The sequence below is a fragment of the Equus asinus genome, chromosome 1 (genome assembly GCF_041296235.1).
Source record: "Equus asinus isolate D_3611 breed Donkey chromosome 1, EquAss-T2T_v2, whole genome shotgun sequence".
In the NCBI taxonomy this organism is placed as follows: domain Eukaryota; kingdom Metazoa; phylum Chordata; class Mammalia; order Perissodactyla; family Equidae; genus Equus; species Equus asinus.
In genome coordinates, this window is record NC_091790.1 from 192385607 (window position 1) to 192437297 (window position 51691).

The 51691-nt window shown below is 38.6% G+C and overlaps 1 protein-coding gene across 1 annotated transcript; it reads left to right on the forward strand.

The window, feature by feature from the left end:
- The first annotated feature begins 1632 nt into the window (after positions 1 to 1632).
- Positions 1633 to 49635, forward strand: IFT56 (intraflagellar transport 56). Its single transcript, XM_014859267.3, has 18 exons — positions 1633 to 1790; positions 2281 to 2418; positions 5523 to 5615; positions 7217 to 7331; positions 8854 to 8903; positions 11222 to 11367; positions 12311 to 12482; positions 25465 to 25539; positions 28840 to 28942; positions 30462 to 30517; positions 31593 to 31646; positions 34766 to 34829; positions 36463 to 36551; positions 36762 to 36845; positions 37792 to 37861; positions 38889 to 38995; positions 45783 to 45916; positions 47299 to 49635. Exons 1-18 carry the CDS (start codon positions 1788 to 1790, stop codon positions 47408 to 47410), a joined length of 1665 nt encoding a protein of 554 aa, XP_014714753.1. The 5' UTR covers positions 1633 to 1787; the 3' UTR covers positions 47411 to 49635.
- The last annotated feature ends 2056 nt before the right edge of the window (positions 49636 to 51691 follow it).

Sequence of the window (51691 nt, forward strand, 5' to 3'; positions counted from 1 at the left end):
GTATGTCAGAGAGTGACAGTTCACGAGAGAGTGGGTGACAACAGCTTGCACTTATGGGCTAGGTGTCCACACACACACACACTGCTCCTCATGGTGCAGATGGAGCCTGGGCTGAGAAGAGAAGGGCATGGGCTGAGGGTTGGGGCTAGCTCTCTCCACACTGCCATCTCTAGCAACAGCATTCTGAGAAGCGTGAGAATTCTAAATTAGAGCCTGACCTTCGTTATGACTGTATATTTGTCAGAATACGAGGATAAAACATTTTATTTAACAGTTTGCTCTGATTTAAAAATTTTCAGTGTTTAGATATGGTATGTAGATCTCTGTTTGTATGATTTCACTTACAGGAAATGTCCAGAATAGGCAAATGCATAGAAACAGAAGATAGATTAGTGGTTGCCAGAGGCTGGGGGCAGGGGGGGAATGATGAACAACTGTTGATGGATGTGGAGTTTCTTTTGGGGATGATGAAAGTGTTCTGGAGTTGGATAGTGGTGATGGATACACAACACTGTGAATATACTGAAAGTCACTGAATTGTACACGTTACACTTGATCTTAGCCAAAAGGCCAAGAAGCGATGAATTGTATATCTTAAAAGGGTGAGTTTTATGGTATTTGAATAATATCACAACAAAGAGATTCCAAAATTATATAGACTATTCTGTAAAAATGAGCTAAAAATAATTTTGTTTTAAATTCAACCAAAAGTAGGAATATTTGTGATATTTGGAACCAAAAGAATTGTTAAGTATTGTGCTGGTGAATTTGTGCATCTTGGAAGTCTACACAGATGCCTATCTCCATGTCTCTGTATATCTCTATATATCTATATCTATCTATATATCAATGTTTGCGTGTATACAAAGGTGTATGTGTCAGTGAATTGAGATACGTAGTCATTCATTTACTCTTCAAGTGGTGGTGGGGGCTGGGGGAGGGAGGCAGGGGCTGAAGCGCCACGAGGCTGCGAAAGAATCTAGGAAGTCATACCTTCGTTCTATGAGCTTACGGTACACTTGAGTCTCTATAAAGCTAGTTATTCGGGGTGGTGTGTAATGTAATTCAACTGTGCCACAACTGCCTATACACTTGGAAGAATTACTTCACTTCTCCAGATGTTAGTTCTGTTAATTCTCAGGATTGGCCTCGAAGTCCTTCGACGTCCCTTCCAGCTCTCTAACATTCCATGATTCGGTGACTAGATCACCTTTGCAGCCGTGTTAACTGGGTTCGCAAGTAAGATAAATTAAGTCCTCCAAACAACACATATTTACGACAGTTCCATATTGTGTGTGTCAACGGAAATAAACGCATTTTGGTGAACTCCCGCTTCCATAGGCGAGCTTCCTCGGTTCAGCAGAAATTTCTTCCTAAGCTTCCCGCAGCCACCGGAGGCCGACATCACGCGCCAGTCAGCGCCGGGGGTTGCTATGGAGCCCAACGCGGTCCAAATCGGAAGTGGTCCTTGAAAATGACTTTCCCACGGAACATGTATTCGAAAAGCAAGGCCATTCGAATTCGCTTTTTCCTGAAGTAAACACATAAACAGAGAAACAAACTCTCACTCCTAGCAAAGGAACGACGCTCTCTTCCTAGGAGAGGAGGAAGCGGAACGGAACCACGAAGCGGAGGGCACCGGTTCTTCTGAGAGCGCTAATCTGGGACGGACCAGCCCGCCCGCGGGGTTGCCGTGGAGACAGAGCGAGCTGTGTGGATGCGGAGACGCTCTGAGGCCCGGCCTTTGGGGTCTGTCTGCGGAGAGGGCTCACAGGACCGACGAAAAGATGGTTAGTGGCGCTGAACAGTGAGGGAGAACTCTGAGTAGGTCCTGGGACTGGAGATTGGCGGTTCCCAGCGCACTTCTGGGCTAAGTGTAAGAGTGTCAGCAGAGGATGATCTCGTCCTCCCCGTGTTCCCACGGGGAACAGGGGTACCACTAAAGACTTTGATGCTTTCTTTCCTCCTGCTTCTGCATTTCCCTACACCTGAGCTACGCGTGGGCTGGAAAGCGGACCAAGGGAAGGCTGAGATGACAGAAGCTGCGCGAAGGCGTCTCTTACCTCGCTCTAGTTGGAGAAGATACAGAAGCTGGGAGTAGCTGCTTGGTTCAGCTCAAGTCCAGGGCCTTGACCCCTTTAGTAAAATACGTGTTACAGAAGGAGTTTGAATAGGCTTCCCTGGGATTCGTTTTTAAGGATTTGACTTGTAAATGCTGGAGCTGTCACACTCAGTTTAAAACTGACCGTAGGAGTTGGATCTTTGTTGTTTCTTTCACAGATGCTTTCAAGGGCCAAACCTGCTGTAGGCGGGGACCTACCGCAAGCGGACAAAAGAAAGAAGAAAGGTAGGAAGATTCCAAAGCTAGAGGAGCTGCTTTCGCAACGAGATTTCACTGGAGCTATTACTCTATTGGAGGTAATGTCCAAAGAAGGTTGCTTCTTGGGAGGTGAATACCAGAACGCAGACGAATGCTTGGGTGAATGCTGGGTGCTGTGCTGTTGGAACAGGTGCGCACATTCTGGGGCTTCCTTTCGATCTAGTCAGGCACGGATTCCAGTTCCAAGTTAACTGTAAACCTGATTAAAGATGAACTAAAAAGAGATTTATTTCTTGAGGGACGCTTTTTCTTTTTTGTCTGAGAAAGTCTTTATTTTTCCTCACTTTTGAAGGATAATTTCACTAGATACAGAATTCTAGTTGATGGGTTTTTTTCTTTTAACACTTTAAATGCTTCACTTCTTTTTCTTCTTGTTTGCATGGTTTCTGAAGAAAAGTTTGATTTAATTCTTACCCTTGTTTTCCTATAGGTGAGATGTTTTTTCCCCCCGCTTCTTTCAAGATTTTCTCTTTGTCTTTGGTTTTCCGCAGTTTGAAAATCATATACCTAGGTATAGTTTTTTTTTGGTTTTTTTTTTTTTTTTTTTGGTATTTATCCTGCTTGGTGCCCCTCTGATCTTCCTGGATCTGTGGTTTGATGTATCTTATTAATTTTAGAAAATTCTCAGCTACTATTACTTCAAATATTTCTTCTGTCCCTTTCTCTCTCTCTTCTCCTTCTGCTATTTCCATTACATGTATGTTATATCTTTTGTTATTGTCCACAGTTCTTGGATATTCTATTCTGTCTTCTTTTTCCTCTTTGCATTTCAGTTTGGGAAGTTTCTATTGACATATCTTCAAGCTCACTGATTCTTTCCTTGGTTGAGTCCAGTCTACAGATGAGCCCATCAAAGGCATTCTTCATTTCTGTTACAGAGTTTTTTCATTTCTAGCATTTCCTTTTGACTTCTTCTTTTGAGGGACACTTTTAATTATGTCTGGTCCCACCGATGGTGAATCCAACTGAAAAATAGAGAGGCACATTTAATACAGTGTCGGTTCACACACTGTTCTTCCCAACCCCTGACCAATTTATGATTTATTTCTATTATATATTATAACATTTTTACCAAATTTAAATAATTCAACCATGCTTCATGCTCATTGTCTAAAATCTTATAGCTTTAGAACATATTTCAAATCTGTGGCAGCAGGTCTCACCTTTCAATATGCCTCAGAATCACCTAGGGTACTTATTAAGATATGTATTCCTGAACCCTTGCCTTAGGGATTCTTTTTTTTTTTTTAAGATTTTATTTTTCCTTTTTCTCCCCAAAGCTCCCCGGTATACAGTTGTATATTTTTAGTTGTGGGTTCTTCTAGTTGTGGCATGTGGGATGATGCCTCAGCGTGACTTGATGAGTGGTGCCATGTCTGCGCCCGGATCCTAGCCAGTGAAACCCTGGGCTGCCGAAGTGGAGTGCACCAAGTTAACCACTCGGCCACGGGGCCGGCCCCGCCTTAGGGATTCTGATTCTCTACAGAATCCGTCTTTGGTGGTGTTCAGGAACCTGCTTTTTTGGCAACTAGCCTAAGTGCTTCTAAAGTAGATGGTCCAAGGACGCTGCACTTTGAGACACTGCTTTGTGGGACGCACAGGTTATGGGAGAATGAAGGAGTGCACCGAAGATCAAAGAGATGAAGAGTTTTGACAGCACAACCTGGTTGTGTTGTGCCGCAGTCATTTCTCCAAAGCACTGCTGCAGCCATGCCACTCATCTCTATCAACGATAATTATTTTAGTTAGCTTATGTATCTTTCTCAGTCTTCCATGTATAGTCCTCTGTTTCCTCCTAGTGCTCTGGTTTTGAGCACCTTGTGTGACTTTCTGATGTCAGCTTTCTCATCTTGGAAGTGAGGAAGTTGGCTTGGAAGGACCTTCTAGCTCTGTCAATCAGTGGACTGAGTGGTAGGGATTTGTCTAATTTTTTTCAGTCTCTCTTTTTCTTCTCTATTTTCTTTAAGGCAAAGACCACACATTTCTTGTGTAATCCCACACTGCCTTTAATTGTCAGGGAGGCTCTGCTCTGTGCTTACATTCTTAGGGTCAAAGGGCCATGCAGTCTGGGAATGAGAACTGCCGTGGTTTGGGGTGAAGAAGTCTCCTTAGTTCTCCTGTGGCTCCAGGGAATTCCTGGGGCAAATTCAGGGAGACCTCAAAGAAGAATTTCTTCACACTTAAGGTACTGGACTCAAATTCACAGCATTGGTGAGAGGAGGCTTTCTAATGTTATGGAGTTAGCTACAAGCGTAAGGTCTTAGCCCAGACAGGAAAGTATCCACGATGTCTTCATCTTGTAATGGTCAAGGAACCCGAAGTTCTGTAGCAATGCTCTGTAAATATGTGTTGGCTCACTATTTAATTTTGCACCCATGTTTTTGATTTATCACCCTGTAGAGTGAAAAAATCTCACCTTACATGGTGGTTCAGACTCCTCCTTCAAGGTCTCGGTCCTTTCCTCCTAAACAGGACTTTTCTTCTGTTAGCTAAGGAATTCATAAAAATTTTTTCACAATGAACATAAATGAGGCCAGTCTTCTGAACACCCGTAGTTCTTATGAGCCCTGGTAAGCCTGTTCCGGGGTAGTAGAATGCTGTAGTGGCTTGTCCTCAGTGAAAGGTCATGACCTATGAATAAATGTACGTGTGTGCTAATGGGACAGGTTTGAAGTGTGGGGTTGAATGCAGCAGAGCATGGAGTGGGAGAACATGGGCTTTGGAGTCAGTGGGCTCTGGTGGTCCCTGCCACCACACTTACTGGCTGTGTGGCCTTGAGTTCATTGCTTAATCTCACTAACCTTCAGTTATTTGGCATTAAATATTTCACATAGTTCTTACGTTCCTTACATATCCCCCAGAATTGTTATGAGAATATCTCTTAAATACTTTCTGGAGTAAGGTGTCAGTAAATACAGAAAAGCAAATGTGAAATATTTGAAAATATAAGTTTCTATGACAATCAGAAGGTGATTGTGCTAAGTTCTGTAGGTATAGGTTTAATTAAATTGGGTATTGTCTTGTTTCAATTACTTGTGATTTCCTGTTGTTCATCAGTAACTTAACATAGCAGTTTTTAAACAGAGGGTTTACTATTCAAAGTTTTTCATCATTTCTTTTTTCATGAAATTTTAACCTGAAGTTCAAACGTCATGTTGGGGAACAGGAAGAGGATACTAATTTGTGGATTGGATACTGTGCCTTTCACCTGGGTGACTACAAGAGAGCTTTAGAGGTTAGTAAAAAAAAAAAAATTATAACGGAAGGGTTTTGAAAATGTCATTAAGCTTTGTATTATAATAATATACACTCATGATAAAATTCAAACAATATGGAAGGGAACAAAGTAAAAATAAAAAAAGCCATCCTGTCTGCCTTCCCCAATCCTATTTTTTTGTTAATGGAGGCAACCATTGGCTCATTTTTGATGTATGGCTTCAGAAATCTTTTATCTATGTTCAAGTGTATGTATATATGTCCTGTTTACTTTTTACTTTTAGATATATACTAATGAGATTGTTCAACATATTAACATTTGTATTTCTTAAAGAAATCTTCAGAAGAAGAAAAATAAGCCCTTTTGATAAAGAATGTTCATGATTCTTTTCTTAAAAGAAGTTAATTTTTATTTGGATTTGTTAATTTTAGACATAGGACAGAGTATATTATCTTTATATTTTTGCAAGTATTGTTTTGAAAGTTGTCGTCGTTGGTCGTTGTAAACCCTATCTAACGATGAACAGTCTTTAGGATTATGGACCTAGATAAAATTATAGATGCCTTATGTCAAGCAGTTTTTAATTTAGAGATGAAATTGTTTAAACATTTCCAAGATAGTCTTACTCCCAAAATGTAATCTAAGGATATTTAAAGAACCCGCATAGCTGAAATGAAAGTATCCAAGATCAGGTCACGGGGAGGTGAGATGAAGAACAAAGCAACGAAATCGGTGAAGGAAAAGGGAAATGTGAAAAGGAAAGAACAGAGGCTGGTAGTATTTGTGAAAGATGTAGGAGAAAAGACAATAACCCAAATGTAGTCAGAAAAAGAAACAAAGCCATCGGGGAAAGACTGATAAATAGTAAAAGTATATGGAAAATGTAGTTGACAGAGTGAATCTCAAAAACTGTTCTTGGAAGGAAAAAAATATCTTTTTAAAATGTAAAGCCACATAAACAAAGCCAGAAAACAATTAGAATGAAGTGAAATTTGTAGTGTATTAAGGTCATCAGATTTTAAGTTAACTGAACCTATGTGTTTTTTATAAGGTATCTTTTGTATGTCTCCTTTTTTTTTTTGAGGAAGATTAGCCCTGAGCTAACAGTCACTGCCAATCCTCCTCTTTTTGCTGAAGAAGATTGGCCCTGAGCTAACATCTGTGCCCATCTTCCTCTACTTTGTACCTGGGACACCTGTCACAGCGTGGCTTGATAAGCGATGCGAGGGTCCCCACCCAGATCTCAACTGGTGAACCACAGGCCACTGAAGCGGAGTGTGCAAACTTAACTGCTGTGCCACTGGCCTGGCCCCTTTTGTATGTCTTTTTAAGTTAGCAAAAATAAAATATGTTAGTCACTTTTCATTTCTGCAGTTTGTTAGCCTATATCAATGTTAAAAGGGGAAAGAACAAGCATAAGATTATGTGACCAACAGCCCTGTGTAGTTAGGATTGAGCTTCAGCTCAGTATTTAACCTTACAGGTAGAGGATAGTTGAGGAGCAGGTAGGATTCCTTAAATGTGCACAATCTCAGTAAGAAATCCTATTCCGTTGTAGAAGAATGGCCCATGGATGGCTTTACTGCTGAAATGAGATGGCTATTTAATATGTATTTCAGGAATATGAAAATGCAACAAAAGAGGAAAACTGCAATCCTGAAGTCTGGGTGAACCTAGCCTGTACCTACTTCTTTCTCGGAATGTATAAACAAGCTGAAGCAGCTGGATTTAAAGGTAAAATGGGCCTTTTAATATCTGGTATTCATCACTAATATAGTAAGAGTCATTTTTGAGATTTTAAAACTTAATTCCTTTTTCTATTGAGGAAAAACCAAGTGACATTAGAAAGTTTAAAAATAGCTTTACTCTTCAAAGAATATTGGATCTGAGCAACTGTACATGTAAAGAGAGTTAATCTCTGTGCTGCTTGCCCTCCCCACCCCGTCTCCCCAGAAGCTACAGCCAGAAAGCAGAAGGATGAAAGAAGAAAAAGGGAGAGGTGTCTTTCTTAGGCCCCACGTGGTAGGATGTTCATGCTGTTGGTAGGAGTTGGGTATAGTTGTTCAAACTCTTAGGGATGTGGATTTTATAGCTGCTTTTCCTGCTTTGGAGCGAGGAGCCAAGCAATTTCAGCTTGAACAATCCAGACTTCTTCCCTTTTGCTTTGTCATGGCAGTCATCTTAGGAAACTGGACTCAAATTTGCAAATAAGAGTATAGCAAAAGGGAAACATGGGAGGAAAGATGAAGAAAAATTAGACTGTGAATCAACTTAAATTCAAAGAAATGCAGAGAAAGTGAGCAAGAGAATATTTGTTAGGAGATTTGTTAGGGAAGAATGTATTCCAGGTTACAATAGGTTAGAATTCTTAGAGAATTAACTGATATATACATATTTAGAAAAAATTCCAACTCAAATTCCTGGAAAATGTGGAACTTGAAGCCTTTCTTGATTCATACCCAAATTGTTTCCTATGTATTAATGTAGTTTTCCCTAAGTTAGTTATTAGGGCCTTTAAGTTACTTACTTTAGCTCACGTTTCTAGATTTTGTGTGTGCCAAGAACAGTGTTAGACACATAGACAGTGATCATGGTAGCTGTCTCTCTTTCCGTATATATTTTTTCTTTTTTGTACACTGAAGTATGACTTTTTACTGTAAAGGGATATAGGATGGGTGTCCCGAATTAGGAAGATTCTCCAAGAGTGCAAAGGGAATTTGGAACTTAACCTTTTTGCGTGGCTATCTGTTTCAGTGTGGCAGATGATCATGCTAGAAGACCTATGGAATAGAGGCTGGGCTAGTGTGTAAGAAAATATGGCAGTGTGTGGGAAAGGAGATTTCAGAAGGAATTGACAGAGAATACTGCAAAGAACAGCAGAATGAGAGTGGATTTCCAGATGTATTGAGTTGACCATAACCATTTATTTCCAGTGTTTGGTTCAGTATGTGAACAGCACAGCGATGGGCTGCTGCTAGAACTGTGTGTGTGGAGCGCTGTGCTGTGGGTCACCATAATGGAACCAGACAGAGAAGTGGTGGAGAAGAGCAGAGCCTTAGAACGTTTTTCTTCTGATTCTTGATGCTACTGCAGATGGAAATTAGACTAAAATTATATACGTTATAGCAGAGACATATGAGGGTCAGATGGGTAAGGATTTGGGAAGATTTATCTGAGCCTCATGTCATTCCTACAAGGGACTAAGTGCCATAGACAATTGGGTTCTTTAATAAGCAGCTTGGATTTTTTTTTTCAGCTCCAAAAAGCCGACTTCAAAACCGCCTCCTCTTCCACTTGGCTCACAAGGTATTTATGTTCTCATTTCACACTTTGTGCTTGTAAAATATTTTTCTCTTTCTTCCTTCTTTTTACCAACAATGGTGAAAGGTAATTAACTAGAAATTCTTGTTAATGATATTTCCAGAACCAGTAGAATATAACTGTTAACTTTATAGGGTTTTTCTCCTCCATCGAAGTTTTTTACCCTATTAATTTATTCAGAGATATTAAATTTTAGTTTTTCTTAAGCAGTAGTCATTTAAGAAGATTAGTTTGTTTCAACTATCCTATTGTCTCTTAGAAAACAGAATCAAAAACACCTTGCCCTGATGCCTGGAAATAAGTCAACACTTTTCAGAATTGCCTTATAGTGATAATTTTGATCATCATCATAAAATGATTTTTTAAAATAATTTTTTGTGTTATAAAAGTTACACATTAATTCTATTAAACAAAATAGAAATAAGAAAAAAGGAAATAACATATACCATATTTAAAGATAACTACATTTCAACCTTTTGGTATATTATATCTCCTTTTAGGATAATAATTTTTTATATGCATATTTTTATTTTTGTTTATTTTATTTTGCAGAATAGGACTCACGCTGAATATATGTTTTTGTATTCTGCTTTTTTTTTTTAAATTGGCACCTGAGCTAACAACTGTTGCCAATCTTTTTTTTTTTTCTGCTTTATCTCCCCAAATCCGCCCCCCCCCCCCCCAACCCGGTACATAGTTGCATATCTTAGTTGCAGGTCCTTCTAGTTGTGGCATGTGGGATGCTGCCTCAACGTGGCCTTGATGAGTGGTGCCATGTCTGCACCCAGGATCCGAACCGGCAAAACCGTGGTCCGCCACAGCAGAGCACAAGAACTTAACCACTCAGCCATGGGGCTGGCTCCTGGTTTTTTTTTTTACTTACCTTTATACTATGAGCATATCCTTGAGTCACTAAATAGTCTTCAAAATCATTTTTATTTTTTTTTTGGCTGAGGAAGATTCACCCTGAGCTAATATCTGCGCCACTCTTCCTCTATTTTATATATAGATTGCTGCCACAGCATGGCTGATGAGTAGTGTAGGTCTGTGCCTGGGATCTGAACCCATGAACCCAGGCCACCACAGCAGAGCATGCCGAGCCCAAGCACTTGGCCATGGGGCCGGCCCCTAAAACCATAATTTTTTAAAATGGTTTTTATAACATTCCATTGTATGCATGTACCGTAATTTGTGTAACATTTCCTATTTATTTGACTTTTAGATTGTTTTTAATTTTAATTATAAAAATACATTTCTGAATATCCTAGAAATGGACTTACTGAATTATTGGGTATGAACAACTATGAAGTTTTTAATTGGTATTGCTAAGTTATTTTACAGAAAGTTTATCTAATTGTCCACAGGCAGTATATGAAAATAATTATTTTTGGTGCATTTAAAAATTTCACACTGAAAATTTAAAAAATCTTAAAAAAAAAAAAAGGGGGCTGGTGCTGTGGCCGAGTGGTTAAGTTCGTACGCTCCGCTTCGGTGGCCCAGGGTTTCGCCAGTTTGAATCCTGGGCGTGGACATGGCACTGCTCATCAAGCCATGCTGAAGCAGCATCCCACATGCCACAACTAGAAGGACCCACAACTAAAAATATACAACTATGTACCAGGGGGCTTTGGGGAAGAAAAAGGAAAAAAAATGTAAAAATCTTAAAAAAAAATTTCACACTGTATTTATCTGTCTCTCTGTTTAGTTGTTTCAGTTTTTGCTTTACATGTTTTTCAGACTCTATCAAGGGCATGGAAATTTAGAATTATGTCCACCTGGTGGATTGAAACATTTATCATTGTGAAATGTCTTTCCTTAACTCTAAAAATCCCTCTTCACAGAAAGTCTGCTTTGTCATAGTTGAAGAGCTGCCTCAGCTCTCTTTTGGTCAGTGTTTGCCTGTTATATCTCTTTACATCCTTTTATTTTCTGCCTTTCTGTGTCCTTCCATTTTAAATATCTCTCTTATAAACAGCATATAAAAAAGATAAAGAGACATAGAAAAAAAGGAAAGGGAGAAAATATAAAGAAATAGAAAAGAAAAAGAAAGTAAGAGGAGGGGGGGCCATCAAGTAATGAATATTAGCTGTAACTTATAGACTTTCCATTGTCAAGGCTTTGCTGAGGCTTTCGTTCTTTCTCTGAAGGAGAGACAAAGGAGAAGACGACAAGGAATGGAGGGGAAGACCATAGAGATGAGATGGCTGAGGGAGGAGTTAAAATCTCCACACCATAGGTGTTGATTTCTCTAACTGTACTCTAACGTGAATCTCTACATGCCTTTCTGTCTCTCACAATTTTAGTTTAATGATGAGAAGAAATTGATGAACTTTCATCAAAATCTTCAGGATATCACAGAAGATCAGCTCAGTTTGGCCTCAATCCACTATATGCGATCTCACTACCAAGAAGCTATTGATATTTATAAGCGAATACTGCTAGATAACAGGTCTGTGTTCTTTTGTGCTTACCTGAAATCTCATTTTGTTCATTTCTTCTTAACTAGTTTAGCTGAGGACCTAGTGTACTTTCAGTCTAGTATCACTATGTGTTCAACTTTGTTTAGCCAATAATCTGGTGAGATTAAGATCTCCTTCTTGTCTACATCAGAGTTTCTCCATCTTTATTTTATCATCACCCTTCCAAGGAGCTTTTTTAGACTTTTTCCCCCCAATCACCCTCTTTTGAAACTTTAATAGCACAGATATATTGTATATCCATTTATGTACTGTATGTATATCTGTGCTTTATACATAAAATGAGTACAATTTTCCACCTGCCCATAAGAACCAATTTTTGCCCCTTTGGAGTTGATATTGCCCTGTTGAAAATGTGTGGTCCAGGTGTATCAGTTTTAGTGTTGTAGTAACATTGTAGGTAATTTGCTGACAAAATTAGAAACAAACCTTTCTAAAGAATTAACATTCCAACTATCACTACTTTGCCTCTCTCCTACACCCCAAAATATCTCATCCACCTCCCCTGATCCCTCTTTTGCTTTACCATCGCTGTCTCCCACCCATTCCCATTCTCAGTCATTAAGTCTACTTGCCTTGTCTGTCTGTCCTCTATATGGTGTGTGCTTATTTGCATTTATGCTCAATTACAGCATATGTTAGTTTCATTTTTTTTAACACGAATAGGTAGGAGTTGAACTTTTCCATTTCTCCCCTAGTTGTCGTCTTTTACTCTACTTATATCAAAACACCCAAATATTACAATACAAAAAGAAAAATATTGTACTGATTATATCTTGCCTTCTTTCTTCAGAAGGCGAATTCTTGTCCTCTTTCCCTTGCTGTCCATGGAGCCATTAAAAAAGTCTTTGTAGTTTGAGAACATTTCTATGAAGTAGACCTAAGCTGTTAACCCTTAATTCTTTCATCTAATAGGGAATACCTTGCCCTCAATGTGTATGTGGCCCTGTGTTACTACAAGTTGGATTACTACGATGTGTCTCAAGAAGTCCTGGCTGTTTACCTTCAGCAAATTCCTGACAGTACCATCGCGCTCAATCTTAAGGCCTGTAATCATTTTCGCCTTTACAACGGCAAAGCAGCTGAGGTAGTGCTGGAAGTTTGTTGTTAATTTATTTAATTCTGGTTTGAATTACCCTATACTTTCTGGATTATTCATGAAACTCTATTATGTGTAACTCTTGATTAATATCGCTTTGTTGTTGCCAGTATGATTCTATAAGAATCTAATTGTATAAATATTATCAGATATTCTAAAAAGAAGGTTGACTTCTGAATTCTCTGTATGTGTCTAATATATTGTAGATGACCTTTACCTAGATGCTTTACATTAATTTAAATATGTTAAAACCAAATGCTTCTGCTTCTTCCTCTAAAATATGTTTGTGGCTCTGTGGTTTAGTGTCACCAACATGTAAATCACATCAGAAACCTAAGATATCCATCACTTTCTTCACCTTCATCTCCTGCCTAAGTATTCACCAGTTCTTGTCAATTCTCTGTCCTAGATATCTGTTTTATCTATCCCCTCTTTTCCTTTGCCGCTCTTGTAGTCCAGGCGCTCCTCATCAATTGTGTCAGTTCTGTAAATAATTTCCCTGCCTCTACTCTGGTCCTCTCCAGTCCAGCCATTGAGTTTGTCCCATACACCATACTCTCCTACTACCATAGCTTTGACTACAGCATTCTCATTTTCTGGAATGTCTTTCTTTGCTTGGTACACTTCAATGTCTCCCTTAAGGTTGCTCCAAGAGGCAATAGTGGTAGACATTTTATGAATACTTAGGAGTTTGCTAACTTATAGGCACTATGTAGAACACTTTATATCCATTATTTAGTTTCCATGATAATCCTGTAGATAAATTCCATTATAGCTGTCGTTTTGTAGGAAACTGAGAGTGCACGGCAGGCCATACATTATAACTGCTTTTTATTTAACATTGACACTGTGTGTGTGTGTGTGTGTGTGTATTTATGTGTGTGTATGTATAAATATATATTTTATTACTAATTATATATTATTTATTATTATATATCATATTATATATTATAATATAATATAAAATAGTATATAATAATATATATTTTTTATATAAAATATATGCTTTAAAATATATATTTATATAGAGTTCGATGGCGCGACTTGTTTGTAGTTGACGTGGGGCCTTCGGGAAGGGAAGCGAAGGCGAGAGGGAAGTCAGACCAGGAGGAGAGGGGGCGGAAGGACTGAGGAAAGCGTGAGGTGCAGGGCAGAACTTTCCGTGTCCCTAGGCTGATCTGCACCTTCATTTTCCTCTCCTGCCATGTGGAGAGCGTAGTACTCCTCGCCGCCCCGCCTGACGAGGACCCGGAAGGATTCCCGGTGGTAACAGTGAATCTGAGCCCCTGCTAGTGTCCAGTGAAGACAGGTCAGTGGAAGAGGACTCTTTACAAAAAGAAGACTGACATTGGAGAAGATCCAAGATGGCGCCGTGAGTAGTCCTCTTTGTCTCTCCCCCTTCGAGTCTACAATTATTTGGACACTTATCGCTTGACAAAGGATATCCAGACAGCATCTCAGGACGTCTGAGATACCCACGCGACTATACATCGGAAGGCGGATGGACTTTCCTCTGGGAGGATGTGGAAATAGGTGAAAACTCTCCGACCCCGACCGAGCAGCCTAGTACCCGCAAGCGGCTTTCTTCCAACGGACGCCCCCAGAGGATCTACACACATCTAGGGCAGGAGCGAGCACACAACAGAGGAGCGACGGTGGAAACAGGTGACCAGAACCCTACCTAAACCCCCCGCAATTACTCCTAAACGCAGAGGGAAACTTTGGAGTTGCACACCTGAGCCCGCGGGGAGAGTGTCTCCCCACCATTGGCGGGGAGACCCCGCCTGGTGTTCGCGGCACCCAGAGGGTCCCAGAGAGAGTCGCTGAGGGTACGGAGGTCTCCCAGCTGCCGTTGCCCGCCCCGTGGGAGTAGGGGTTGCCGGAGATCTCGGAGAGGACTGGGGCTGGGGGAAGTTTCAAAGGCCGGCTCTGCGACCCGGAGGGGAAGCTCCGGAGTTCCACCCGGGCGGCAGACAAAACTCTCTGTCTGCCATTAGCAGAGGGGCCACGCCCAGCACTCAACTCCGGGAAAGCCCTGGAGAGAATCCCAGAGGGCGGGGCGACCCCCAGCTGCCGTTGCCCACCCCGTGGGACTAGGGATAGCCGGAGATCTCGGAGAGGACTGGGGCTGGGGGGAGTTCCAGAGACCCAGCTTCGTAGCCTAGGGGGAAACTCTACAGGCTCACAGCAGCCTTAGGGAAAGCCTCTGCACAGCACCAGTAGAAGGCACCAAGCTGGCAGCCACAAGGCTGGAAGACCCCAGGGCAAAAGCAGCATAGCTAGGTGAATTAACCACAGACTGTAGAAGATGCCAATAGCTCTCCTGCGACCCATAGAGGACAAGTGAGATTTTGTGGGTGCCGACAGCAACGGAGCAACAAATATAAGTGATCCCACCCCTGGCTGCTGGAAAAGCCCATAACACCGTTGCAGACCCCAAGGAGGGAGCACATCTAGGTGGGCTGCAACAGTAGGCACCAGCAGCCTGAAGCCCCCCTGTGACGGCCCCCACGGCAGAGGAGGGAATCCAAAGGACCACTGTGGCTATGAGGAGGGGCCCAGGCCCAGTTAGCAACTGCGGACAGGGTTCCTGGTTGGTGCAGTATAAACAGCTGCTCCCCCACCGCAGCAGCTGAAACAAGTGAAAGGAGCAACTAAACTCTATCTCCATGCGGAGGCACAAATCAACAACATCAAGCAATATGAAAAAATACATTAAATCTCCAGAACAGAAAGAAAGTAACAAATACACAGAAAACAATCCCAAAGAAAATGAGATATATAACCTAAATGATGATGACTTCAAAACAGCCATCATTAAAATACTCAATGAGTTAAGAGAAAATTCTGACTGACAACTCAACGACTTCAGGAGCTATGTCACAAAAGAGTTTGATACGATAAAGAAGAACCAAACAGAAATATTGGAAATGAAGAACACAATAGAGGAGATTAAGAAAAATCTAGATGCTCTGAACAGTAGGGCTGATAATATGGAGGAAAGAATTAGCAATTTGGAAGATGGCAATATAGAATTGCTGCAGGCAGAGGAGGAGAGAGAAGCAAGACTAAAAAGAAATGAAGAAACTCTCCGAGAATTATCAGACACAATTAGGAGATGCAACGTAAGGATTATAGGTATACCAGAGGGAGAAGAGAAGGAGAAAGGGGCAGAAAGCCTATTCAAAGAAATAATGGCTGAGAACTTCCCAAATCTGGTGAGAGAGATGGACCTTCAGGTGACAGAAGCCAATAGATCTCCAAACTTTATCAATGCAAGAAGACCAACTCCACGGCATATAGTAGTGAAGCTAGCAAAAGTCAACGACAAGGAGAAAATACTAAGGACAGCCAGGCAAAAGAAACTAACCTACAAAGGAACCCCCATCAGGCTATCAGCAGATTTCCCAGCAGAAACTTTACAGGCTAGAAGAGAGTGCAATGATATATTCAAAAATCTGAAGGACAAAAATCTACAGCCGAGAATTCTCTACCCAGCGAAAATATCCTTCAAATACGATGGAGAAATAAAAACTTTCCAAGATAAACAAAAATTAAGGGAGTTCATTGCCACAAAACCTCCTCTACAGGAAATCCTCAGAAAAACCCTCATTCCTGAAAAATCCAAAAAAGGAAAGGGGCTACAAAACCAAGAGCAGAGGAGATAAGTAGAAGGACAACAACAGAGAGTAGCAGCTCTACATCAGAACAGATTAAACCATGGGTCGAGAAACAAAGGAAATTGAAGAAAACCGGAAAACAAGACACAAAATGGTAGTGGTAGGCCCCCACATCTCAATAATCACTCTAAATGTAAATGGATTGAACTCCCCAATCAAAAGACACAGAGTGGCAGGATGGATCAAAGAACAAGATCCAACAATATGCTGCCTCCAGGAAACACACCTCAGCCCCAAAGACAAACACAGACTCAGAGTGAAGGGATGGAGAACAATACTCCAAGCTAATAATGAACAAAAGAAAGCAGGTGTCGCTATACTAATATCAGACAAGGTAGATTTCAAAGCAAAACAGATAAAGAAAGATAAAGAGGGACAGTATGTAATGATAAAAGGGACTCTCCACCAAGAAGACATAACACTTATAAATATATACGCACCCAACACAGGAGCACCAAAATTTGTAAAGCAACTCTTAATAGAACTAAAAGAAGACATCAACAACAATACAATAATAGTAGGGGACCTCAACACACCATTAACACCAATGGACAGAACATCCAGACAGAAAATCAACAAGGAAATAATAGAATTAAATGAAAAATTAGACCAGATGGACTTAATAGATATATATAGAACACTTCATCCAAAAACAGCAGGTTACACATTCTTCTCAAGTGCACATGGAACATTCTCAAGGATTGACCATATTTTGGGAACCAAAGCAAACATCAATAAATACAAGAGAGTTGAAATAATATCAAGCATCTTTTCTGATCATAATGCTATTAAACTGAAATCAACTACAAGAAAAAAGCAGAGAAAGGTGCAAAAATGTGGAGACTAAACAACACGCTTCTCAACAAACAATGGATCATTGAAGAAATTAAAGAAGAAATCAAATTTTATCTGGAGACTAATGAAAATGAGAACATGACATACCAAATCATTTGGGATGCAGCAAAAGCAGTCCTAAGAGGGAAATTCATCGCAATACAGGCTCACCTCACTAAACAAGAAAAAGCTCACATAAGCAACTTCAAACGACACCTATCAGAACTAGAAAAAGAAGAACAAACAAAGCCCAGAGTCAGTAGAAGGAGGGAAATAATAAAAATAAGAGCAGAAATAAACAATATTGAAACAAAAAAGACAATAGAAAGGATCAATGAAACAAAGAGTTGGTTCTTCGAAAAAATTAACAAAATTGACAAACCCCTAGCCAGACTCACCAAGAAAAGAAGAGAGAAATCGCAAATTAATAAAATTAGGAATGACAGAGGAGAAATCACAACAGATACCAATGAAATACAAGAGATCATAAGAGAATACTATGAAAAACTATATGCCAACAAATTGAACAACCTAGAAGAAATGGACAAATTCCTAGACTCCTACAATTTCCCCAAACTGAATCAGGAAGAAATGGAGAATCTGAATAGGCCAATCACAAGTAAGGAAATAGAAACAGTAATCAAAAACCTCCCCAAAAATAAGAGTCCAGGACCAGACGGCTTCTCTGGAGAATTCTACCAAACATTCAAAGAAGACTTAATACCTATTCTCCTCAAACTATTCCAGAAAATTGAGAAAGATGGAGAACTCCCTAACACATTCTATGAAGCCAACATCACTCTGATCCCCAAACCTGACAAGGACAACACAAAGAAGGAGAACTACAGGCTGATATCACTGATGAACATAGATGCAAAAATCCTCAACAAAATTTTGGCAAACCGAATGCAGCAATACATCAAAAAGATTATACACCATGATCAAGTGGGATTTATACCAGGGACACAGGGATGGTTCAACATCCGCAAGTCAATCAACGTGATACACTACATCAACAAAATGAAAAACAAAAACCACATGATCATCTCAATAGATGCAGAGAAAGCATTCAACAAGATCCAACACCCATTTATGATAAAAACCCTCAGTAAAATGGGTATAGAAGGAAAGTACCTCAACATAATAAAGGCCATATATGATAGACCCACAGCCAACATCATACTCAATGGACAAAAACTGAAAGCCATCCCTCTGAGGACAGGAACAAGACAAGGGTGCCCACTTTCACCACTCCTATTCAACATAGTACTGGAGGTGCTGGCCAGAGCAATTCGGCAGGAAAAAGAAATAAAAGGAATCCAAATAGGTAATGAAGAAGTAAAACTCTCGCTGTTTGCAGACGACATGATCTTATATATAGAAAACCCCAAAGAATCCATAGAAAAACTATTAGAAATAATCAACAACTACAGCAAAGTAGCAGGGTATAAAATTAACGTGCATAAATCAGTAGCATTTCTATACACTAACAATGAACTAACAGAAAAAGAACTCAAGAACTCAATCCCATTCACAATCGCAACGAAAAGAATAAAATACCTTGGGATAAACTTAACCAAGGAAGTGAAGGATCTATACAATGAAAACTACAAGACTTTCTTGAAAGAAATTGACGATGACATAAAGAGATGGAAAGACATTCCTTGCACATGGATTGGAAGAATAAACATAGTTAAAATGTCCATACTACCTAAAGCAATCTACAGATTCAATGCTATCCCAATCAGAATCCCAAGAACATTCTTCACAGAAATTGAACTAACAATCCTAAAATTCATATGGGGCAACAAAAGACCACGAATTGCTAAAGCAATCCTGAGCAAAAACAAAGCCGGTGGAATCACAATCCCCGATTTCAAAACATACTACAAAGCTACAGTGATCAAAACAGCATGGTACTGGTACAAAAACAGGTCCACAGATCAATGGAACAGAATTGAAAGCCCAGAGATAAAACCACACATCTATGGACAGCTAATCTTCGACAAAGGAGCAGAGGGCCTACAATGGAGAAAAGAAAGTCTCTTCAACAAATGGTGCTGGGAAAACTGGACAGCCACATGCAAAAGATTGAAAATTGACCATTCTTTTTCACCACACACCAAAATAAACTCAAAATGGATCAAAGACCTAAAGATTAGGCCTGAAACAATAAGTCTTCTGGAAGAGAATATAGGCAGTACACTCTTTGACATCAGTTTCAAAAGAATCTTTTCGGACACTATAACTCCTCAGTTGAGGGAAACAATAGGAAGAATAAACAAATGGGACTTCATCAGACTAAAGAGCTTCTTTAAGGCAAGGGAAAACAGGATTGAAACATAAAAACAGCTCACTAATTGGGAAAAAATATTTACAAGCCACTTATCCAACAAAGGGTTAATCTCCATAATATACAAAGAACTCACATGGCTTAACAACAAAAAAACAAACAACCCGATCAAAAAATGGGCAGAGGACATGAACAGACATTTCTCAAAAGAAGATATGAATATGGCCAATAGACACATGAAAAGATGTTCATCATCGCTAATCATCAGGGAAATGCAAATCAAAACTACACTAAGATATCACCTTACACCCGTTAGATTGGCAAAAACATCCAAAACCAAGAGTGACAAATGTTGGAGAGGATGTGGAGAAAAAGGAACCCTCATACACTGTTGGTGGGAATGCAAACTGGTACAGCCACTATGGAAAACAGTATGGAGATTTCTCAAAAAGTTAAAAATTGAAATACCCTATGACCCAGCCATCCCATTACTGGGTATCTATCCTAAGAACCTGATATCAGAAATCTCAAGAGTCCGTTGCACCCCTATGTTCATCGCAGCATTATTTACAATAGCCAAGACGTGGAACCAGCCTACATGCCCAGAAACTGATGATTGGATAAAGAAGATGTGGTATATATACACAATGGAATACTACTCAGCCATAAAAAAAGGCAAAATTGGCCCAATCACAACAACGTGGATGGACCTCGAGGGTATTATGTTAAGCGAAATAAGCCTGTCAGAGAAAGACGAACTCTATATGACTCCACTCATAGGTGGAAGTTAGTATATTGATAAGGAGATCTGATCGGTGGTTACCAGGGAAAAGGGGGGGTGGGGGGAGGGCACAGAGGGGGAAGTGGTATACCCACAACATGACTAACAAAAATGTACAACTGAAATCTCACAAGGTTGTAATCTATCATAACATTAATTAAAATATATATATATATTTATATATACACACGTATACAGGCATATACATACATGTAGACAGAGATATTAGTAGATATATAAATAGAGAGCATGTTCTGTACTAAATCTGTATACTGATTTAGATATATATATCTGTATATATTTTATATACAGATATTTTTAGGTTAACCCTATGAGGGAGCCATACTTGCAAATTACTTCCTTGGCCATTACTTCAGTTGATGTCAGAAGCCACCATAATTAAAATGTAAAATTTCTGCATGTGTCAGAATTTTTAAATCCTACTCTTGCCCAAAAAACAGTTCCAACTGGCGTCATGCCACCGGAGTAGGGGGAGGAAAGAAACTGAAACCAACAAATTAACTACATAAAGGCAAAATTTATTGTGAAGATGTCATAGCAAGGAACGCTATTAACGTGCTTCGTGCTGGCAGGAGATTGGACTCCTGAGTGAAACAGTGTTTCATAGTTGGTGGTGAGGGGGCAGAGTGGCACATGTCCTTGGCATATACCTGGATTCACCTTTCATGGCTTATGTCAATAAAGGTGGTCACTTGTGGCAGAAGGAATGTCTCTCAGTTGAATTGCTTAGTATGCAATCGATCAGTCCATTTATGTATTAGATAAAATACATTCTTGGGTATGCTCATTTCAACTAAAGAGTCCCTTGAGTCTGCCTAATTGGCTAGTTTCCAGCATCAGCAGTTCCAGAGCAAACTGGATTTGCTTTAGATTTTTCACCTTTTGGTAAAAACAAATAAAAGAAATATATTCTTGCCTTTCTACTTTGAGTCAGTCTTGGGGACTCCGCCAATTTTGGGGTAAGGTCCAGCCTATTAAATGCTAACACTTTGTCTGCACGTGTTTTTTCACAGAATGGTGTGGGTGGCCTGGTTAACCAGTGTTCTGTAGGTCTGGTGCTAAGTCAGGACAGCAAACCAACTTTCCATCTCCAAAAGGCATGCTTTTTCATTTGAAATTGTGTCCATGCAGTTTACATATTGATTTTATAAGGTACTCCAGCAGTAAATGACTATGTCAGATACTAAAAAATGCTAAGAAGTGGGATAACAGTAGTATAGTTTGTGTTTACTTATGATAATTTTATTAAACCATTTAAAATCAAGCATTCCTCTAGTAATTTGTGTAATGGACTCTATATTATATGATTCATTCTCACTCACGAACACCAATAGCGTTCTCCTCTTCTATAGTGAGCATGAGGAGCCGGCCCCATGGCCGAGTGGTTAAGTTTGTGCACTCTGCTCAGTGGCCCAGGGTTTCGCTGCTTTAGATCCTGGGCACAGACCCAGAACCACTCATCAGGCCATGCTGAGGCGGCGTCCCACATAGCACAACTGGAAGGATCTACAGCTAGATTGTGTAGCTATGTACTGGGAGGCTTTGGAGAAAAGAAGAAGGAAAAAAAATATATAGTGAGCATGAAATAATCTGTAATGATTCACTTAATTCTTAAAGTACTTTGAATAACTTACACAAGGTTATACAACTAACAAGTGACAAATTCAGGTCTCAAACTCTTGTCTATCTGACTCTAAAGCTTATAAACTTAACCACTAAAAATTACTGTAAATTTGGGTATACTTTCCTCTTTGCTCTTTTTATATATATGTAATACAACTTCCAAATAATAAGCATGATTTCATGTATGTATAACCAAATAAGCATGATATATATATAATACTTATATATCAAATATATATCATGCTTCTTATATGTAATTTATATATTATATATATAGTCATGCTTACTATTTGGTAGTTGCCTAACTATCTTTAATCTAGACAAGCTTATTGAGGGTTAAGTCTGTGTCTTTTGACATTTGTATTCCAGCACCTGACAGAATGCACACACAAAGTTGATGACAACTAAGTATTGGCTGAATGAGAATTTTGAAATGTGACTAACAAATTAAGGGAGAATCACATTTAAAGAAGAAGAGGTTCAAAAGAGGTCAATAAAGACGAAGACTGAGAAAAAGCCATTGGGTTTCATAACTAGGATTTCCTACTCTGATTAGGATATCATTATTGGGGATTGAAGCTAGATGGCAAGGAGATAAGGAATGAGTGAGTAATCACTTGGACTGGGAATTTTCAAAAAAGATATGGCAGAGGGATGGGATGTAGATAATGAAGAAATAGAAGCAGTGAATATAAGATTCTGGTGCAAAGGAGAACGCTGGTTTCAGAGAATAAAGTATTAAAAGAACTTTTTTCCCCAAACTGGGAAGGCCTATAGTGATTAAGAACAGGTTTTTTGAAATCGGATAGACCCAAATTCCAATCCTAGCTTACTAGCTGTGTGGCTTTCAGTGGACTACTTAACCTCCTTAAACATCATCTGCAAAATAGGGAAAGTGATAGTACGGGCTTATTGTAGGTTGCTGTGCAGATTAAGTGATGTGCTGTAATGTAAAGTCCTAAGCTGGTGCACATAGTAAACTCTCCGTAAACATTAGCAGTTATCAAAAGTTTTATAGGCGGAAACAGTCAGATTAATTTTTTTCTTTGTTTTAGTGCTTTCTGTATCTTTTTTAAGACCATTGTTTAAGAAATGACTTCCTAGCCTAAGATCAGATTCTCTGATATTAACTTCTAAAAGCCTTATTGTTTTGCCTTTTTCAAATGCAAATTATCTGTAATTATGTTATTTTTGAAAGATCTAACTTCTCAATTAAAAGACAAAAATTGGTAAATTAGATTGAAAAGACAAAACTCTAATACGTTTTAAATATAAGGACACAGAAAATTTGAATGTAAGAGGATACATTTCATGCAGAATATTTCTTACATGGTTTCTATCATTGGTGTCATGCTTTTAGGAAGGTCATTTTCACTCTAACATAGATAAGATGACTTTCATCTTCTGTTTATAGATTTTTGGTGGGTTTTTTTGAGGAAGATTAGCCCTGAGCTAACATATGCTGCCAATCCTGCTCTTTTTGCTGAGGAAGACTGGCCCTGATCTGACATCTATGCCCATCTTCCTGTACTTAATAGGTGGGACGCCTACCACAGCATGGCTTGCCAAGAGGTGCCATGTCTGTACCCGGGATCTGAACCGGTGAAACCCAGGCCACTGAAGCGGAATGTGCGCACTTAACTGCTGCCCCACCAGGCCGGCCCCTATGGTTTTATTTTTTAACAGGTTTATTGAGCTATAACTAGCATACCACACAATGCACCCTTTTAAAATATGCAATTTAATCGTTTTTAGTATATTCACAGGTATATGCAATCATCACCACAGTCAATTTTAGAACATTTCCATTACCTCAAAAAGAAACCCCATACTCCTTAGCTATTAACCGTTATTCCCCCAGCCCCAAGCAACTACTAATCTACTTTCTCTCTAGATTTTCCTATTCTGGATATTTCATCTAAAAGGACTCATGTAATATGTGATCATTTATGACTGACTTCTTTTTCTTAGCATAATGTTTATAATGTTTATATGTTGTAGCAAGTATTAGTACTTCATTCATTTTCACGACCAAATAATATTCTATTTTATCTATATATACCACATTTTATTTTTCATTCATCACCTTATGGACATTGGTTGTTTTTACCTTCTGCCTATTACGAATAATGCTGCTATAAACATTTGTGTACATGATTTGCACATGTTTTGGACATGTTTTCATTTCTCTTGGGTATAAAACTAGGAGTAGAATTGCTGAGTCATGTGGTAGCTTTATGTTTAATTGAGAACTGCCAAACCATTTTCCAAAGTAGCTGCACCAGTTTACATTACCACCAGCAGTGTATAGGAGTTTTAGCTTCTCTGCGTCCTTGCCAACTGTTGTTATTATCCGACATTTTTATTCTAGCCATCTCAGTGGACATGAAGTGGAATCTCATTGTGGTTTTGAGTTGCGTTTCCCTGGTGGCTAATGATGTTGAAGAGGTTTTTCATGTGCGGCGAGTGCTGCTTTAAATTCTGTCCCTAGGCATCTCACTTGCGTCACTCTTAGTCCCAGCTAGCCCTGCCTGAGACTGAAACGATCCTCATAATACTGAAAGATTTTGTGTTTTCACTGTCATTTGCTCAAGTGTGTAGTGAAGTTTTCCAGAGACAAAATTGTTTCAAAATAGGTCAAATGCAGTTACAGGTATGCTAATCTAGCTGTCCTCTTTTAAGCCAGATATTAAGGAGATTTGCAAAAATGTAAAACTCTTCTCACTAAATTTTTGTTTTGGTAAATACAGTTTTTTAAAATGAAAAATATTTGTGTTAATGTGTAGTGGGTTTATTTTTGATTAATTGAATACTTAAAAATTTCTGTTTTAATTTTTAATAAATATTGATGGCTATCACCTACATAAACAAAAGCTCTTTGGGATCCTTAATTATTTTTAAGCTTATAAAAGTGATCTTGAGATCAAAAAGCTTGAAAACTGCTGTTCTAACCTGATATTACCCAGCACTTTGGAACTGCTGCTGTGGACAAGAGCAGAGATTAATGAAAGGATTGCTGAGCAGACGTGCGTTTATGAGATCAGGTAGAACAAGTTTGTAGTAGTTAGTGAGAACAGTCAAGAATTTAATTATGTATCCAGAAAAGCTTAGCTAACCACTGATAGAAGTAGAAAAAGGAGGAGAGGAGGATTACTCAAAATTATAGATGGGCAAGGTAGGAATAGCAGAAAGAGGAAGTAGGTGAGTCTAGGGTATTAGTGAAGACACTGGAAATGGGTAACCATTTGTTCTAAATGAATTAAGGGGGCAGGAGAATACAGAAGAGATCTGGTAGGTCTAATAAATAATAAAACAGAAGGGAGAAGGTGTTTTAATTGAGTTATGTAAATAAAGTCCAATTCGGCAGGAAGGAAGTACTATGAGAATTCAGGATATAGATGGAATGGTCAGACTGAAGAATCAACCTCAGTTGTTAAAAGTTTAGCTCCCTTATCACTTTTATTCCTGAAAGAAAAGACTAACTCTAGTAGTCTTCAGACTTGGGTTCACCAGTTTCAAACTTGCTTAGTGTAAGGTTCAAGTCACTTAATGTTTATAAGCCTCAATGTTCTCATCTGTAAAATGAGGATAATAATAATTATATTGACTATTTCTTAGTCCTGAAGAACAGATGAAATTGTATGATAAATTCTTTGTAAACTATAAAACACTGTGCAAATATGTGGTGTAAGAACTTTCACTTGTTATCTTCATAAGCCTTTCCTTTTTCAATTTCAGGCAGAACTCAAAAGCTTGATGGACAACGCTTCTTCTTCCTTTGAATTTGCTAAAGAACTCATCAAGCACAATCTGGTGAATAATAACATTCCATCTTGACTAACTTGAGTCCTACCCTCCTTTGGTACATCACAGCAGTTAGAAAGATGAATGGAGATATCTCTACTCAAGTGAACTCCTCCTTGTTGTGGAGGAGAGAAAAGGAGTTTACCATATCAGATCCTTTCCTCAAGGAAATCCTTATTGGGAGGGTATTTAGAAAGAGGTACAAGGTAGTGTAGATCCAAGCATTCATTTTGTTGGCAAAGCCAAAGGAACATATCCTTGTGGGTTAGAACAAATGGGAAGGATTTTCTGGTGAAAGTAAAACTGGAGCTTGTCTTTGGATTAGGGCTGAGATTTAGAGGGTTCATTCAAGGCAAGGGCATGGAGTTAGAATGAGGGTGACATATGTGACAGGTTGTGAGCAGCCTGAGCTTACTAGGACAGAAAGTTTACACTGGGGCATAGTGAAAAGTAAAGTTTTACTTAGTGAAAAAGTAAGGGGGTGGTTAGGTTTAGGGCTGGATTATCATGGCCATTGCTAAAAAATATCCAGATTCAGATTGCTTGATTCTGTTGATCAAGCAATATAGTGGATGCAGAGTAGCTGTTTTCAACTCAGACACTTGGGGACTTTGGGCAAATTATTCAATATTTCTGAGTTTCAGATTCCTCATCTAAAAATGGCAATATTAACTACACCTTTTCCTTCTGATTTCTCTATTTCTTTCTTTACCACCAATTCTCCTAGTACACATGCTAAAAACCATAGCTGTCTTAGACTCTCTCCTCTCCTTTATCTCTGATCTCTATTTGGTCACTTTAATCCTATTAATTCTTTCTTGGCAATGTCTTATATTTATTCCATTCCTTCTCTAATTCAGGTTTCCAGCACAGGTATAGTTTTCTTTGGATAGTTTCTATCATGAGCTTCTGCCTCTTTTCACTTCTAATCCAGTTTATGAATTAAAGCCAGGTTAATTTTTGTGGGGAATGGTGTGTTAGTCTGGAAATTAAACTTGGAGAGAGATCAAGACTGGAGAATAGGCTTAGGAGTATTCATAAGAGAAGTGATTGCTGAAGTCCTGACAACTAAATGTGGAAGAACAAGTAAAAACAGAAAAATATGGTTCCAAGAGAGCATCTGTATTTAAGGGGCTGGAAGAAGGAGAATAAGCAAATAAGACAAGAAAGAGCGGGCAAGAAAGAGCACCTAGATAGTGGAATGTCATTTACAACTGCACATTTTAATCACCTGCGAGGTTTTTTACAGTAATGATATATGGACTCCACCCCCCCAGAGATTCTTATTTAATGGTTGGGCGAGGGCTCGGCTATCAGTATTTTTCTTAAAAGCTTCCCACGTAGATATAATATACAGCCAGAGTAAAGAAACACTGTATGTATATATGACTGGAAGGAGTATATCAGCTAGTAAATAGCAGTATTTGGACAGTGGGATTAAAGAAAGAAGTGAGAATATGGAAATTTTCCTTTTCCCTTTTGTGACACTATAAGTTTTTTTTCCAGTGAACACATATTATTTATGTAGTTTAAAACAAAACTTGAAAAATATTGAGCAATGTAAAGGGTTATGAGCATTGACTTTTGCAGTCAGACTTGAGGTCAAAGTGAAGCTACACTGTGTACTAGCTTTGTGACTTTGGATAAGTCACTTAACATTGCTGAGTCTCAGTGTTCTCATCTGTAGAACAGGAGAAATTATAGTACCTGCCTTATTTTCTCGTGAGGATTAGATGAGGTAATGTGTATAATGTACATTGCACAGTATATAGCATGTAGTAAGCATTTCGTAAACAGGGCTGTTGTTGTCATGCTATGGCCATCAGTGTCAAAACTACAGACACATCATGGAGCAAGAGGACAGAAAAGTACATTAAATTTTGTTAAAGGGGTTAATTTGTGACTTGTGAGAGTAAGTTTACCAGTGTGGTGAGAGCAGAAGTCAGTTTTCTGGGAGGTTAAGGAGCGAGAGGATGAGAAGAAAGCTGAAGCAGTAAGCCATGTACTTTTCAAGTGCGGCAATGAAAGAAAGAAGAAAAAAGGGCCTGTCCAGAGGGAACAGTGGCACCAAGTGGAAGATTCTCAAGAGAGCAAAAACCCTTGTGTATGTTTAAAATTGAGAAGTAGGACCAGGTCTAATGAAGATAGAATGATTAATTAATGGAGAAACAAGATCCAGATGGAGTTAGAAGTCATGAGATTAAGAAGACAGGTGAAGGATTTAATCTTGGTAAAAGAAGGGAACATCTCAGACAAGGAGAAACCAAACAAGATGACCAAATGGCTATTTTGAGGTAGAAAGAAGAGATTAGGTAGTGTATGCCTGGTAGCCTTGATTTCTGTATATTTCTTCATGAAACAACTTGTATGCCAGACACTGTGCTAGGCTCTGGGTACTCAGCAGTGTGCAAAACTGTCCTTTCCTGGTTGGTGTTTTTGTTTTAGCTGTGCTGTATGGCATTTATCATCATATGACAACATACTTATATGTTCGCCCATTGAATGTCTCCCCCCACTTGAATGTAGCCTCTATAGTGACAGGGGAGTAACTTGGTCTTGCTTCAACCCCAGTGCTTATTACGGTACCAGGCATATGGTAGGTGCTAGTGAATATTGCTGAATTAGTTAATACTACCTACCACATGCCACACATTTAGCCCACTTTAACTCATTTAATCTTCATAATAATCCTGAAAGGTAGATGTTACTGATACCATTTAGAGATGAGGAAACAGGCTTAGATAGGTTATATAAATTCCTTCATGGAGCTTTGATGTAGAATATGTCTAGAAAAAGTTTCATTAATTACTGAGTACTTTAAGAGTTTTCTGCAGTTCTTATGAAGAGAAAGGGAAATGTATGCAATAGGGCTATGCCTTTATTCTGTTTCTTATACTTCTTATAGCTTAGATAATGGCTTTCTTTCTGTGAGGTTAAGGTCCTGTATATAGAGAGAGCTTCAAAAATATCCATCCTTTTAAAGATTTTATTTTTCCTTTTTTTCCCCAAAGCCCCCCAGTACATAGTTGTATATTTTAGTTGTAGGTCCTTCTTGTTGTGGCATGTGGGACGCCGCCTCAGCATGGCCTGATGAGCAGTGCCATGTCCGCACCCAGGATCCGAACTGGCAAAACCCTGGGCCGCCAAAGCGGAGCACACGAACTTAACCACTTGGCCATGGGGCCGGCCCCTATCCATCCTTTTAAAGAGTAACTGAGTGCCCAGTTGTAAGTGGCAGCTCCTTAAACATTTCCAGCAGTAAATATATTCATACTTGTTGCCATGATGACAGGGTTTCTCCATCTCTAGGTTGTTTTCCGAGGAGGTGAAGGGGCTTTGCAGGTTTTGCCCCCACTGGTTGATGTCATTCCTGAAGCTAGGCTGAACTTGGTGATTTACTACCTTCGTCAAGGTAAGAAAAACTGTCTTGGTCTTGCTTGTAACGAGAAATTTTTAGAACAATTATTCTCTAATTGAACTATTTTATTAACTTTTAAAATCCATAGTACTTCCAAAAATATATTTGCAACAGCTTCATAGGATGGAACAAATTTATTGGTGCTTATTTCTTTTGCCTTTTCTCTTTATCCTCTCTTTCCTCTTCTGTTGCTTCCAACCTTCTCCCTCATTCTGTTTTTCTTTTTTCCTCCTGTTTTTCTTTCTTGTTCTCTACCCATTCTTATTTCAGTTGTTCCATTGTTTTTCCTTCCCCTCCCTTGCAGGTCTTTCTTTTTCTAGCGTCCCCCTGTGTATAATGTACATCCACATTTTCTTGTCTTTTTTCTGTATCATTAACTGTATTTTATTTGCTCTAATTGTCTGCTTTTCTGTTTCTTTGTACCTTTGGCTTCTTATGAGAAATATTATGATTCAAAGAGAATGTGATATTTGTTGCCGCTAAGTAAGGTTAAAATCGTTAGACACATGCCTGAAGCAGTCTTTTATCTAAGAGTTATGAGTACAGTACAGTAGCTACCACACATTGGTGGTGGTACTCTGTCGCGGACCTCAGACTAACAGTGTGGGCCTTTAAACTAACCAGACAACATATTCCTCATCGAGGAAAATGTGTTTATTAAAATAAGAACATGAACTTACAAACAGTTCCCTCTATTTGATATATAAGCACAAAGAAATATGCTTTTGGACAAGAATTAAAGAAACATATTTTATAAATTAATTTTTATTATACAAATTTTCAAACATAAACAGAAGTAAATAGTATGAACACCCAAAAATTCATCCCAGATTCAGCAGTCTTCAGGATATTGCCAGTCTTTTTTCATCTATCCTCCCTCTCCCTTTTTGTTGCTGAAATTTTTTTTTTGAGGAAGATCAGCCCTGAGCTAACATCTGCTGACAATTCTCCTCTTTTTGCTGAGGAAGACTGGCCCTGAGCTAACATCTGTGCCCATCTTCCTCCACTTTACATGTGGGATGCCTGCCACACCATGGCTTGCCAAGTGGTGCCGTGTCCACACCTGGGATCTGAGCTGGTTAACTCCGGGCTGCTGAAGCGGAACATGCAAACTTAACTGCTGTGCTACCGGGCCAGCCCCATGTTGCTGAGATGTTTTAAAGCAAATTCCAGACTTTGTCATTTCACTCCTACATAATTAATATATATCCCTTTAAAAAAATTTTTTTTCTTATATAATTATAATGTCATTAGTATATAATACTTAGTCCATAGTCTTAGCTTGAACATTTTTTTAGGTGCTTCATGGCTTCATATGGGCTTCTTACAGATATTTGTTTATCTTTAGGATAACTACTCGGCATTGAACTTGATGGAGAGTTAGAGGACAGATAAAAGAAATTATAGTTCCCATGAATGTTTGAGTACTGAAGGATCTTATCTTTTGGGGGACTGTTTTAGAAGAGTTTACTGGAATACAGACTAGTATAGTTACTTATTTCTTATATTTCAGATGATGTACAAGAAGCTTATAACTTAATTAAAGATCTGGAACCTACTACTCCTCAGGTAATTGAGAATGTGTCACATTTTTACTAACCAAGTTCTGTTGAAAGCACAATTTCAGAAAGGTGGCTGGAAGGCACGTTAGATAAGATTCCTGCTTGTAGAATCTCACGAAAGACCATACGTATTGATCTAGGAATATTATGTGAGACTTTGGATATGAGAATGAATATTCTAGACTTTTTCCTGTTTTTAAACTCCCTTATGTGTGATCATTTCCTCAAAAGGGTTGAGGTTTGAAAATACTGTAATCTAGAATTCTGTTGAAACTTATCTCACTGGTGTATTTGTCTGCAACTTGTCTTTCTCCCTGGCTAGATCGTTAGCTCCTTGCAGTCAGGGAACAGTCTATAGTGTATCTCCAACGCTGTGTACAGTAAGCACACAGTAGGCATTCCACTTACTGAATCAAAGACTGGCTGAGAAATGTCTCCAGACCTCATGAAATCTAAACAGGTATATTTCACAAGTGTGTTAAAAGCTTCAGCATCTTTTGTAGTGTTCCTTTTATGAGCCCTCAAATAAAAATAGCACCCACATAAAAACTGATAAAGCTGCTAAGGAGGGTATCTATTAAAGAATAGAACCAAGTCTGAAAGAGATATAGGTGAGGCCCCAGGACTCCAAAAGAGAATACCTTTCAAATGCAAATCAGAGGAGGAAAAGGATCACTAGCAAAGGAAGGTTATTATATCGTTGGAAAGGGAAAATAATATATATGGTGTGGTCACAGAGAATGGCATTGGCTGACAGGTGATAAAAATTATTACAAAAACATTTTATTGTTAAGTTTTTCCATTAAATTAAAATAAAGCTTAACTCCTGGAAGTTTCCACTGAGTTTTTCTGCTTAAGATTGAGAATTTACAAATATGATGAATTCTGTTACTTGGACACTTTCCTGGAAACCAAATGGAAGTCTTCTAATTCTTTCATTCAAGACAGAGGTAGGACAGAGAAAAGCGGCTCTGGGTAGCGTTTGATAATAAACTATTGAGTGGAGGCTAATAATTAATTTGAAAGATTTCTCATAGCTCCATATTCTTTTTAAATTAATTAGTGTTATTCCATGTTTCCAGGAGTATATCCTCAAAGGAGTGGTCAATGCAGCCCTAGGCCAGGAAATGGGTTCGGTGAGTATGAAATTGCTGGTAATCTATAGTTTGCCAAGTTGTAGCGTGCGGAAAAGATCAAAAGAAATGTCAGAGTTCAACCAGAAATAAGCTTACAAATAGGCTCTTCTGCGTTTCCTTTCTCCATGTCACCAATTCGGATTCCACTGTAGAAAGAGTTCTGTATTATTTAAAGACAAAAAAACAGAAAACTTTAGCCCTGAGAATTGCTGCTTTGCTTTAAAAAAGCCCAAATTTTTAAAAATTATTTTATTGAGGTCATAATGGTTTATAACATTGTCTAATTTCAGATGTACATTATTATTTATCTGTTTCTGTATCGACTGCCTCGTACTCACCACCAATAGCCTGATTATCGGTCACCGTATGTATGTGCTCCTTTACGCCTTTTGCCCACCCACAATCCCCTTCCCCTCTGGTAACCACTAATCTGTTCTTTTTATCCATGTGTTTGTTTGTCTTTCACATATGAGTGAAATCATGTTTGTCTTTCTCTATCTGGCTTATTTCACTTAACATCGTACCCTAAGGGTCCATTCCTGTTGTTGCAAATGGGATGATTTTGTCTTTTTTTATGGTGGAGTAGTATTCCATTGTATATATATATTCCACATCTTCTTTATCCATTCATCAGTTGATGGGCACTTGGGTTGCTTCCACATCTTGGCTATTGTGAAGAAGGCTGCAAGGAACATAGGGCTGCATAAATCTCTTTGGATCATTAGTTCAAGTTCTTTGGATAAATACCTGGTAGTGGGATAGCTAGATCGTATAGTTTTTCTATTTTTAACTTTTGGAGAAATCTCCATACTCTTTTCTGTAGTGGCTGCACCAGTTTGCATTCCCACCAGCAATGTTTGAGGGTTCCCTTTTATCCACATCCTCTCCAACATTTGTGGTGTTTTGTCTTAGTAATGATAGCCATTCTGACAGGTATGAGGTGATATCTCGTATTTTTGATTTGTGTTTCCCTAATACTGATGTTGAACATCTTTTCATGTGCCTGTTGGCCATCTATATATCTTCTTTGGAAAAGTGTCTGTTCATATCTTTTGCCCATTTTTTGATCCGGTTGTGTGTTTTTTTGTTGTTGAGTTATATGGGTTCTTTATATATTTTAAAAATTAACCCCTTGTCAGATATATGATTTGCAAATATTTTCTCCCAGTTGGTGAGTTGTCTTTTCGTTTTGTTCATGGTTCCCTTTGCCTCGTAGAAGCTCTTTAGTCTGTTGTAGTCCCATTTGTTAATTTTTCTTTTGTTCCATGTGCTTGAGTAGATATGGTATTCGAAATGAGGCTGCTAAGACCTGTGTCAAAGAGCATACTGCCTATATTTTCTTCTAGCAGTTTTATGGTTTCAGGTCTTACATTCAAGACTTTGATCCATTTTGAGTTAATTTTTGTGTATGGTGTAACATAATGGTCTACTTTCATTCTTTTGCATGTGGCTGTCCAGTTTTCCCAGCACCATTTGTGAAGAGACTTTCCTCTCTCCGTTGTATGTTCTCACCTCCTTTGTCAAAAATTAGCTGTCTGCAGATGTGTGGTTTTATTTCTGGGCTTTCAGTTCTGTTCCATTGATCCATGTGTCTGCTTTTGTACTAGTACCATGCTGTTTTGACTACTATAGCTTTGTAGTATATTTTGAAGTCAGGGATTGTTATGCCTCCAGCTTTGTTCGTTCTTCTCAGGATTGCTTTAGCTATTCCAGGTCTTTTGTTGTTCCATATAAATTTTAGCATTCTTTGTTCTGTTTCCATGAAGGATGTCACTGGGATTCTGATTGGGATTGTACTGAATCTGTAGATTGCTTTAGGTAATGTAGACATTTTAGTTATATTTATTCTTCCAATCCATGACCATGGAATATCTATTTCTTTATGTCATCTTCGATTTCTTTCAATAATGTCTTATAGTTTTTATTGTATAGGTCTTTCACCTCCTTGGTTAAGTTTCTTCCTAGATATTTTATTCTTTTTGTTGCGATTATAAATGGGATTGTATTCTTGAGTTCTCTTTCTGCTAGTTCATTATTAGTGTATAGAAATGCAATTGATTTTTCTAAGTTCATTTTGTACCCTGCAACTTTGCTGTAGTTGTTGATTATTTCTAATAGTTTTCTGGTGGATTATTTAGGGTTAAAAAAGCCCAATTTTTTTTTATTTTTAAAGATTGGCACCTGAGCTGACATCTGTTGCCAATCTTCATTTTTTTCTTTCTTCTTCTTCTTCCCAAAGCCCCCCAGTACGTAGTTGTATATTCTAGTTGTGAGTACCTATGGTTGTGCTATGTGGGACGCCACTTCAGCATGGCTTGATGAGTGGTGCCATGTCTGCGCCCAGGATCCAAACAGGAGAAACCCTGGGCTGCTGAAGCCACGTGTGCGAACCCAACCACTTGGCCACAGGGCTGGCCCCAAAGCCCAATTTTTAAACAGTGTTTATATCTAATAACAACAACAACAAATCATTGCACAGCTTCATTCTTATTTTCAGTGAGTTTTTTTTAACTACCTCCAAGCTATAATTTTGGCATCTGTAAAATGGGGATAATTGTTTCTCTGGGGAAGCTTTTTATAAACACCAAAAGACTATCTAATATTAAGCTCTTATTCATCTTAATATGGCATATTAAGTTCTTTTTGAAACAAAGTGGGATATAAATAAATCTTTTTATGTCTAGCTCACTCCACAGTGCCTCATATAGTAGATAGGCAGTAAATAGTTATTGAATAAATGAATGAGTTTATTTAATAAATACTCTTTGTTATAACCATAGCTCCTACCAGAAGGTCTGATATATGATAGAAGAGCAATAAATATTTGTTATATGAGTGAATGAGTAAATGAATGAGTTCATTTAATGAAGATACTTTTAGGGTAGAATTTGGGGATTGGATTTTTTTTCTTCTTTTCTATCTAACCCTGAATAGGTTTTATCTCATTTTCAAGTTATCATTTTCCAGCTGCTTATGCTAATAAGAACTAATATTGTTTAGGGAAGAATTTAGAACAAGAGTATATGTTAAATCCTGACAAATATGTTAAAACCATAAAGTGTAATACAAGTAAATATTTTCAGCTTATTCTTCCGTATCGACTCTGTTTTGTTTTTCAGAGGGATCATATGAAAATTGCCCAGCAGTTCTTCCAGTTGGTGGGAGGATCAGCTAGTGAATGTGGTATGTCTGCAGTCTGTACTTAGGAGCGCGATTCCTTGTTGGAGTTGGTCGTGTATTGACTGGGGAAGTTTAGGTCTCTCCAGGGATACGTCTGTTAAGCTTCCCGTTATGAAGTAGGAAGTCAGACACAGGAGAGAATCAACGTCTCAGCTAAAGTGGGATGAGAGAGTCTATAAATAGAGGAGAATACGTGTGTTCTTTAGTTCATGAGAGATTTAAAAATTTGATTCTGTTTTTGATTTGAAATCTTAATTTGTATTGATTTTTTAAGAGCTCTTTATGTATTAAACTTTTTTCATGTTGTAGATATTTTTTTCAGTGTGTCATTTGCCTTCAACTTTGCCTACAGTATTTTTTCCATATAAAAATATTTAAATCTTGTTTAATTATGTTTATCTTTTCTATAATGATCTTACATCGGTATCAAGCTTACAAAGTGCTTTCTTACCCCTGTAGTTATGTAATATTCATCTATCCCACCAGTAGTTTTGTGGATTCATTTTTATTATTAAAGTATTGATTTCAGCAGTCAAGATTCAGTGTAAGATTTGAGAAAGGGCTATGAAAAGGGCTGCTGCTTGGCGAGTATGAACCAATATGGCTGTTTCTACCAGTTGTCTGTGGTCAGCAGTCTATTCTGATGAACAGTGTTCATGCTGAACTAGTTGTTAAATATTTTTATCACCCCTGGATATTCATTTTCTTTCAAATGTTTCACCAAAACCATTTCCTGAATAATATTTCCTTTCCCCATTTCATTCATCCATACAACAAATATTTATTGAGGAGTTGGGGATACAGGAGTAAACAAAACAAACCTCCCTCGTGCAGCATAGACTCTAGTAGGACAGACTATAACCATAATTCACAAATAGATTATATAGTATATCTGACTGTGAGAAAAAATTGAACAGGGTGAGGAGGATAGGGAGTGCCAGTGACAAAGGTGAGGAGTTATACTAATCCTCTGCTACCTTAACTAGGAATCTGAGGGGCCAGCCTGGTGGTACAGCAGTTAAGTTCGCAGCTTCTGCTTCAGTGGTCCAGGGGTCACCAGTTCAGATCCCTGGTGCAGACATGGCACCACTTCTCAAGCCATGCTGTGGCAGGCGTCCCACATATAAAGTAGAGGAAGACAGGCACGGATGTTAGCTCAGGGCTAATCTTCCTCAAAAAAAAAGAAAGAATAGTAATCTGATATCAGACAAAAAGTTGGTCAGGATCAGGAACAGATGATTCTATGGCAAATTATTTCTACATTTGAGATTGGAAGTGCTAGGTTGTCTGAGACAAATGATGATGGAAACTAAGCCATGTTTGTTGAGTGTGCAGGTGTTGAAGTTGGTTGAGAGAATCAAAGCCCTGGAAAACGGTCTGGGGAATCTGTAGCCTGTGGGACATGTGTTCATTTTGGACTCTGGGAGTTAACCCCGATATTATTGGTCATTCTCAAGTACTGTGACCTCTGTTATGCTGAGGTTTTGTCCACTGAACAAAATCTATAGTTTTAAGAATCTGGAAAGATGCCTTGGAACACATTCCTAACTCTAAATTATAAAATAACTCAAATTTCAGCTAAAGAGAACTTTTAGTTTCTTGAATACACCTGGTTTCTTTTCCCATTCCATTTCAGATACAATACCAGGGAGGCAGTGCATGGCTTCCTGTTTCTTCCTGCTGAAGCAATTTGATGATGTCTTGATTTACCTCAACTCGTTCAAGGTCAGTAGAGAATTTTGTAGATAACTTTGTATACAAAATACTATAGATAATGTGTCAGAGATAAGATGCTCTTACAGATGGCCCTTTTATTATGGTAGTATTAGTGGCATCAGCTAATTCCTTAAAATTATTTTTGTGTTTGATATAACTGATGTTTTTATATTTTATATGTTAATGCTTAATGAGACTTGTTCTTGGGATGTTTTTCAGAGTTACTTCTATAATGATGACATCTTTAACTTTAATTATGCCCAAGCCAAAGCTGCAACAGGCAATACTAGTGAGGGTGAAGAGGTGGGTACCTGCTTGTGAAGGCATTTGAATGAGTCTATCTAAAAACATTATCTCACTAAAATAAAATGTTCAAGGGTAAAAGATTATTAAAAGTTCCTTTGTTCTTAGGTTACATTAAAAAGTACAATGTGAATAGACATATATATTTGATAACCATATTAATGTTTTCCCTTTTTGGTAAATTTTATAAAAGCATAAAGTACATGGACAAGGTGTACAAATCAAAAAGTACAGCTTGATGAATTTTTTAAGTGAACATACCCAAATAATCAGTACCCAGCTCATGAAACAGAATATTATTAGAACCCTAGAAACGCCCCCATCTCCTTCTTGAGTCAGTCCCTTTCCTCCAAGGCTAACCACTGTCTTGACTTCTAACTCATAGATTGATTTGTCTGAATTATTCAAAATAATTCAATTGAATCATCCAATTCAATTTTGTTATTATTCAACAAATTATTCAAGTTCCAAGTATTTTCTAGTTTCCATTATGATTTATTCTTTGACTGTGAGTTATTTTGAAATGTGTTTCATGATTTTCAAATATGTGTGTTATCCTTTCAATGTTAGTTTATTTTGATTTCTAACTTGATTGTATTGTGGCCATGGAAGGTGGGTGGTGTAACACCAGTCCTTGGGAATTTGAGACTTGCTTTATTGCCTGGTAGCATGGTCATAAGTTCTTGAAGAGAATATATATTGTACAGTTGTTAATTATTCTGTTCAAATCTTCTGTATCCTTACCAACCTTTTGTCAGCTTGTGATATCAATAACTGAGAGAAGTATGTTAAAGTCACAATTTTGTCCTTTACTTTTCTTAGCAGTCTATATAGAATTTGGTCATCTATAAGGCTACGTTAATCGTTAATCTAAGGCAAGCTGATACGGATATTTTTACTGCAAAAGTATCTTCATGTTTGTTCCCTTTCTTTCCTCTTCTTGCAGGTTTTCCTTTTAATCCAAAGTGAGAAGATGAAAAATGACTACATTTACCTCAGTTGGTTAGCTCGGTGCTGTGAGTCTTCTTTTAAATGTTATAAAGGAATCCTCTTTTTCTTCTCTGTTGCGTAATCTTCTGGATAGAAATTACATTGAGTGTTTTCTTTTCTTTTTTTAAAGATTTAATTTTTCTCCCAAAGCCCCCTGGTACATAGTTGTGTATTTTTAGTTGTGGGTCCTTCTAGTTGTGGCATGTGGGATGCCGCCTCAGTATGGCCCGTCGAGCGGTGCCATGTCCATGCCCAGGATCCGAACTGGCGAAACCCCTGTGCCGCTGAAGCAGAGCACCCAAACTCAACCACTCAGCCACGGGGCCGGCCCCAACTGTTTTCTAATTTTGTTTTGTAGAATGAGTAAACGCTGAAATTAAGCGTCAGTAAGGGTGGCCATGTACGTGTGTTATATGAGTTTACCCTGTAATTAGTTCTGTCACACAACATGGACCTAGCATGAACAGACGTGAAAGATGCTGGGTTCTTCCTTTAGCTCTGTTAAAATTTCCATAGTCTCGGTTTACAGTGTTTTTTATTAAATGATATTGTTATGCTAATTTTACCTTTTCACTATGGTTGCAGGCCTGAAAAGTGGTAAAATGTCAAAAAAATAATTTTTGTATATTATAGCCTATCGACTCTGTCTGTCTCTTCAGTATCTTTTCTTGCTCCTTTTTTTCACTTGGATTTAAAATGTTCACTGAGTTTTTGAAGTCAGGATAATTTTAGCAATCAGGTATTCTAAATGAGGCTGAAACTATATGAGCAGGAATCATTGAATGATAGGTGACTTTTAAGCAGATGTGCAAAGTGGTAGCTACTGGAAATCAACCTAATCTAAAAAGACATAATTATGTGAATCCTAACTTAAACATTTTAAGTGTGGTAGAGTTCTGATGGGGAACCAGCTTAATGCCAACTTTACAAGCTTTCCATGTAAGAGCTGTTTACCATTAGTTTGTATATTTAGAACATAGAACCAAATCCATAGAATAGCAAGATGCAGAAGTATGTTTCTTTATATTTATAAATCTTTGGGTTTTTTTGTAGATATCATAAATAAGAAACCAAGATTAGCCTGGGAACTTTATCTCAAGATGGAAACCTCTGGCGAGTCCTTTAGCCTCTTACAGCTCATTGCTAATGACTGCTACAAGGTGAGTCTGAGTGAGACCTAAAGTCAAAATTGAAGATCAGTATCCTATGGCTGCATTGACTAAATACTGAGGAAAAGTGTCCAAGAGATTAAATGGCTATTAGTGAGAGGAATTGCATAGTGATATCATCCCTTTTATGAGTGAACTGAATTCAGAGATAGCATTTCAGGGTTTTATATATAAAACATGTATACATATAAATGAAATATGAAATAATGATTCAGAGAGGAGGTTTTAGATTTCTAAAGGCTGTGAATCTTTAGATTACCATTCAGGTAGAGATATTCATCTGGTAGTTGGAAGTTTGGTTCTGAATCTCAAAAAAGATGTCCTCTGACATATAGAGACATAGATTTGGAGAAATCATCACCATTTCAATAGTAATTGAAGTCCTGGAAAACAGTGAGATTACCCAAGTAAGGAAGTAAAGTGAGAGGAGTAGAGAGTTGCAGAGCCAGCCCTGATGGCCTGTTAAAGTTTGGGATGCTCCGCTTTGGTGGCCTGGGTTCCGTTCCTCGGCGCAGAACCACGTGACTCATCTGTCAGTAGCCATGCTGTGGTGGTGACTCACATAAAAGAACTAGAAGGACTTACAACTAGAATATACAACTATGTACGGGGGCTTTGGAGAGGGGAAAAAAAGAGTTGCAAACTAAACCTTGGAGAATACTACAGTACAAATAGTAGACAGGAAAGGCAGAGGAACCAGAAGAAGAGAATACAAAAGCAGTCAGATTTAGTAATGAACTGGCTGTGTGTGTGTCTTGTGTGTGCGTGTGTGTGTGTGTGTGTGTGTGTGTAAGGAGTTGGAAAGGCATGGGGGAGGGAGGAGTTTGGGGCCTTATCCTATAGATTAAAGGCTTTTTTAAAAAGTAGCCTCAGGGGCCAGCCTAGCCGTGCAGCGGTTAAGTGCGCACATTCTGCTTTGGTGGCCCGGGGTTCACCAGTTCGGATCCCAGGTGTGGACATGGCACCCCTTGGCAAGCCATGCTGTGGTAGGCGACCCACATATAAAGTAAAGGAAGATGGGCACGGATGTTAGCTCAGGGCCATTCTTCCTCAGAAAAAAGAGGAGGATTGGCAGCAGTTAGCTCAGGGCTAAACTTCCTCAAAAAAAAAAAAAGTAGCCTCAAATTCCAAAAATGCCTATTTTTAGAGTATTTCTTCCTGTCCAAAAGATGGGAAAATGTCAGGTAAAGAGAGTCTAGTGATGGCCAGCTCTGGCGGCCTAGTGGTTAAGTTCAGCGTGCTCCACTTTGGCAGCCCCAGTTTGGTTCCCAGGTGTGGAACTACAGCACTCATCTATCAGTGGCCATGCTGTGATGGCTGCTCATATACAAAATAGAGGAAGATTGGCAACAGATGTTAGTTCAGGTGAATCTTCCTCAGCAAAAAAAAAAAAAAAAGAAAGAGAGAGAATGTAGCGTTAAATTAATCAGTAATAGCTCATTTCAAAGTGAATCATTATAAAAATGAAGTGAATCACCGTCAATGGAAAAGGTTTTAAAACATATGAAACTTGAAAATGTTTAACATGACTTGGTGGATGACAATGATGTTAGTGAGTTTGGGGAGGCAGAGGGAAAGAAAACATTAAGAGACAGGAATTTAGTTCAGTTTTAGGTGTATTAAATCTGAAGTGTGTTTGAGGCTCCCAGACAGAAATATTACATGTGGGAACTTATCACGTGAGCCTGAAGCTCAGTTGTTGATGTGAGAGGTCGGGATTAGAGATGTGGTTTTAGAAGTCAACAGTAGTTACTGGTGGTGGTGGTGGTGGTGGTAGTAGTAGTGGTAGCAGCAGTAGTACCAGCAGAGTATGGGAGAGAATGAGATTAACCAGTGAATGGGGTGTGGAGCCATGTGGAACACTAGTATTTAAGGGATGGAAATAGAAAGAAGAATCAGTGAAAGAGACAGAGAATGAAGATGAACAGAAAGGACAGGAAAGAACCAGGAGAGAGGAAAAAAAAGTGCTTTTCATTACTCTTTTCTTGTTTCTGTTTTATCAAACGCCAAGGAAGGAGAATGTCAAATCTGCAACTAGATGGAATTGCATGGGGCTTGAGAAAACAGTAGATAGAGAAGAAAATCATATTGGAAAGCAGATCCAGTGAGTGTAATGTAGAGCACAGTCTTAAAAAATTTGATGATGAGTATAAGGAGAAAAATGTGCTGCTAACTTAAAAGGGAAAACAAGGTTAGGGATTTTTTGGTAGGGATTTATTTTTGCAAGTGGAGAGAGAGGTTTTTTCTTTTAGAATAGGGAATAAGAGTGTATCTTTAGGCAGAGGAAAAGGAGCCACTGACCAAGGAGATTAAAGATCCAAGAGAGTAGGAGCATTTTTTGATGGAATAAGGTGCTAAAGGAGATGATCCGAGGATGGGGTAAGATCAAAGGAAGATAATGACCTTGAAAAACAGTTTGGCATTGCCTAGTGTCTCTGGTCCCACAACCACACGCTAGTTTGGTGATTCACTGGGAGGACTCATATGACTCAACGTAAAGTTATACTCACGGCTAAGATTTATTGTAATATGGAGAAAGCAAGAAAAAGATACGTATAGACAAAGACTAGAGAGATCAAGCATAGACTTTCTTGTCTTCCCTCTGTGCAGATTGCACAGTCATGACTTTCTCTAGCTGCAAACTGCAGACACATGTACGATGTCCTGTGCAGGAAAAACAGAAAAGACAAATAGGAAAAAATGGCAGAATTAAGTCCTAACATAGCAATAATTGCATTAAATGTAAATGGTCTAAATACACCGATTAAAAGACAGATATTGACAAAGTGGATAAAAACCATGACCCAACTATGTGCTCTCTACAAGAAATTCACTTCAAATTTAATGATATAAGTAGGTTGAAAGTAAAAGGATGGAAAAAGATATACCATGAAATAGGCAGTTTCTTTAACAGACAAATATATGCTTACCATAAAACCCAGTAGTCACACTCCTGGCATATATCCGAGAGAAATGAAAACTATATCCACACAAATACCTATTCGCAAATGTCAACAGCAGCTTTATTTGTACCAGTCCAAAACTAGAAGCAATCAAGTGTCCTTCAGTAGGAGAACGGTTAAACAACTGTGGTTTGCATGGAATACTACTCACTAATAAAAAGGAACTGTGATGACAAGCCTGATTGCATTTCATAGGTCAGGGTGATCAGGGTGGTGGTTGCTGAAGCTGCGGTGGCTCTGGCAATTTCTTAAAATAACAGTGAAGTTTGCCACATCTATTGACTCTTTCTTTTACAAACGATTTCCCTGTAGCACGTGATGCTGTTTGATAGCATTTTACCCACAGGAGAACTTCTTTCAAAATTTGAGTCACTTCTCTCAAACCATGCCACTGCTTTATCAACTATTCTAAATCCTTTGTTGTCATTTCAACAATCTTCACAGCATCTTCGCCAGGAGTAGATTCCATCTCAAGAAACCACTTTCTTGGCTCATCCATAAGGAGCAACTCCTCATCTGCTATAGTTTTATCATGAGATTGCAGCAATTCAGTCACATCTTCAGGCTCCACTTCTAATTCTAGTTCTCTTCCTATTTCTACCACATTTGCAGTTACTTCCTCCCCTGAAGTCTTGAACCCCTCAAAGTCATCCATGAGGGTTGGAATCAACTTCTTCCAAACTCCTGTTAATGTTGATATTTTAACCTCTTCACATGAATCAGGAATTTTCTTAATGACATGTAGAATGGTGAATCCTTTCCAGAAGGTTTTCAATTTACTTTGCCCAGATCCATCAGAGGAATCATTATCTTTAGCAGCTATAGCCTTACAAAATGTTTTTCTTAAATAATAACACTTGGGAGTTGAAATTACTCCTTGATCCATGGGCTGCAGAATGGATGTTGTGTTGGCAGGCCTGAAAATAATATTAATCTAGTACATCTCCATCAGAGCTCTTGGGTGACCAGGTGCATTGTCAATGAGCAGTAATATTTTGAAAGAAATCTTTTTTTCTGAGCAGTAGGTCTCAACGGTGGCCTTAAAATATTCAGTCAATCATGTTGTAAACAGATGTGCTGTCGTCCAGACTTTGTTGTTTCGTTTATAGAGCACAGGCAGAGTAGATGTAGCATAATTCTTAAGGGCCTTATGATTTTCAGAATTATAAATGAGCATTGGCTTCAACTTAAGGTCACCAGCTGCATTGGTCCCTAACAAGAGAGTCAGCCTGTCCTTTGAACCTTTGAAGTCAGGCATTGACATCTCTTCTCTAGCTGTGAAAGTCTAGATGGCATCTTCTTCCAATATAAGGCTGATTTGTCTACATTTAAAATCCGTTGTTTAGTGTAGCCACCTTCGTTAATAATCTCAGCTAGATCTTCTGGATAACTTGCTGCAGCTTCTCCATCAGCACTTGCTGCTTCACCTTGCACTTTTATGTTATGGAGATGGCTTCTTTCCTTAAACCTCATGAACCAACCTCTGCTAACTTCAAACTTTTCTCCTGCAGCTTCCTTACCTCTCTCAGCCTTCATAGAATTGAAGAGTTTGGGCCTTGCTTTGGATTAGACTTTGGCTTAAGAGAATGCTGTGGCTGATTTGATCTTCTATCCAGACCACTAAAACTTTCTCCATATCGGCAATAAGGCTGTTTCGCCTTCTTATCATTCATGTGTTTACTGGAGTAGCACTTTTAATTTCCTTCGAGAACTTTGCCTTTGCATTCACAGCTTGGCTAAGTGTTTGGCACAAGAGGCCTAGCTTTCAGCCTGTCTCAGCTTTCGACATGCCTCCCTCACTAAGCTTAGTCATTGCTAGCTTTTGATTTAAAGTGAGAGACGTGTAACTGTTCCTTTGAACACTTAGGGCCATGTAGGGTTATTAATTGGCCTAATTTCAATATTATTGTGTCTTGGAATAGGGAAGCCTGAGGAGAGGGAGAGAGATGGGAGAACAGCCAGCTGGTGGAGCAGTCAGAACACACATGACATTTATTAAGTTTGCTGTCTTATATGGGCACAGTTCATGGTACCCCAAAACAATTGCCATAGTAACATCAAAGATCACTGATCACAGATCACCATAACAAATATAATGAAAAAGTTGGAAATATTGCAAGAATTACCAAAATGTGGGGTCCACCTGGTGGTGTAGTAGTTAAGTTCATGCAGTTCACTTTGGCAGCCCGGGGTTCATGGGTTTGGATCCTGGACATGGACCTTCACACTGCTCATCAAGCCATGCTGCGGCAGCATTCCACATATAAAGTAGAGGAAGATTGGCATGGGTATTAGCTCAGGGACAGTCTTCCTCAAGCAAAAAGAGGAAGATTGGAGACAGATGTTAGCTCAGGGCCAATCTTCTTCACCAAAAAAAAAAATTATGAAAATGTGACACAGGGACATGAAGTAAGCAAATATTGTTGGAAAAGTGACACCGATAGACTTGCTCAATGAGGGTTGCCACAAATCTTCAGTTTGTAAAAAATGCAATATCTGTGGAGTACAATAAAGCAAAGTTCAGTAAAATGAGGTATGGCTGTAGTCATTAAACTGTACATTTATTTTGCATGAAACATTCTATATGTGTTATTTTACACACACACAAATTTTAAGAGAACTTAGGAAGAAGGATTAACCTTAAAAAGTAATAAGAACACTTCTTCCTGTGAGATAGGCAGAAAAAAGGGAAGGATGGATGAAAGTGTAAGGACAATTTGAACTGAAGGGAGGAAAGTTGTGCTTTCCCTCTGAAATGCAGAAAAATCTAAGAATGCCATAGAGATCCTAAGGAAATTGGCAAAGGCTTAGAACAACTGTTTACAGGAGTGGAGAGGAAACTGAGCCACACTGAGGAAGGAGGATTGCCCAGCAATTTGAAGCCTTCAGTGAAATTGGTAACACTATACATTTATGAGTGCCAATCAAGAAAACTCATTTAAGCAAAATTTAGTGGTATTCAACATGCTCTACAAGGCCAAGGAAATGTCGTATATTTGAGAAAGAGGTCTGTCAAAATGAATTAAATACTTAAAAGATTCAATGTTTAGAGTAGTGGTCAATATACATCTAGGCAGTCTGAGAATTTAGGAACAAGGTCAGGGAAAGACCATCCTCTTGGTTTGAATATGATCAAGTTAGCATAGGGGCTGGCCCTGTGGCTGAGTGGTTAGGTTCACGTGCTCCGCTTCAGCGGCCCAGGGTTTTGCTGGTTCGGATCCTGGGCGCAGACATGGCACTGCTCATCAAGCCACGCTGAGGCTGTGTCCCACATGCCACAACTAGAAGGACCCACAACTAAAATATACAACTATGTACTGGGGGGATTTGGAGAGAAAAAGCAGAAAAAATAAAAGAAGACTGGCAACAGTTGTTAGCTCAGGTGCCAGTCTTTAAGGAAAAAAAAAGGCATAAAATGAATGATAGTAGTCATCTACAGAATGTATTGAGGAAACTTGAAAAATGCTCAGTTCAAATCACAGTCGTCAGAGTTTATCCTAAAGATTAGACTACAATTAAAAGAAATGACAAACGTGTTGATTATAGCATAACGACTATATGTAGAAAAAAATGTCATATTACTGAAAATTGAATGAAGGTAAGTTGATTTAAATTGAACCTGTGTACCCAGACTGTGATTTTCCTTCTTCTTGTTTTAATAAAGAATTGAAATGTATCTAATTTGCTAACTGAAAATGTTGTCATTACCCATGCACTTGTTTCATACAGTTCTGTTTTGTGGTATCTTTACATTTAGTTTCATTCTGTGCGACCTTTTGACTACAAGTATTACCACAACACTTTCTTTTATTCAGATGGGCCAGTTTTACTATTCAGCCAAAGCATTCGATGTCTTAGAGAGGCTGGATCCCAACCCTGAATACTGGGAAGGCAAGAGGGGTGCCTGTGTAGGCATCTTCCAGATGATCTTAGCTGGCAGAGAACCCAAGTAAGTAAGCAGACGAGAGCCCTCCCTCTGTTCATTTGCTGGCCTGTGAGGGAAAGGAATTGTTTTCTTGGGTGACATCTTCTGAAAACTCAAAATTTTAATGATGCTTTAGAATGATGAATAAAAGGTTAAGACTTTTTATATTTCTATCTGACCTTTTCCTCCAAAAATTTTTTATTTTGTAAATCAGATCATTCTAAATCATATGTCCTGGGGACATAGAGTATGCTACAGCTCTCAAACACAAGAACAAGATATAGATTTGGCTCCAAATGAATGGCAATTTTCATAAACCAAGTCTTTTTCAATCTCTTCTCCTCTTTGACCTGTTTGCTTTTTCTTGTGTCTTTTAGTTTAGGCCTCAAAGAATTAGGAATGGAGTGAGTGTGGTTGATAATTCTTTTTTTTTCTTCTTCCCTCTTATATTCCAGGAAATACTGAGATATTAGGATACATAAAATTAAATGGCATATAGCTCCATTTGTAACAAAAATTTAAATACTTAAAACTAAATTAAGTTTTCTAAAAATAACTTCATGGAATCTATTTGTTACTAATGTATGAATAGGAGATGTGATTATTGTAAGTAACTAATCTATCAAAAATTACTACCTGACTTATATCTACTTCCAATCCTAAGTAAAAGTTTAAAAGAATTTGGTTAGGAAAAAGAGGATACTTGAGGGGAAAAAAGTGGAAAATATGAGGGAACTCTTAGGGAAGAGGATCAATAAGCAGTCACCTATAGATTTGATAAGGTAATAGGAAAGTTTTAGTATGCATTATTTAAAACATGAGTTTTAATTTTAACTAAATTTAAATTACTTAAAACATAAATACTGGGCACTTACCAAATCTTGGTTCTTAACTTTCCTTCCTTCTATATTTATTAATAAATTATTTTTCTTGAAGAAATCATCTATTCCTCTGGCTTTATAAAATTTTATCTATATGGCAGTGACACCCAGTTTAAGGTGATTATCACCTTAAACAGGAGAAATCGGGGACTCAGACGAGTTAAGTGACCTGTTAGTATGGAGCTAGAAGCTGAACCCTCTCTTTCAACCTAGCTCCTCTTTCTACTCTGCCATGCAGAAGAAGCATAGAAATGGAAATATTTATGTCATATTAGGACAAAGATTAATAGCATGTATATAGATAGTGTAAGTAAGCAAGGAAAATTTGTGTTGGTGAGAAGGATTTCAGTTTCCATTTTACTGTGCCACCATAAGAATAAAAGCCTAGGAAGTTTGTACACAGTGAAAGAGCCTATTTCCAAAAATGCCCTATAAGCAGTATATGAAGAACTATTATGAGTTTATTTTACTTGTTAATTTGCATTCTTTATTGAAACACTTTGTCCTTTCAAATCTTTTCCTCAGAGAGACCCTTCGAGAAGTGCTCCATTTACTGAGAAGCACGGGTAACACCCAAGTAGAGTACATCATCCGGATCATGAAGAAATGGGCCAAGGAAAACAGAGTGCCTGTCTAAAGGAGCTCCAGAGTCCTTGGGAACAGTCACGGCTTTGACATAAACTTGGAAATCACTTTCCTCAAGTTTCATGTAGGATGCAGGGCTCTGTTTTATTGACCTTTCCTTCCTTGTTCTTCGAGCCTCCAGATCAGTGGCTGGCTTGCTTAGACCTAGCCTCCTGGCTGGACTAGGAGCCACAGTCTGTGTTGTGGCTCCTGTATGATCTGACTAGCAATAAGACTTTGGACTTGTCTGGTGCCTTTCTTCCAGAAATACTCAGAGTCCTCTTATACTGTAATTGACTGACTTTGAGGAGAATGGCATAACATTTTTTATATTAGCATTCCACAGCATTTTCTCCTGGCTGCAATAACAAATGCCTTTAATGCTCAAGAGTCACCGTCATTCTATCATCTTAATTTTAGCCATCCATGTACATTATCCCATTGTACTGGGGAATTCCATAGAGTTTTGTAATGCTTCTTTGAATCTTGGGAGAGCAGTGGTTATAAATAGCCATGTGATTCTAAGAATGGCAGTAAGATCCTTTATCAGACTGTCCAGTCATTAATAGATAATAGGCTTATGGGAATACTCTTTGAGTAATTGAATTCTTGATGATAACAACATGTTACAATGGAGTAACATGAGTATTGCAGTTGTTTAAAAAGTGAGTACTAGGAAAAAAGTCTCTGTGGTACATTTAAAGATATTCAGGAAACAAAGTGTACAAATCTCATTAGCCACTTCATTACATTTTAGGTAACAAAACGAGTTAGGTTTTTTCTTCATGTATCTTCCTGAATAAAGATCAATTTTGAAGTTAAGGCTGCAAAGATTACATATATGCATTGTGGCCATTCATTAATGTAATGATAATAGACATGGATTGTGTGAGCCCTTTGAGGGACCTCCTAATGGCTGGATTCTCCGTCCTAAGTCATATGCTAGCCTCATGTTTCTGAGCTCTCACAACATGAACCTATTATACAATTGAGCATTTTGAGGCTCACAACCTATTTTCAGAAGATAGACTTACATATTTTTACGTACTAGATTACCTTTGTTTCTACACCATATAATTTTTTCTATTAGTTTAAGGTAGCCAGTATTACAGGTGTAGAAAGTACAGAGCCATCGCTATCCAGCATGAGAACTGAAAAAAGTCGAAATTCCCTGAAGCACTAAAGACGGAAGAATTCCTGTAAGGCTGCCTCAGTTGTCCCACCCAGAGCCCCACCATCCACTGTGGCTGGAGAAGCTGTACACACAGCAGGAGTCAAGGCGGCTGAGGGGGAAGAACAGTGGGCACAGAGAGCCTTTGCCTTCTCGACAGTTGAAGGGGTGCTTTCGGCGCTCCTCGGGAAGACGGCCAGTTCCCCATCTTTTACCTTGGACCTGGGTCTGATCAGTGCAGAGCACACATCACAAGAAACTGGCCTGAATAAGTGAATTTTAGAAAACAAAATTACATCATTTTTCATATGCCAAAGTTTCTCTGTTTCCTTGCTATGTTGTTCCTACTTTTTCAATAATTGGTTCTCAGTGTCTAAGATACTAGGTGGGTCGGATCTGGGCAGAACCTGCTACAATTTTTAGAATCTTTCTTGTGATTCTTACTTACCTCATTTAAAATATTAGGAAACATAGTAGTGGAAAAAGACAGATGGAACTCCTTACTGGCTTTTGACAATGGATTTGTCTTCCACTTAATAGCTATTATTTTCAAATTTCTTATACTTGAAAAGCTTTTCCATTGATGGTGATTTGCTTTTAAATGAGCTTTCACTGAACTTAACACTCTAGCTTCTCCCTGCCATTTTCCTGTCTTTTGAAAAACTACAGATAGTCCAAAAATGGTAATTCCCAGAATTTTAGACTAATTTTTTAAAAAGTTTTTAATCTATAGAATTGAGCCAAAAACCATAAAGACTAGTTTAAGAGAGATACCTTTCAATTCTGCTATTAGGGATAGCTGCTTCTGAAACGTCTTGGCAGGGTCTCAAGACGGCAGAGTAGCATTGCGCGGCTGTTTGCCTTCTATGTGATGATATAGCAGAGAGGACGGCCCAGCCTTAGGACTGTAGTATGGTGTGGACAGTTTGTAGCATCAATGTACTATTTATAGTCTGTAGCAAATATTACTTGCAAGTGGAAAAAATTTTTTAATTATTTTTATACTTCAAAAGAATTATTATTATTATGTAATGTATTCAAATTAAACTTTATTATTTGGTTCTTCTTATGGTATTCTGGTGAGTGTGGTGAGTGTGGGTCTTGGATATGTCATGTGCCTTCTCCCCTTTCTTCCCTGATCCCAGAGTGAAGGGGAAAAGCAGTTTGGGGCTCCACAAGCTCCTCTTTATGAGAGAGGAAAGTAGATCTTCCCTAAGAAGCCCTGTCCGCTGGGGCTCGTGGTTCCTGCTCAGTCGTATTAGGTTTGGGTCTCATGGCTGAGTTACAGCCCATTCCGGAAGCTGTATGACCAGTGTATAGTACAACGCCTCACACATGGAAAGCTCTCACATATTTGTTGACTGAATAATTAAACATATAGTAACTGGTAGGGCAGGGGACTTGTGAGACCTGACCTCATATATTCTATTCATATATTCTAGTTCCTATCTAATAATTATTTTATTGTGTGCCAATCATACACTAGTTGCTAGGGAGGTGGAGATAAATAACCACAGTTCTGACCCTTAAGGAACTCAGTCTAACGGAAATATACACCACTAAACACAATAACGTATGATTGTTGTCATTAGGAACAAAGTATTGAGAGAGAAAAAAAGGCAGCAGAAATGTTTGTATCCGTGTAAATGGGACACCTCCTGCCTCATTTGAGAGAAGTAATCAAAATGGATCCTGAAACTCAACAGCTAGCAAGATACCCATGCGTCTGCCAGGTGTACAGCACATGCAACATACGTCCAATTACACGAAAGCCAGAGGATTGCCTTCCTCCTTTATGGCTTGGTACACTTAAAAAGCTGCAAGCTGGGGCTGGCCCCATGGCCGAGTGGTTAAGTTCACGTGCTCCGCTTCAGCGGCCCAGGATTTCACTGGTTCAGATCCTGGGCGCGGACATGGCACCGCTCATCAGGCCATGCTGAGGCGGTGTCCCACATGCCACAACTAAAAGCACCCATAACTCAAATATATACAACTATATACTGGGGGGATTTGGGGAGAGAAAGCAGGAGAAAAAAAAAAAAGATTGGCAACAGTTGTTAGTGCAGGTGCCAATCTTAAAAAAATAAAAGTTGCAAGCAAGTGGGTATTATATCCCAGAAGTTATACCTACTTTCTAATGGCAAAATGAATTAGTGATTTACTAGTATCTATATTTAGGACTGTCTTAATACGACTTGGATGAGTAGTCATCTCTCTTCTCCATTCTATAAAATACTTCTAAGGTTTATATGTATAAATTATGATAAGGTTCAAAAAGTATTCTGCCTATTTAGAGATGCTCTCGGAGAAGCAGAGCTACAGATCGCATGATGTGCCTGTAACCTCCCTTGACTCTGGACTGCAGGAGTAGGTGAAGAATGTAAGACAGCTCACAGTAGAGCACTGGGTTAATACAGTTAGCTGATGTGTGTGCATTGAGTGTGTAGTGTAGAGACAACTTTGCACTTTTATTGCATCAAAACCTTTTCTTTAAATAAAATCCAAATGCCAAATACAGCTAGGGACTGCCCTGGTGGTCGGGGCAAAGGGGAGGCCAGGAAGCAGACGCAGCAGGTTCCCTGCCCAGGCTGCTCCTCTCAGGGCAACGCAGTCTACAATCCTCAGCTGTGGGGGGAATAAGTTCCCTACTCCCTGAACCTCGGCTGAGAGGACAATGGGCAGCACGGAATTCAGCATCCAGAACATAAACTTTGGGTGCATTTTATCTGATTTGATTCATCATATTTTTTTGTATATTCATTCATGTATTCATGTATTTATTTGGTCATTTACTAATATCCCCCTGTGTTCCAGAAAAGATTTGAGACAAATTAACAAAATAAATATAACAAAATATGAGTAGAGAGAAGGCGTTTAAGAGTAAAGGAGGGCCTGGCCCCGTGCCCGAGCGGTTAAGTTCCCAGTGTTTCGTTGGTTCGAATCTGGGCATGGACATGGCACTGCTCATCAAACCACGCTGAGGCAGCATCCCACATGCCACAACTAGAAGGACCCACAACGAAAAATATACAACTATGTACCGGGAGGCTTTGGGGAGAAAAAGGAAAAAATAAAATCTTTAAAAAGACTTCAAAACAAAATTTAAAAAAAAAAAGAGTAAAG

Bases quoted from the DNA above. Each gene is read 5' to 3' on its own strand.
- IFT56 (XM_014859267.3), top strand. The intron at 2,419-5,522 runs GTAATGTCCAAA...TTTAACCTGAAG, and splicing joins GAGCTATTACTCTATTGGAG to TTCAAACGTCATGTTGGGGA. The intron at 11,368-12,310 runs GTCTGTGTTCTT...TTCATCTAATAG, and splicing joins CGAATACTGCTAGATAACAG to GGAATACCTTGCCCTCAATG.